The 72,089-nt window shown below is 35.0% G+C and overlaps 2 protein-coding genes and 2 long non-coding RNA genes across 10 annotated transcripts in view; 2 read left to right on the top strand and 2 right to left on the bottom strand.

Moving 5' to 3' along the window:
• Window positions 1-221, top strand: part of LOC127836656 (uncharacterized) — a 4,861-nt gene extending 4,640 nt beyond the window's left edge. The window contains exon 3 of the long non-coding RNA XR_008028860.1: window positions 1-221. This exon is cut by the window's left edge and continues 641 nt beyond it. This is a non-coding gene — a long non-coding RNA (uncharacterized LOC127836656).
• Window positions 222-18,572: 18,351 nt separating this feature from the next.
• Window positions 18,573-22,119, top strand: LOC127835476 (uncharacterized). Its single transcript, XM_052361921.1, has 3 exons — window positions 18,573-18,588; window positions 20,304-20,942; window positions 21,605-22,119. The coding sequence occupies exons 1-3, from the start codon at window positions 18,573-18,575 to the stop codon at window positions 21,820-21,822; spliced, it is 873 nt and encodes a 290-aa protein (XP_052217881.1). The 3' UTR covers window positions 21,823-22,119.
• A 5,595-nt stretch (window positions 22,120-27,714) lies between these two features.
• LOC127834706 (uncharacterized) lies at window positions 27,715-28,860 on the bottom strand. The gene is made up of 2 exons (XR_008028071.1): window positions 28,653-28,860; window positions 27,715-28,278 (listed from the first exon to the last, which is right to left on the bottom strand). It is a non-coding gene; the product is annotated as an uncharacterized LOC127834706 (long non-coding RNA).
• A 3,068-nt stretch (window positions 28,861-31,928) lies between these two features.
• On the bottom strand, window positions 31,929-67,449 carry LOC127834432 (uncharacterized). 7 transcript variants are annotated; one of them, XM_052360269.1, is made up of 4 exons: window positions 67,373-67,449; window positions 39,907-40,604; window positions 38,266-38,427; window positions 31,929-35,509 (listed from the first exon to the last, which is right to left on the bottom strand). In XM_052360269.1, exons 2-4 carry the CDS (start codon window positions 40,530-40,532, stop codon window positions 35,350-35,352), a joined length of 948 nt encoding a protein of 315 aa, XP_052216229.1. In that variant the 5' UTR covers window positions 40,533-40,604; window positions 67,373-67,449; the 3' UTR covers window positions 31,929-35,349. The 7 variants fall into 7 exon arrangements, with proteins under 7 accessions (XP_052216229.1, XP_052216231.1, XP_052216230.1 ...); XM_052360271.1 differs by lacking the exon at window positions 67,373-67,449 and adding an exon at window positions 55,861-56,004; XM_052360270.1 differs by lacking the exon at window positions 67,373-67,449 and adding an exon at window positions 55,762-55,867.
• Between the last annotated feature and the right edge of the window lie 4,640 nt (window positions 67,450-72,089).

Below are 72,089 nucleotides of genomic sequence, written 5' to 3'. Positions count from 1 at the left end.
TGAAAATTTTGTTAAGTTTTGTGTTTTGGTCCACTTTACTCCTAAAGTATCATAGATATTGCTTTCATACTGGGAACACTCGCAAATTATCATAAGGGGACAGTACAGGACAAGTTGAATAACTCTGGTTGTCATTTTGACAGAATTATGGTCCTTTTCTTACTTAGTAACTTTGAATATATGGTTAAATTTTGTGTTTTGATCTACTTTACTTCTCAAGTATCAAGGCTATTGCCTATTACTTCTCAAGTATCAAGGCTATTGCCTAATAAAAATTGATCTTACGGTAAATGTTGCTTAAGAGAATTTTAATCACTGGTGTGTCTTGTATAAAGGTATTTCAACAACGATAAATGTTTTCATTGTTTAACGAAAATTCGTTGATTATTATATAAGAAATGTGTACCAGAAGACAAATATAGCGGAAGGCATATATCATGTCCGTTGAGGTCTGACTGATGACCCTCAGCCCCTGTTTGTGTATCAATTCGAGCGTCGCCTCAAAAATTTCTTCAAGCGCAAATAAAACCGGCCCTAAGAAAGTAGTTCCTCGACGTTGTGCTGAAAAAGGTCGCTTCGTGCGATATTAATTGCGGCGTCTACATGTTTCGTTGCCGTATGTATTGCTTCGCTAACCAACGGCTCACGGGGGATTAACACGGCGGTTGCAAGAAATGTTTAAATCGAATGATTTGCAGTAAGCCTTCTGTATATCAAATATGACAGATACTTTGTTTATTTTGTTTGTTCTTTTCGTTACTTCCCATCAAAGCCTAACCATGTTTGTATACACCGTCTATTAAAAAAAGAGATGGACATTGTATAGTATTCCAACCCTTATACAAAAATAGTTATAATAAATAATTAAGGACATGAAATAAAGGTTGTTTGAAAACTAGATTGTTAAGGTATTGACATTAGAACATGCGTCCACTTGAGTAAACGTTGCGGCAATTTATTAGAATATTGCGTAAACCTCGGCTCTGGAGCCTTATGGGGTTTTATAGCGCATGTTTACAAGTACACGCAAGCAGACGGCGTTACGGGCAAAACCAACAATGTTCTCCGCATTTTTTACAGCCTCATCGCTGCTTTGAATGACACCCCGGAAGGTCAGCTGGATCCCCCTTCAGTGGTACTTCCGGTCGTTACGTAATGCGCCGCCATCTTGATATACAGGAAGCAGAACGCCGATGCAGAGGATGATCTTTTTTGTGAACTAAAGTTATGTTAAACCCGATAACATACATTACACAAAGGCATCACGCTACTCAACAATCATTTTATTGATTGACTAAGTGAGTGATTCAATGATTGAGTTAGTAGTTAGTTTGCTTTTTAAATAACATTGTAGTCTTCTTTACTTATTTACATTTAACGTATTTATTGATTTGTTTACTAGTCAATGTAATCGCTACTTTTGGTATCTGTCCACCGTGCCCACTTTCTTAGCGAAGAGACCTCAAGTTCAGCCGGCGCTTCCATTAGACCCGCCGCGGACGTATACGTCACGGTACGCCTCAATCAAGCGCGGTATCCGCAGAGTGCGACCGGTGTTCAGAATCGTGAAGCGGCCATGGATCGGGATCTAACCCTCTGCAAGGCATTGATGATAACGCTAGTTAAACGACAGAGTTAATATGTTAATGTACAATCTATTTTCGAGTTATATACTGACACATATCAGAGAGCAAGTCTCTGTAGCGTGCGCTTCGCATGACAGATTTTTTTTTCAACGTAAAGATGTTCAACTACACAAAGTAATGTTGTAATCAATGAAAAAAAAAACACAAATCCATGAATCTCAGTAAGTCACTTATTTTAGCGCTAGAATCTTCATTGAAACACGATTGAAATGCCAGTGACACCATTGTACTGATAAAGACACGGCTTGTCATATCAAATACATATATAAAGAATGACAGGTGGCTGCTGTACTACATCCTAGGCTAAGGATTACGGCGAGGTTTGCTAAGCCGTTCATATATTCATTCCGAGCCTGATATATTAAACAAATCTTCAGGCAGTAATCTGTTTTTCGAATCTTCGCCTGCGCTTCCATCCGACCCACTGCACTTAAATGTATCTTTCTGTGAAACGTTTTTGCATTAGATGGTATAATTTTACAGCTTAAGTGATAATATTCATTTTTAATCTTAGGTCTACAAAGGTTTAAGTGTTGCTGTTGATTTTAAAGATAAATATGAAAAACATATGCATCCCGTTTCATACAATCGCTTGTTAATTTAAACATATAAATCAAATGTATATGATATAAAATTCTTTATTACAGTAATTTCATATCCACGAATGAATGTATTATTTTTATGTGTTTTTGTGTAAAAACCACTACGCAAGATTTACAAATGCTAACAATGTATATGCAACAAGTCACTATACATTGTTGACCGTATGCCAGTTGGAAATGCAATGTACAATCATCGTCGGTGTGAGGTTATCTGCACGATAAGATGTAATTCAACATACTTTTGACTTACTGTTGGAATTAACGGACAAACGCACATTGAATCTGTGTCGCATTCAGCCAAACAATTTAGTTTCGAAACAGAGCAAACACGACGGCATGGTTGTTATAAGCCACATAATGCGTTCTTGAAAACCTTGTCATTCATACAATTGTCATTTTTATTTACATTTGCAGTCAGTTTAATTGCGGAAGGATATGTATTAATTATCAACAATCGTTCGAACTGAATGCCTTATCACAGGCTTTGAAACAGTTGTATGCTCTTGATTATGAAAATTTATTTTTCACATTCGAAATCTTATTTTGTATTGTAACAATTGCCCAAACACTTAACACCTTCACTAGATAAATATATTATACCCATTTAAGCGTAAAACAAAATCGGTTCGTTCAACTAGTGATTTTTATCGTGAAAAAGTGGTCCCTGTTACTTTTATCGCATTAAAAGCATTTTATTGTATTGGCAAAACAATTGAAACTGAAGCACTTTGCCGACTCTTTCGTCTGTTTTGTTTAATTTTTAACCGCGTCAAATAGAATTAAAAAAGAATCAATGTAATTGTGTCAAAAACAAAGTACTGCATTTAAAAAGACCTGTTTTTATCCAGTTGAGCGCATTTCATATTTCCATGAAGCTGATATATGAATCCTGTAGGTTGTTATCAACATAAAACTTAAACATTGAAAAAATGACATTGTTACGAACAATTTTCATTTTGACAGAAATCGTTTTTTTTCTATTACATAAAAGTGAGCTCGGATTATTGCATTCAAACATTTATCGTGCCAAGAACGACATTCGTCTAACAAGATCTTACCGTGAGGTAACACATGCGCAACTTCTGAAGTGTCTAAGTGAATGTGATAAGGACTTCCTATGTCTGTCTGTTAACTATCACCATGGACATAAGACATGTGCGTTGACGTCATTCAGACATGATGATGTGATATTGTGGTCGGTTGCAGAAAACGGATGGAAACTCTATTATCAAAAGAACCACGGTAAATATCCAATTCATTACTAAAAACAAATTTTAAATATATAGTTTTAAAGTTTTGAAGCAAATGTTACTTTCATTATAAATAAACTCATACACCCTATAGCGGATGATTGTAAACATACAGCGAAACACTGTATTACGTACATATTCCAGATGAAAGATTCGTCAGCGGAATACAAGCTTGGGAATCTTCGGTAGCTTTATCAAAGCCCGGCAACCTGACCATTGACAGGAAATTCTTGTCCCGCTTCAATGACAACTCATGCTTTCATTCCGAAGAAGCGTTTGAAAACTTTATCATTGTTGAGCTAGACAGGGCAATATCCGTTAATTACATCGACGTGTTGTTCCGGTCCGATTGCTGTGGTGAGTTTGCTGAAAATATGACATAAGATTCTATTTTATTACAAAATAATTAAGAACATATTACTTCCTAGCTTGTCGGTTCTGTATGACACTTTAAGATAATCGTTGTGAGTTTTTGCTTTTTTTTTTACAGTTAAACACATAAAAAAAGACGAAATCCCTTGTATTAGACAATATTTAACGAATACCATCCTATTGACCTTCAGGCGAATAATTTTCAATGAGCTGTATAAGCAAACAGCAGTGCGATATTTTATACTGGGTTATATGTTCATTTCTTTAAGCATTTTGCGGTCGGGACTTTATGTCATATTTGTCAAACTTTATAACTTTTACGGCAACGGTAAGAGTGGCCATAACAGATCCCTTCTATTATTTATTTTGCAATAGTTATTTTGGGTGATTGCTTTTTCTTTTTTTCAGCTCATAGAAACCGAAACATCGAAATCAGTGTATCTCAGACGAAGGCGGATGCTGATGTTAACAAGGGCTCTGTTTGCGCCTTCTATAATGGACCACCAATAGACCCAAGTATTCCAGAGAGAATACAATGCGCTACCAACAACACTGGAAAATTCGTCAAATTCCTTCAGCATAACATTAATCTTGGAGCTTTGAATATTTGTGAAATTGCTTTTTATACAAATATGTAAAACAATATTCTTTCATTCGTAGGTTCAAGGGCCTATGGTTATGTTTTAAGAAGTTAATATTTGATTTGTATTGCACTTTTCAGGGACTGTTCTATAGGCAATGTTATTTTAGCAACCTTATGCCATCAGACACACAATCTTTATAAATTCGTACTGGCTTTGTTATTATGCTATTCAAATCAGACTCATACAAACATAACGGTGTGTATTTCAAACGAATGACATACAATTGTCTAATTACAACACGATAAGATGGCTATATTTAAATGTTAGATATTTCTTTTAAATCTGATTGTTCAAATATGTTATATTTCCTATTCGATTTTCATCATATTTAATTAAAGACAATTGCCGATCCTGATGTCTAACTGTTTATCTTTGTCCAATCAAGCGATCATGTAGGATATATTTTTGTCATTTTTTGTGGATTTTGAATTTGGGCAAACAATAACCGCTAAAATGTGCTTACATTTAGATTTTCAGCTTGTATAGATGACACAGTTTAACTACTCTCGATATAGGTTACATGTTACATTACCATTTGGTATTTTATAAATTTTACATTTTATATTGTTATTGAATAGTGTAACTGTGTAATTTGTGCATATTTCGTATGTTAGTTAAAATATGTTTGCTTGTGAAGCTCTTGAAGCTATTACAACAGGTTTCCCTTTTAGCAATGGCCTTAATATTGTTCTGCAAATCAATTATAAACTTCATGTGCGACTCATGTTTCAAAATGTATTTTCTGCCTACAAAATAATATTATAGAAAACCGTCAAACGACTTTGAAGTGGGGCGGCCAATCTATTGTACGCAATAAAACTCTTGCGAACATAATGTACGATTTAAGTTTGATGTGAAAGTTTCATTCGTACTTTAATAAAAGGGTATAGAAATAAAAGTATTTGTTGACAGGATTTTGCGTGGTCTAGAAATAAAATACCATTTGTTTCAGCAAACAACGCCAAAAACTAACAAATGCAATAAAGGTCGGCTAAACTTTGCTTTTGCGTTATCCAAGGGCAACCATTACTTTACCATACTCTTGCGTTACAATTGTTTTGTCGGCAAAGTTATGTCAGTCTCTTGCGAGAAAGTCATGGTAACGCACGTTATAAATATGTTATCATTTCCTGTTTTATTGGCATAACACTTGTGACTATTGTGTTAATTTCCGCTTTGAATTGTTGCCAAGTTTTGGCAAGCTTTTAAAAGCTATCGCCATGACGTTATGGATATGGTGTCTGCCTAGCGACCGGTAGGTCTCTATGGTTTGATTCCCACTTTGGGATTGTTTTGAGAGCGTTTCAATAAGCCTGAGGCTTTCGATGCAATCGAGAAAAAATTAATAGGTTAAACTAAAATCTATCAATATCCACTCAAGCAAAAATATGTATAAACAAATGTCGACCGTCTAACGATGGGAATGACATTGCAATGAGGACTATGTAACGTTAAAATGCTGATATTTTGGAATCTTTTTGATATGTGCCAGCTCTTACGCCGAAGGATAAACTCATCTGAAGCCATTGACGAAATTTGTTTTTAACCACGCTATAACACTGATCAACACATATTTGAAAATTATCCGATACATATGAATATTAAGCGACACTTAATTGGATTGATAACACCTTAAGAATGGTTGTTGACATCAACTCGCGGTAACCAGATTACACTTGTCCGATTGTTGAACTATTTATGTTAACATATATTAGGTGATATTGAACAAGAAATATCTTTAAAAAAGATATACGGCGTAAATAGTCTAATGAATGAGATCAAGGATAGCGAATGTCTTTTTCTGTGCAGTTCTTAGCTGCATCACACGCAGTACGGGATGTTACGGGGAGTTTTCGCGGCTTATTTTACATTATAACATATTGCTGGTCATAAACCTATAGATACAAAACAGAAAACCAAAAGAAGAATGGAAGTGAAATTTAAACATATGAGTCAACCGGCCACACGAGAAGTATCCGTATTTATAGGCGCGTTCTTCGAACAAACCTGTTTTAGTGGTTTGTCGGGCATTGCTATTTGATTCGATTATTAACAGTATCAATTATCATCGTGCTAATGCTTAAAGTAATATTATGGGCATTTTGCACTGTTGAATTGAGCTGAAAAGAATTAACAGGTCAAAATAGTTAGTTAAAATGTGGTTACTGATTAATTATCTGCAACTCACCTTGCTACCAGTTGTTTATAAAAATATATTTTATATTCGATATTCTTACGTGACCCACCCAGTCCTGAAAGCTGAAATGATCCGTAAAACAATTTCGTGTCTTTGTGTCGTATGAACAAATCGGCACTAAAACTAAATTTAGGTTCAACTCGTAAACGCATGATCAGTTGTCAAACGAAAGTACGGTTGATATTCAAATGCATTATTTTTCTCTTTCTGGTATATTGTTTTAGTATGATGATGCTGCATTAATTAATATAAGTGTATATGAAGTAGAAACATAAAAAATAATCAACGGTTGCGATAGACACCTATAAACTGTTACATGCTCATAATGTCACTTTAGTACATTAGGCAATATGGACGAATAATTATTGTTAAATTTATCAACAATAATATTTATCATTATATTGTTGAAAACACATTAAGAATCTTTTATTTACATACCATAATTATATTGCTGAATATCTTCATTTAACATATTTCTGGTCTAAAGAAAATTCCAGGTCACCTAGTTCACGGATAGCGTCTGTATTATATAACGATTATTTTACTGGCCGCCAACTCCGGTGATGACCTGTATATAAACTCTGAATGTCCGCGAATTGACCCGATATACCTCGCGGGTTGAAATGCAATGCTTTAAAGTGAGGCCTCGCTTCCATTGCTCTTTATACTTTTACATGTTAACATGTTGACAGGAATAAGGAAGTAAGTACTAAATATGAGAACATAGCCTTTTAAGTATAAACGCTCTTGCGCTGGTAATACTCTGAAAATAAAAGGTGTACGCACAAACTGTATTGATGTCGAGAATTGAGTGTAAAACTGTTCTATCTGTTAAGCCTTTTCATTCGAGATAAAATTGTTTCATACAGTAAAACAGTGTTACAAAGACGCGGATATGTTTCCAATGTTCTGGTGGTATACTCAAATCAGCCAATGGAATAAATGAAGTGTATTCATTCGTACCTAGCCGCGGGAAATTTTATTGGAATTTTATTGGACACTTACAAAGGTCAGGCTAAGGTGAAAAGCTGGCTTATGCAGCTTACGCCGAAAAATTACAGATTGATCGTTGGGCGATTTGCTTACTAGCTTTAGAGTAGGTAGTAGCTGCTCTTTTTAACATAATACAATAGAACCTAAAATTATAAATAAAAAAAAACACAAAAAGCATAAGTATCTATAACCGGAACACATGCCCTGTTTTCTCAAATAAATGTTGCAGTCTACTCTCTTCTCACATTTATCAGTCAGATTTCTTAACCGTGTTCAGATTGTGAAATATGTCAATGGATTGAGGCAAATCGGAAGACTTCTGATAAAATGCAAATGTCTGAATATTGATAGTGCTTATTTATACAGAAAACACTGCAAGTTAAAAAAAATAGAGCGACCAAATTGTTATTAAAATACGATTAATTAAATGTTTACGCATTCAATTTGAACAATAAATTGAATTAAAAAACATTAGTTGATTTATATCTTAATCGTATAGCTTTGTTCATTCTCGTTATTGCATGACAACCTTATGCAAGTACACAATAAAGTTTTGGACATTCTAATTCAATAATTGTCTGAATTGATGCCTTTAAAATACATTTGTTCATAGTCTAAACAGTAAATCATCTGAAAAAAAGAAACTTTCAAACGTTAATTAACCAGAATACATTTTAGATGTAGGGAAATTATTTTGACTTCAATATCGTAAATGAACGAACCAGCACCAGATCGCTTTTGAATCAAAGACGCATTCATTACAACAAACATTTGTTTTAATTTAGACTAGATCAACATTGTTTGCGGTTCCAAAAGGGTATATGTGTCTGATCAAAAACTATAAGTGTTAAATGCATCCTGTGTTTGCGTTTTCTCATAGAACATTTTTATTATGGTAACACTAATCGTTGACACGTTATTTTCACATACTTTTCATTTAACAGATAACTTTATTTGTTGAATGTTGTTTCATTATAACAGTTTAGTTTGCGTTTTAGTTTGGTTTCCTGCGAAACTTTATCTGGCCCTAGATGCAACTTCTTAAATGAGCAGGACAAATGTTATCAAACGGCAATAGAAACAATTTACACCATTTCGAAACTTATGTGCTAAGCAGAGTGCAACAAAGAGACGATGCGTATGTTAGTGAATAACAGCTCAAAGCGAAAGACGTGTTCAATTACTTTGTTTCGTGCAGATGACGTCAGTCTCCGGACGAATACTTATGATTTCTTAACAATGTATTATGGAACTGCCTACGGTAAACTATTGAAACCATTATCCTCTATTCCTATAACTTCGTGCAGCCCTATAACATCGTGTACTTTTTTATGACGTAAACTTCTAAGCAACATTCAAACGAACGTGCCCGACCCCCCCCCCCCGAAAACTGTTCACTTTTGTAACGCGAGAATTTCCACAGCCGATAAGACAAAATCATGAGGCAAAAACAATAAATATGATATAAATTGTCCGTTTTTCTGACCTCGTTCCAAAGAAATAGCCAAAACAATGTTTAAAATCTGCACATTTCCTTCACCAGACGGCTATGTTTGTCAATGTTTTGATCGTAAAATGTTTTAAGAGTAGTTTCCCTTGGAGGCCCGTCTCGAATTTGTATTGTGCTCTCTGTACTTTGCATTACAATACGATTAAAGTATGCTGTGTATGCGGGAAATTTTACCCCCAAATGATGACACGAGACCATACGTTAAGATCGTGTCCGGCCTATTGCGATAAAGGTTCTCACTGCGTCAATTTGGGATTTTGTCACAAAACAACTGTCATTAGAAGGGTGACAGCCTTTTATGCCCCCATTGTGAATAGAATTTTATTTAGCTATTTTCCGTTAGTAAATACACTTTATCTAGACCTCTGAATACAGTTATCACAGTTCATATTTCGTTTTTATGAAGACCAGTTTTGTTTAAACCATTATTTTCAACACAGTTTATTCACGAAATTCATCTAAAACAACACATATTTAATACAAATAAACACATATTCACAAAAACATATATCGGCTATTATAAACACATCCCAGGGCCTCGCTGTGACGTCATCAAAATCGTTGCACGATCTTATAGGGTAATTCTGTGTGACGCAGACTACCATATACATGAATGTTTAAAGGTACGTAACTCCATTATTATTATCTGTCAACCAACATATTTCACTCGTTATTTGTTAAACAAAAGATAAATCATAAAGTATATATCAAGTTTAGTTATTGTCTAATGAATTTTCATGAAAGATATGCCATTGAAATTTAAGGTGCACGAACTTATAGGTTTAGAGGCTACTTACGACTTTCGTCTTGTTTGCATCGAGTGAATGCTAATTTTGAAATTTGTGAAACAGCGTTTTACGTCAAGCGTTGACATCGATTCAAGTAGCTTGTAATTAAAATATTTTTGTTCCACAATGTTTAACTGTATTGACTCCGTAACGCTTAAACGATGTGGAAATTGAAAACATTTTCTTATGCTGACTTGCTAAGTGTATTTTAGAACGGCAGATAAGTTGAGTCGTAAGTGAGTTCGTAAAAGCTAGTTATGGTAGATGATTTTTATTCATCCATCAAGCGAATGCGAAAGACTCTATTTCCTATGGAAAAAAAAGATGTAATGCCCTTAATACTTTTTAAGATCACTTTGCATAAAACCGTAATTTCATTAATGCTATACCAAATAGAAGAAATATATATTCAACACGACACCGGTGTAGCCAACATTATGTTCAGCTTTTTGTATCTGCATGAACTTAAATTGATATTGACAAATTAGAATGATATTGAATGAACGTGCGCTTCTATCATCCAAAACATTACTGCAAGACCGACATTATTATTAACTTTTTTAACAAGCGTGTCAACGCGCATTAATACGACTAAAACATATGAATATGAATACAATAAAGAATTATTCAGGATATTAAATTGTTTCAAATTAAGAAAAACAATCAATCCTTTCCTAGACAAAAGCCAAGAACGTTCAATTATGATATGCTAAAACTGGTATGTTTGGAGTAATACTTAAATAATGTGGGATCTGAATAGGTGGATAAAATTAAAAGTATTTGACTCATACATGTGTACTAGTTTTATGTCACTATTGTCTGAAAGTTTGCAAAAGGTGCCGACCATCTGACTCCTGAGACCAACGAGCGGCATTGTCATAGAAACTAAGCACTTCCTTCAACATAACGCTTTAAACACAGTGGGGTTACGTGCTAGCGATAAATTCAAACACACATATATCGCCCTAATGTGAATGTGCCTCATAATGCATCTGGCCCTCTTACAGAAAAGTGTTGTTCCAAACTCAAACTAGGTCACTAGTAGTAAATGTGACAAACTGTTTAATGCCGTTATAACAACAATGAGCTTGACTAGTACAGTTTACTAAAAAATTATATAAAGTCTTCAGCTATCCATATATTACTTAAATAGCAATAAAAGTAATAAACATTTAGCCTCTAAACCTATAAGTTCGTGCACCTTAAACTTCAAACGCATTTATTTTTATGACAAATCAGTAAACACTACCTTAATGTGATATATGCTTTTAGATTTATCCTTTGTTTAACCAATAACGAGTGAATCAGTTTGCTTTTCAGATAAAATAACGGAGTTACGTACCTTTAAACATGTGTGTACATCGTAGTCTGCGTCACAGGAAATTACCCTATAAGATCGTGCACTGAGTTTGATGACGTCATAGCAAGGCCCTGGCATGTGTTTATAATAAATGATGTCTGTTTTTGTGAATATGTGTTTATTTCTAATCAAAATTTGTTGTTTTAGCTGACTTTCGTGATTAAACTGTATTAAACAGAAGGGTTTAAAAAAACATCGGTAAACATAAAAAAGAAATATCAACTGTGTTAAATGTTATCAGAGGTCTAGATAAAGTGTATCGATTAACGGAAAATAGCGAAACAACGGCCAGTGGTCCGTGAATGCACTTAACTTTGAATATGTGCAACTGTTTCAGATTGAATATCCAAGTAAAACAGTCGCACATAATAAAAACTAAAGTTTCTTGACGGACCATTGGGCGTTTGTTTGTTAAACTAAATCGAGTATGCATCGCTAGAAAAACATACGATTTAAATGAAATCCATAGCATCAGATAAAATAATATCTAAGAAGAAAACGCTATCTAGTATTCTGATGTTTAACTAATAAACTCGAAATCAAGTAACAAGAACTATATAACTTAAATATAACTCAGTTTAATCACAGTGGGGGCATAAAAAGCTGTCACCCCTTCTAATGACAGTTTTTTTGTGACAAAATGCCAAATGTACGCAGTGAGAACATTTGTCGCAATAGGCCCAGGTCACGATCTTTACGTATTGCCTGGTGCCATCATTTGGGGGGTAAAACTTTCCACAGACACAGCACACTTCTTCGTCATCGTCAATGCTCTCATCATCTGATCCGGATACGTTTCCCATTCCACTGGTCGATGGTTTGGGATTGAGTGGATCCATTATGACGATAGATGTGGATTTCCTCTTTTTCTCGATCCTCTTTCCCTTTCCTTTGGTAAGCATATTTTCATTATCCTCTTCGTACTGGGATAATGCGTCAATAAACGAGGAATCTGTTATGTTTTTTTCCCCAGGTCTTGGTTTGGAAAGGCGTGGCTTTGCATTCTTCGGATTTTCAACTTTGGAGCACGTGTGCATGCACAACCGCATGTTTTGCTAGGAGGAATCTCCGCAGTTTCCATTTTCACTTTTAAATATGCTTCAACAGCATCTTTTCCCTTCTTCATTGCCTTGACCTTCTGAACGGGTGTGTTGTCTGTGAATGATTCACAGGGAAACAATTTTTCCCGCTCCACCGCGTTTCCATCTAGAGGATATATTCCTGCTTTTTTAAAGGCGCCAGTTATATTTGAGGGGCACATGGCGCGAAGGTATGCTTTACACGCCAATGCTGTCATGTCATATTTGGTTACCGACTTTCCCATGTTTTCTCTCATGAAAGAGGCACATTCCCTTTAATAATAGCCCTTAAATGGTCCGAATATCCCCACATCAAGCGGCTGAAGGAGATGAGACGTATGTGCCGGTAAAACAAACAGAATGCTGTTATTCGCTACCGCCCAATCAATCATCTGCTTGGATGTGTGGCTTGCGTGGCCATCGTATATGAGCAGTATCTTCTGCGTTGCGTTAGCGATTGACCGGACATTTGGGAGGAAGTGGTTTTGAATGTAATCGCTGAATATGGCTGAATTTGACCATCCCGATTCTGACATCACAATCTTGGTCCCTGGCGAGCTGCCTTTGTAAAGGTCATCGTTCATCCGCTTTCCTTTATAAATGAAGAACAGGGGCAGATGATTTCCGGCCGCGTTTGCGCAACCTATCACAGTTGTGGTTGTGGAGCGGGGGGAAGTCACAGACTGTGGTTTTTCATGTATGGGGGCAATTATGTTTGGAGGGCGGTGCTCTGGCTGAATGCCGGTTTCGTCAAGATTGTATACGAATTGGGGCTTATCAGACAACTCGTTTTCTTCAATAACCTTTTTCAGATTTTCGAAGTATCGTTCGACCACAACAGGGGATGCCGATTTCGCTCTGTTGGTTTCCAGCGCACTCGGTTTTACCGAGCTTACACGCTCTTTCCATCGCTTTAAGAACCCAGTCAACCAGCAGTTGCTTAGCGGTTTTGCGTTTGATTTTATTCCTAATGTCTGGGCTAATTCTCCGCCAAGCTCCTTAAGTTTATTGTTGGTTATGCCATAGCCTAGCTGTGCCATTACCTCTACATGCTCAACAAGAGATTGCTCCTCTTCCAACGATAGCAATGTTGTCTCGTTTTTTTAAGTTCGTGGGGTCAACACGCCCTTTCACTCTATCTCGCAGAGTCTGAATTGGGACTCCAAACATCAAGGCTGCCTTTCTCACGGATAGTTTTTCAGTTTTGACACTATATAATGCCTTATCTAGAAGCTCTGGGGTGTAAGTGCGGTACTTCGCGTAATGCTTGCTAGACTTTGGATAAGGCTGGAGTTTCAAAAGAGAGAACAGGATATGTGTGAATTATTTTAAAACGACGTTAATTGATTTTTAATTGTATTGTAATGCAAAGTATTCAAAACACTGAACACACTAGAAATTCGAGACGGGCCTCCAAGGGAAACAACCCTTACACCATGTTTCGATTACAACAAACAGCGGCGTCCGTGTGGTGAAAGAATTTTGCAGATTTTCAACATTTTTTAGGCGATTTCTATGGGAACAAGGATAAAAATCGGACAATATATGTAATTATTCCAAGTTCATATCATATTTATTGTGTTATTACCTGTTTTTTCTCATGATTTTCGTTTCTTCGTTTCTTAAAAGAAACTAGGATATACATTCATACAAGTGATAATTATCATGACTTTAAAAAAAATTGTCGCTTGATTAAGAGATGTTGCTTACACGAGAAACCATTAAGAAGCATCTGTTACGCTTATGTTTGCGTTAAAAATATATTAATAAGTTGTAAGGCCAGGGTATCATGTCCTTTTATGGAACTTTACTTGATACAATTACTATTTAAGCTCAGTACATATACAAAAGTTTGGTTTGTATATACATTTATTGAAGTGCAATCAATTACAAACATGTGATAGCTCTAATGTGAACCTTTAATGCCATGTCTTATTCTTTGCAATATGGTATTTCAATCTAAGTAACTTTAAATTTTATTATCAAAATACATAAGCAAAAACATTGAAAGAGGTCGAAAAATGAAAATTTAGCGAGTATTAATTGCGTAGTTTTCATAAAAGCGAGAGCGTGTGATGCCTGTGTGTTTAATCAAGAAGAAAGTACATTTACGCACATAAATACATATATTTCAAAAGCATAACGCGGTTTCGAATAATCCGAATTAAAGATATATTTCTTGCGACACAGTTTCAATGACCTTAAAGTTGTTGCTGTCCTGAAAGTGTGTATTCTGTTAACAACAAAAACAGAGATTAATTCTTTATCTAGGCAATTTAAAATATTCACTATTTCTACAATGAGTCATTGTTAATAAAAGCTTAAATTTCGTCTGTTATGTCCGCCTTTTTTTTATCTGTTTTGAAGTCGAGCTTCCGACTCCGCAAATATTACAATGCCATCAGCAAATCACAATAAAACACGTTTAACAAACAAATACTAACTATTTCAAACTTATTAAGCATATACTGTTCCTCAATATCAATATAATTTAAATTTAAATACATCCCAAACAAACATGTAGTGCATGTTATTTGTTTTCATGCTACCGAATACTTGCATGAGCAGAAAAAATTCTTTTACACAAGGTCATATGAAACCGTTAATACCATTTCGAATATTTAATGCTTTGCGAAGTACAACTGTCAGTAAATAAATTATTTAAAACAGATAACCTTTTCTTCTATATCTGATGTATTTCAACTACACATTTTTTTAAATACATATATAACTGATTATAACAGTTTTCAGAAATGTTTCAAAAGATGTTCTGAAGTTTTTTCCTTGATCATGAATTTCGTTGTCAGTTTTCGCAATCGTTCGGAAGTTTGCCAGAATTTCATTTTGTAGACAGAAAAAACACATTGTGTATATATGTATGTCAAGAAAGGATTTGAAGAACAATAAAAGGATATGAGCTCAAAATACATACATGTATATGACATACGAATGTCACTCAAGAAGTATCTACATATATTTACCAAAACAAGATATTAAAATATGATATTAAGTCTTGACAGGAGAAATATACAAATTGACAAGGTCGGGAGTTGTATTGTAATTAAATATCATGAACACCAATGAAGATACTATATTTGAACAAGCAGATCAAAGAGCGCAAACATTGTTTTCTCATACATATTTTGTTGTTATTTGACTCGTATATGTCAATTATTTGAAACACACATCGTTATGTTTGTATAAGTCTGATTTGAATAATACAATCTTAAAGCAACAATTGATACACAATGTGTTCGTTGTCGTTTGATTATCAAAATTACCTTTCTCAGTATAGCAGTACCTTAAACGTGCAAGACATACTCAAATATTAATTTCTTACTAAACTTATCTTAATAGATAAATAATCATCTTTATTGCAACCTAGGAATGAAATGATATTGAATTACTCATTTGTATCAATTGTTACGTTGAACAAATTTGACGAAATTGCCGGTGCTGTTGGCATCACATTTTATTCTTTCTGGAATGCTCGCGTCGACGGGCGGTCCGTTATAGAATGCGCAAACAGTGCCTATGTTGGCATAAGCATCGATCTTCGTTTGAGATACTCTGATTTGGATGTTTCGGTTTCTCCACTCTAAAACAAAATCAATCATTCAAACAAGTATTGCACACAGGAAACAGTATCTCATTTTGGTTATTCTTAAATCCATGTGTACTATTTCGAGTCCAAGAAAACCTTCAGTGCCAGTGAAGAAGTAAAATAAATCTAATGCTTCAGTCTGAAATACATAACGATGTAAGTATTTAAAATGTTTACAAATAGGAACGCGATTGTATTTATTTCACGTGTGTTTATGTTAAATAAATAGACAAAAATCAATTGAGTTAAAGTCTTATAGAGAAACATAAAACTACAAGGCTATGTCCTCAATGGTCGTTGAATACATCCGCAACATTTGTCAAATTTTAAACAAACTCACCGCAGCATTTTGACCGGAAAAACAATTTGAAACAAACACACCGCAGCAATTTGACTGGAATAACAATTTTTAACAAACTCACCGCAGCAATTTGACCGGAATAACAATTTTAAACAAACTCACCGCAGCAATTTGACCGGAACAACACGTCGATGTAGGAAACGGATATGGTCCTATCTAGCTCAACAATGAGGAAGTTTTCTAAAGCCTAATTTGAATGAAAACATGAGATGTCTTCGATGAGGGACAAAAAATTTCTGTCAATGGTCAGGTCGCCGGCCAATGAATACCATGGATGTACAGACGATTCCCAAACTTGGATTCCGCTTACAAATCTTGCATCTAGAATATATATATATATATATATATATATATATATATATATATATATATATATATATATATATATATATATATATATATATATATATATATATATATATATATGTGTCTGTGTCATACAATGTTGCTTTATATGATTTATAAGTTTGTTTATAATGAAGACAGTATTTGTTTAAAACAACATGTTTGATTTTCGTTATCAGTATTCAAACGGATAGTTACCGACAGTCTTTAAATAATATAATGTCCATCCGTTTTTCTGGAACCGACCAAACGGTCACGTCATCATGTCTGAAAGACGTCAAGGCACATTTCTTATTCTCATGGTGATAATTAACTGATAGGCATAGAAAGTCCAAATCACATGCACTAAGCCACTTAGAAGTTGCACATTTGTCAACTCACGGTACGGTCTTGTAAGGCGGATGTTGTTCTTTGCAAGATAAACGTTTGAATGAAGTAATGCCGAGTAAAATTTGATGTGACAACAAAATAACCATTATCGTCATAATTAACACTTTTCGTAACACTGACATTGTTGTCTCTTTTTGGGTTAAGTACCTTATAATGCCGCCTACAGGATTAAGATATCACCGCTATTAAAGTAAGACCGAAACTCAAATGGATAAAACAAAAACGAGGTTGATCTTTTATGATAGATGATTTAAGTGAATCGATCCAGAATCTAAATATACCTTTAACAATTTTTGACGTGTTTTAAAATCGTTCAAAACACATGTTTAATTAGTTAAGAGTATGGCTAGTTCTTCATTGTTATTTTTCATCGTTATATGTAAGGCAATAAAAGCTATGAAAACAAACTGCTTTTAAAAAGGTAATATAACAGGAAGCGCGTTTTTACGATGAAATATCACTATTTGAACGATTTGATTGTGTTTGACGATTTGATTGTGTTTGACGTTTTAACGCATATTTTAATAAGTGGTGATGTTTTAACAACGCTTTGATTATTTTAACACATTTTTATTCGACAGATATATTTAAACAGATGTAACGGTATTTTATGAACAAGATTCATCGTTCTCATTATGCTTTATATATTTATCAAAATGTCTAAACATTGATTTGCATCTTTTTCAGCTTATTATATTGATATCAAGTTCAGACCAATAGATTCAAATAAAAAAATAAAAAATGAACATTACTTGCGTGTTTGCGACGATATAAAAGTATGTGTATGCTTATGGAATTTTTTTGTAAGCTTAACTATTGTTTAACCAACATTAAACTGTTTTAAATAATGAAAAGAAGATGATAGAGACAGCGGTCCACCACCCCACGGAAGCATTGTTTTTTCAATGTTACAATAAGAATGATAGTATATTTTTAAAACTCAGTTTATTACCACATAATCGAATCACATGTATATTTTATAACGTTTTTTAAAATGACAACTCTAACCACGATACTCTTCGGTAGAAAACTGAAGTCAAACGGAGTTGTAATTTGCAAGCTTACTGTTGGTTGCTTATTGTTGCGTCTGACACGTATCCAGACAGATTGACATCGCACTTACTTTTATTTCCAGAAAGATGGAATGTATAACATTTAACACGACGTTTTCCAAGTCCATTAACTCTTTTTAACAAAAGGGTACATAAGGTAACAATCAAGTATATAAGATATTATAGTCGAAAGAATATCGATGGGACCTCCTTAGGAAAGGTCTCCTACCTTTAAGAAACAAGTCCAATCTATTACTCTGTCTGGGTGTACTTTTACTGCTTCCACAAAAAAGTCAGCCTGCTTTGTATGATAAACATGTCATTTGGTTGTCAGAGGACTGTGTAACAACAACCCATTTTTGTATCTACAGACGTCACAATGCTGCCTGATGAACGTGGGTGGGTTTAAAATAAAGTCAAAAACTAATACACAGAAACTGTGCACACAGGAATATACTGATTGATAAAATGTGTATGCTGAAGTACCGACACCAACAAGCAAGCAGGAACTTTATTTTAAACAAGATGACATGGATTATTAATGGTTTCACTAATGAAATATATGTTGATCTTTAAAATTAAAGCTTAACATGTACATGTACAAAATATAACTGTTTTGGTGATCTGAGAATTTTGTCAACAAATTTAAAGTATGTTAACCAGTCAAAGCCGAAACAGAACTAGGAACTAAATCCGCAGCATTTCAACTTGAAAATTTTGTCAACAAATCTGTAAGATTACTTTACAATTAAAATGAGTGTATGCCAATATAAAACTATAAAACCTGAATGTGTGTAAAAGTATTTTGGGTGGTATCAAAATATTATAGCAAGTGCATAAAATCCAAGCTGATAAAAAGTTAAAAGAAAGAACACAGCCTCTATGTGTATACGCTCTACGTAATATGAAGGAACAGCTATTGAATTTGAAAGTTGTTGATAAAGCTGATTAAAGGTCAATATCTGGGTAAGACATCTTACTGAATGCTTATTTAAGCATATATGTTGGTTACTTGGGGAAACCAACGATTGCTCATCGTTTCGATTAATTAACTAATAACTACCGTAATTTCGAGTTTTATCCGCTATATACGAATTCTTTATGGGTTTGTTGTTTCTTCAAGGAAGTTAAAACTTTAATGTCAAGCACTGAGACATCTAACTTTGCACTTATAAATGGAAATGCAGGGATTTAAACAACAGCTGAGTATTAACTTCATCGTGACATATTTGTGCAACTAATGTATTGATCTTTTTCTTTTGTTTCTTCAGCAATACTATCTCGGCCATGTCTTCGTTTCGTTTACTGTTAAATTTCTGACCGAAACAACATGGTCAGCATCGGTGGTTAATGGATATGAAAAGATACGCAAGATGTAAGCACTTCCTTAATTTAACAAACATGTAGTATATTGATGGACTTAAATGATTCAATGCTTGTATGTTTTACGCGCTCTTTGACAATGTTAAACGTTCGCGTATAAATCATATTGACAGAAGGTTTATTGATCACATTTGTTTGACGATCATGTCGCATAAAGCATATTAATGGTACACATCTGTCGCACGTGGAAGCATTAGTCAATAGACGATTAAAAGGAAAACTTCAATGGCGAAATAAATAATTTTGAATGTGATATACATCGCATGGAATTATCATTGCAATCGCATTTGAAAGCTGCAGATATAAAAACACGTTTATCAAATCGATATGACAGCTCCAGTATTTGAATCCGTCACAAAAATTATAGACAAACTGGCTGACGGGAACACCATTAATGCCAGGGTTTCCATGAGATACGAAACGCTAAGACTGTGCACGTTTCGGAATTATCCCGTTAACAAACCTTTCCGAATCAAGTTGGCAAAGGCTGGATTCTACTACGCCTCAAACGATGATGAAGTCATTTGTTATTGTTGTGCGAAACGTGTCAGTAACTGGCGGGAAAGTGACGACCCAATGAACGCACATAGATTTATGGCGCCAAGCTGCAGTTATCTCTTACGTAACTCAGAGGTCAATGTGCCGGTAACCAGCGAAAGTTACACTGGAGATGGTCGACTGGAACGCATTCTAGCATCTCTAGACGATGACAACACCAATACCTAAGAAGACCGCCAATCGGTCATCTCATCGGCACGGCGCTCTAACTTGCAAGACTCAACTCCTGGACGCAGATCACACCCCATTCATCCGTTGCTCTCAGACACTTCTTTTGGGATAAATCTTAATTTTGAAACAGAAGGAGATCCACTCGATACTTCGTTTAGTGTAGAAGAACCAGGACATTCCGCGAATTTGAACAACTCGTCTAATCAATTACGTGGAGCGAAGACCACCTCCAAACGCACTACGACGGAACACGGAGCAGCTTCAAACCATCGCGTCTTAGCAGCAGCGGCGGTTTCAAATGATCCTTCGTCAAGTGTTAAAGAACAAAGGCAGTCAACTGATGTGAAACCTAGGTATCATCAAACGCGTAAAGAGGAGACCGCGACCAAACACGCATCAAAGGATACTGATAACAAAATCAGGGTCTCTGGTCAAACACCGACTGAAATAATCTCTCATGCTGCCGATCCAAGTCTTTGCAACGGACTTCAGTCGCTAGGAGGGCATCATAATTATGCGCCCAGATCTGCCCAAAAACGAACGTCTATAAATAGTTCTTTAAAACTTGCTAACGGTAATGAGAGCCAGTCGTTCCTTTCATTGCCAAGCGACACAGGAACATGCCGGAAGAATCCAGGTATGTCATACAGACTTGACATATATGCATTGATATTTTGAATGTAATCCTTATGTGTATATAGGTAAGTGTTTATTATATTGTCTGCTTAACTACAATCAACAAGCAGTTATGTTACAGGCTATCCGATAAGCTAAATATGACAATATTAAATAAGGGATCTGAAATTTGGGGTCACTCCAATAGCGAAAATAAAGAACGTTTTCTTCTAACGTTTTTAAACTTGCTGGTTTGCATTTAACAGTGTACACAAAACGTTTTTATACATGGAGAATGGGGAAGAGTATCTTTTTATTGTTACGGAATGAAAAAGATGATAAAATATTTGATTTAAGTCGTTGTATTTTCAGAAAGAAAATACATTTAATGCTGAAATCGTTTGCAACAATGTCAAGTAAAGGACATGTGTTTTTGCTAGAATGTAATAGTATGCCTTGCTTTACGAACTGCCAGTTTGATATTTCTCTTTGTTGTAGAAATTGACTTTATCGACATATGACTATTAAACCACCATGAATGCTTATATTTGTATTGCTGTTTTGTAAATCTGTGATCTCATGAGATGATGCCCATTGATCCAAATAAAGTGTATCCTCATTATGGTGAAGCTTGACTCGGTTCGATAAATATATGAGCAAATATCTGTTATTAATGTATTCCAGTAAACAAGAGTTTGTTGAAAGAGAAAAGAAGACTCGAGGCTGAAAACCAATCTTTGAAGGAGGAAATAACGTGCAAGCAATGCCATGAACACGAAATTGAAATGGTGTTTCTACCGTGTGGGCATGTGCTAACTTGTGAATCATGTGGTACGAAAGCGCGCACATGTTTTTCCTGCAAAGGAGTTATCAAGGGTATTGCGAAATTTTATTCAGCGTAGACCCCGGTATAATATGTAAAGTGTATTAACATATAAAAAGAAAAGTCGTATTTTAAGACAAATAAGGTAAACTGAGAAACAATATAACAAATTAAATCAGTGGTCATGATGTATTTTTGTCATTACCCTTACAAAAGACGTCCTTCTTAGCATAACATTGCAACAACTGGACATAATAAATAGTTTGTACACATTATATCATTGTACAAAACTTTTTATATGAACATGGGAATGAAGATTATGCGGAAGTTATTTAATATAAATTGTGTCCGGTAGATAGTTTTAGAAGCTTTTCTTTCTTTCGTTTTTTTTTGCTATTTAGTTTTGTTTGCTGTTGATATATATACATATTTCCCTTTGGTTTTGTTTGCTGTATATATATATATATACACATGTATTTATATACTTATAAACTTATATTTTCTTCTTGGAAGTCAACCCTATCGTTGCATTTGCGTTTCTGTTTTTGTCAGACATTGATTTGTTTTTTAAATGTATGTCGAAATTAAATTAATTGTTTGCGTATTAACATGACCAATTCAGTGTCGAGATCTACCAATTGCAATTGGTTGTTGCATACGCTGACGACCGTTTCAGGGCGCACTTAAGCCTTCATCTCCTCTGTAGCCATATAAAATTCCTGACTGTGAGTGCCAGGGGTGTTCCTGTGGGTCTCTTCCACCTGAAAGTGGGTATCCGGTTCATGAGTACCCTGTTGAATGGAATGTATATGTATCTAACGGCATCTTTCTATTCTGATGAGTCAATGCTGTGTACGTCTCGTGTAGCACATATGTAACAAAATATTTAATAACGAATTGTTATAACCTACCAAGATGAAATAAGTTAAATATGCAACTATATTGATCGCTTTAATATACAAATAACTTTTTAAGAAAGTTGAATACAAATTGAAGTGAAAACAAGTAATCATAAAGCATCATAAATAGCTAAAAGACTTAAAACATGTTTAATGAAAAGATAAAATATTAGTCAAATAAATAATCATGATTCAAATAACATTGATGAAAATAGACTCATTACAGAATACCAAATTAAACACCATGAACATTATAAACGAGTACTTACATATCCACTTTTGTCAAGTACACTAACGACCGAGTTGGCCGCTTCCCGCATTGAGCGCCTCCAAGAACGAATTCCAAAGGGGTCTGATAGAAATAACGCAAGGGTATTCCTTTGTACGCTTTGTAAAAAATTTCCCAGACCGATTGTCATGTCAAAGTTCCCGTGATCATAGATGTGAGTCGATTCTTCGGCCTTATACGTCAAACATTTCCAAGCAACTTTTTCAGTCGCAACCAGAATCTAAATGGTTTCGCTCTTCCACGAAATACCGTTGAAGCATCATTTGGCATTGCTTTTTGTTCTCACCGCGTGTATTGTTTGCTCCAGGACATTAAAACTCTCGAGAAGTAAGCACAAGACAGGGCAAATATGTTGTGGCATTGGCAGTGTAGGTCGCAAACAAGGCAAAAGCCACTGATTCAACTTGAAAGGTTGACATGCCTGCAAAAATTATTAAAACATATAGTCTTTAGGGCAAAAGTTACTCTTTTGTTGTGTTATCAAATGATTGATAAATGCAGAGTACATATTAGGACTTGAAATTTGTTTCGTGCTTAATTCGTTATATATTTACATTTAACATATTTATCTTTGGTCGCTAGTAACCTAAAACATAATAAATAAGGCCCTTTACACCATAACTAAACTCTACCTGAATGTGCGTGTTACAAATTGGCATGCATGCGATTGGTTCAAACATGCCAATATGGGGTATTAATAGTGCTTAAACAACTTTCATTAGGGGTACAAAATAAGCATTCCTCTGAAACATTTAGTAAATCTAACTCTATGCGCAAGTATCAGTATTGGTAAATCAGCATGCACAAGAAAAATATTTTCAGAAAACAAAACTATGTATGGTATACAAAAACTGCGCTCCTTTACGATATTGGTGCAGAACTTAAAGTGGTTGCTTCCAGCTAAAAAAAATTGTATTCAAACATCGGAAATATAAATGCATTATTGCACTCAGCAAATGATATATTTCTTCAATATTAAACATTATTCTGTTCTGCACATGTTCCAAATCTTTCCCTTTTTAACATGTAACTGCATTATCTTGAAGTATAATATGTCATATAATAGTTATGTACAAAGAATCAACAGCCTTTAATGAAAAACTGAGAACATAATATGCGTTTTAACTGAAACACGTTTAGAAATTTTGCATGATGATTTAATCCTTTTATGACCACCTAAATTGCACAATAAACGAGCCTTGTAAATGTCATACATTCTTGATCTTAAGAACTACGAAAAAGCTAACCCGGTTCACGGCAAAGACAAAGGTCCATTCATTAAGTTTCAACAAACTTACAATAGGCTTCACATATTTCGGCTAGATAAGATTTAAGACCGCTGCAAAATGACGAATAAGACCGATAAAGTACATGCTTGCACATACACGTGTTTCTAAATTTGACAGTCAATAAGTTTACATGTTTGCAAGCTTTTATCTTTACGACATCCATATTTGTTGTAGGAACAAATATTTAACTTGAATATTTAAATATTTAAATCACAATCGCATACCCGCCTCTTAGTGGAGGAAACACATCTTAATAAAACAGCAATAAACTATAGCACTCTATCAATAAGCAAATATACTCAAAATAAACCTTCAGTGGGAGAGAGACACCTTATTACTTACCTAAGGTCCATTTTATGGCACGAAATCGATTGCAAACGAGTGAGTCACAAAACAAATGTAGCTAGACAATACACAAGCCAATCCCATAAAAAGAAATGCAATAAGGTACCACCGACTTAGAACAGTCAATGAAGAGCTTTTGAATTAAATCGGTTTTAATGGTTAAACAAACTCAAACTTTGCCCACAAAATAGCGTACATAACAATAAACAATATAGCATCTCGATTCAAATCAATGAGCAATACAATAAAATCTATTTCAATGAAATTTCCATTTAACTAATATATTGTTGGTTAAAAAAAAGAGCAACAGAATTTCAACTTTCTGAGGTACGATGACATGAAAGAAAAACGAGTTTCGGCTTTGATAAAAAAGCTTTGGAGATGTGGCATCATGTAGTTTAATATCCATATCATCGTCGTGCAAGTCAGGTAGAGACAGCAAAAGCGATTTAAAAAGCCAAATTGCATAACTCAGATCAGTATGTATAGCTTTATGTCAATACAATAAACCTGTTGATTTATGTCAATAAATTATGTCCCATAAATTTAAAACAGAAATATGACCGACGTGCGTCAGTAAGAGTCAAACAATAATGACAATACAGAGCAACAATCACAGCAAGTAACTTCCTGTGCAACAAAGCAACTGAGGCAATATATACGCTACCAAACACAATGGAGTTTCGCGCTGATTACACCACCTTATTAGCAGCATCCATGCATAAGCCTCACCAAACGATGTTTTGTAACGTCGTTCTTTATTTCCTTTGCAAACATACATTGGTGTGAAATCATATCAATGTGTTTATAATATGTAAATAACGAGAAACAAGAAATATCTTTAAAAAAGATATACGGCGTAAATAGTTTAATGAATGAGATCAAGGAAAGCGAATGTCTTTTTCTGTGCAGTTCTTAGCTGCATCACACGCAGTACGGGATGTTACGGGGAGTTTTCGCGGCTTATTTTACATTATAACATATTGCTGGTCATAAACCTATAGATACAAAACAGAAAACCAAAAGAAGAATGGAAGTGAAATTTAAACATATGAGTCAACCGGCCACACGAGAAGTATCCGTATTTATAGGCGCGTTCTTCGAACAAACCTGTTTTAGTGGTTTGTCGGGCATTGCTATTTGATTCGATTATTAACAGTATCAATAATCATCGTGCTAATGCTTAAAGTGATATTATGGGCATTGTGCACTGTTGAATTGAGCTGAAAAGAATTAACAGGTCAAAATAGTTAGTTAAAATGTGGTTACTGATTAATTATCTGCAACTCACCTTGCTACCAGTTGTTTATAAAAATATATTTTATATTCGATATTCTTACGTGACCCACCCAGTCCTGTAAGCTGAAATGATCCGTAAAACAATTTCGTGTCTTTGTGTCGTATGAACAAATCTGCACTAAAACTAAATTTAGGTTCAACTCGTAAACGCATGATCAGTTGTCAAACGAAAGTACGGTTGATATTCAAATGCATTATTTTTCTCTTTCTGGTATATTGTTTTAGTATGATGATGCTGCATTAATTAATATAAGTGTATATGAAGTAGAAACATCAATAATAATCAACGGTTGCGATAGACACCTATAAACTGTTACATGCTCATAATATCACTTTAGTACATTAAGCAATATGGACGAATAATTATTGTTAAATTTATCAACAATAATATTTATCATTGTATTGTTGAAAACACATTAAGAATCTATTATTTACATACCATAATTATATTGCTGAATATCTTCATTTAACATATTTCTGGTCTAAAGAAAATTCCAGGTCACCTAGTTCACGGATAGCGTCTTTATTATATAACGATTATTTTACTGGCCGCCAACTCCGGTGATGACCTGTATATAAACTCTGAATGTCCGCGAATTGACCCGATATACCTCGCGGGTTGAAATGCAATGCTTTAAAGTGAGGCCTCGCTTCCATTGCTCTTTATACTTTTACATGTTAACATGTTGACAGGAATAATGAAGTAAGTACTAAATATGAGAACATAGCCTTTTAAGTATAAACGCTCTTGCGCTGGTAATACTCTGAAAATAAAAGGTGTACGCACAAACTGTATTGATGTCGAGAATTGAGTGTAAAACTGTTCTATCTATTAAGCCTTTTCATTCGAGATAAAATTGTTTCATACAGTAAAACAGTGTTACAAAGACGCGGATATGTTTCCAATGTTCTGGTGGTATACTCAAATCAGCCAATGGAATAAATGAAGTGTATTCATTCGTACCTAGCCGCGGGAAATTTTATTGGAATTTTATTGGACACTTACAAAGGTCAGGCTAAGGTGAAAAGCTGGCTTATGCAGCTTACGCCGAAAAACACGATGTCAAAACCAGAGCATGCATCGGAATATTGAGAACTTGATAGAGGTCATTGCCTGTCTTATGAAATTAACCTAAGATACCGCACACACAAGAGAGACCTGGCTCCGTTTCAATTTCTCAAGGAACATTTGGTACTTTAGGTTACGTAGTGATTAATTGACCAGGTGGACTTCAACCTAGTCGGGAAAATACGCTGTAATATATATGTTCGTGTGAGTACTACCATCAGTTATATGCCGGTCAATAAGAGCGAATATCAACACTTATTTCAAGCCACGAGACAGAGAAATTCTAATACTTATTGTTTTAATGTTTTGAATTATCTTGTGTTACTTGCAACGATCATCAACTTGTCGTTTTCTATTGAATTTAATCTTGCGGGAAATTTTTTTGTTTAAATTATTTTTCTATACTTGTGTTATTAAAAACGAACGCTTTTCTTGATACGAAAACCTGTATTAACCGTTTCTTAATAAATACGTGCGAAACAAACGCGTGACAAACCGAGGAAAACGCTCGTTTACTCTATGTAGTACGCAAAACGCGCGAATTGAACGAACGATGATTATTCGTTTGTCGCACTCTCTCAAGATCGTGCATTTTTGGAATTTTGTCTTCATCAGTCGCAGTGTGTAATAACTGAATCTGAGTATAAAAATTGACTCTTCGATTTTCCAAATACATAAATAATTAAATATAATAAAATGTTCAAAGTCGATGCAAACGGGCCAAAATATTGTGTCGATGCAGTTATAACCTAATAGATACTGTAATAAGATGTTTTTATAAAAAAATGCCTAACAATTGCACATGCAATCATGCACCAACAGTACATAAATGCAGGATTAATAACAAGCAGATCTATGAGACATCAATGATGTGAGGTATGGATGATGTGAAGACTGGCAATGGACGCCTTTATAACCATCATTAATACTTCAATTTACATGGACTGACGATGTGTTGCATTAAAAGTGTTAAAGACATGTGTTATACAGTCATGTTAGTAATTTCAACTGTCTGTCAATGCACCAGTCTGTATGTAGATGCAAAGCTAATTCATTATTGCAATTATATGAACAAAACTGATTATATCAAAGCAGTTCTACGTTTGCATGAAGAAAACAAAAACGTCCATCTAAGATTGATGACTTTCAACAAGTATACACGTATGATTATGAGTATTTAACATTCAACAATTAAACATGTATGATTATGAGTACTTACAAGTTGAAAGACCACGTCACCGATGTGAATTCCGTGAGTATGTCCATCATCTTTCAGCGACTAATCTAATTTCTTCTAAAGGTATCGGTTCAGTTTCTTGTTCGTCATTATTTGTAGTTTCATCACCTGAAACAATCTATATGATTATCATTTAGATTTAAAAAAAACTTGATGAAAATACAGTGTTTAAACATCTGTAGGACATAACCTTTCTTAATAAATAAGGCTTATTATAAGAAAAAATGTAATATTTTACGTGTGTAATATTTTGTTTCATTTGTTCAAAATTGTTTTGTTTTTTCGATGTTTAAAATCGTACTTCAAAACCTATACACAAAACTCATACTCAAAACAGATACACACTTTTAATCTTTTGTGGAACAAAAACGGCCATCGAAATTGTCTTCAAATCCGGTTATAATTGCATAATAAAAATCCGGACACGAAGGAGTATCTTTGCAACGTATAACAATTTAAGCAGAAAGAGCCAAAACGTTTACCAGTTTCTTGAATTGCAATCGTTAGTCGCTCATTTACTGGTCGCATTCGCTTTCTGTAGATGATGACGGATGCAGCGATTAGTCCGCCCACGCCGATTACTACTGCAATTGGGACCAATGTACCCACCAGGACTGGGTTTGCTTTACGCGACCCGCTCTCGGCCTTGACTTGTGGACGGACATATGCTGAAAATATTCTAAGATCAGATTGCAAGTTGAGGATAACGCGTATTATTTTGTGTTTAAAATGGAAACAATAAGGTTGGTTATTCGTTTCGCTCGGCCTGTGAAAATTGTATATACATATAAAAGGTTAAGAATAATGTTATTCCAAAGGTACCTCCAGTAAAAACATGTTCATACATATAATTTTCTCTATTAATTTTTAACGAAAGTGGCCGTCTGCAAAAACAATGAAGCATGGTGAAATATAAAAACAAACTTGATCAAAAATAACATATTTTAACTGAGATCACCGCATCTACTCTATCAAGGACAACCACTTTAAGCTTAACACAATATAAATGTATGTATAACCTCACATCTAGTGTTTGTTCAACAAAAAACTTTTCAAAATAGTACTGACATTTAGCTATATATTTTTAATGCCTGTGTGATAGGTTTTGTGTTTTGTAAGTAAATATAGATTTGATAGCATCAAAGCTCTTGATAATTATTCGGGCGTAAAATCCTCTTCGATTGTCGGCGGACATTCACGACCTCAAAAGAGTCATATATTGTGTCGGCGGTTTCGGTTTTCAATCGCCATCTTGTATTTGTTTGTAACACATTTAAAGTTATCTAGAAATCTAGTTGTTAATGTTGGAATAAAATGGTAAATAATACTATTATTTATTTATTTAGCGTACCAAGTCGTGTTTTATTACATATGTGATCATGTATTTTAAATTGTACATTGATGTGCTGGATTATTTACTCATTAACGTCTCAAAGTACCGTTTGTATATAGTGACACATATAGTACACTAATCGTTTTGTGTATCAAAGTTATTCTTGTTAAACTATAACAATAAACAACAAAATTTTAACCAGATGTATTGTAAATGTTAGATGTATGGCACTCTGTCAGACTGTTATAATTCGATTTCTGATTTAACCTCATTCGTGGTCGGATACAACACACGTATTGGGCGCGTGGCAAAGTCATTTTGACCAAAAAAATAAAATCTGATATAATATATATAGAGTTTCGAGTTGATACCTCTTTTAGTTTTCAACATAATTATGGTCCTTAAATTCAAGCACCCGATATGAAAATTCACAAAATGCAATAACTTTTAAAATATGGGAGCAAGAGTTTTGGATCTTGTATACTCCACATCCCCTAAACATCCACTCGATGATTAATTGTTATAAATGAAATAATGAAAAAGTTTAGTTTTGGAGATATGCTCCATACAAAATACAATAACAAAGGGCAATAACTCTAAAAATATGGAAGTTTAAGTGATTCTCTTCCTCTGAAGTTGAAATCTGTATTAGTTTTCAAGGGATGTTCTGCACAAAAAAACTCACAGACAACCTGACACCAAACCAATATTCACTTTGTAATGCTAGGATTCAAAAACACTGTAGAACCTTATGGACATAAATTGCTTAATTGGCCAATAAAAAATATTCAAAGGTCATTACAAAGACTATATTTCCAATTTGTTTTTGCTGATGATCGACCAACAGTCATTAGCACACCAATAAACTCTGCAATTGTACAATTTGTGGATAAAACTTGTGTTAACGGTAATGAGAATCATGATGACTCATTGTAACAGGGATGATCATGGACCTTGTAAAACACTCAGCACTGTTTCCAGTGGGAATTTTATGACTAATACAATCCATGGCTATTTCTCTTGTTGTCAAGAAACAAATGAAAGTGATAGAAAGCTTCTAATTTTGCGCATATGAAAATGGGTAAAATCGATTTCTTACTTATGTAACATCCAGAATTAATAGCTTGCAATTACCACCACAGAAGATTTACAATGACAACAAATGTTTCAGGTTAAATGGAATTTCCAAAGTCACATCGATTTTAATCATCCCTTTAGAAAAAAGGACCTGATATTGGAATAAAATGCACATGGTGAGTTATCAGAATGGCTGTCATGATTGTTTGTCATGAATTATTAAAGTTTTATTCAAACAACATTTTCTCTTAAAGCGACTATGTACATTTCCACAAAAGTAAACACTTGATTGACTCACATTCAAACTCTCATTTAAGCTTGATAAAAAAATAAAAAATCAGCTGCATATTTAAAAATGCACAGCTTATACATGCTTATATTCATATGTTCATTTTGATCTAAGATTTAAGAAGAATGTTCATTCTTATACTTTTCTCATTGCTTTGACAAATAAAATACATAATAAAGAAAAACTTCAGCTGCACTGGCAGGAGACAAAACACTTATTTTACAATGTGGTCCTTTATTAATGTCAAGGAACCAGCTAAACAACGATACACGCAACATATGCATTTTTCCTAATATGGCTATAGTTGAAACCTTTTCAGATGATCTTTTTTAATGATAGCTCGGCTGAGTTAAAATATGGATATAGTTCATAAAAAATATGGCTGCCAGTGGGTGGGACATTTCCTTTACATGGCTATAGTAAAACATTTTAGCACTCTGTAAGTCACATGTTTAGTCCATTCTTCATGAAAGTTTGTCAGAACATTGGTTCTAATGATATCTTGCACGAGTTGGAAAATGGTTCCTGTTCGTTAAAAAACATGGCCAGCAGGGGACTGGGCATTTTCCTTACATGGCAATAGTAAAACCTTGTTAGTTATCTGCCTTATATATTGGCCACGTTTGAAAATGGTTTCAGAAACATCTCAAACATGGCTGAGAGCACTATGGTTGTGTAGTCTCAGGTGAGTGACCATGGGCCGCTGACCGTGTAAGCAGTATTTCAGTCATATTACAAAAGAAAGTCAATTTACTTGTGCTTTTCATGGGTTACAAGCAGATACAAGTTGCAAGGGGAGTTATACTGGTTTAAGATTGTCCATCTGGCCATCAGGATGCTGGATTACTTCCCTTGAGCCTAAGAATCTTGAAAACAAAGAGAGGCCTCATTTGCATACATAACAGGTCTATAGATTTCATTGCAGGTATATGCTTGTATATTTTGTAAACTTTTGTTTTTTGGTATCTAGGACAAACCTTCTAACTCCATACAGAAGACTTCATTTATCATAATTACATCAAACTTGACATATAAAAAGCAAACATAAGAACTCGAGAATGATTTTTAACTGGATTTATTTGGCAAATTATAAAGTAGCCATTACTAAAACTGAGATTACACAATTTCATAAAAATGTACAACAGTGTAGCTAAATTCAAGTAAAATGATAAATACAAAAACAAAACACGTGACAATGAATATGCAAGCAAGCTTCTGAAAAAAAAATTACTAAAATTATATAAATATGTTATTTGAACATAATGAACACATATAATTGAGTCATTCGAAGTTGACAAATATTATAAATCAAAAGACTTGAATTGTTAAGAACCTTAAGTAAGAAAATTAACAACTACAGTATTGTAAATGGCCCATACACAAACCATTTTCTCTTAATTAGACAATTTAGCCTTTTATGATCTTCTAACTCTGTAACATTATACCAATGTCCCATAATTTCCATATACGTGTACTACATAAGCAACACATAATCTGAATGTACAACATACATTTGAGCCAGTTCAAGTCGGCTTACTGAAATATAGCACCAAAAAGAAGCAATATCATAGTGTTTCTTTTGATCTATTACATATATTTGTCTCTATTTAATACTATAAATCTATGATTACAGTAATTCCAACTATGTGTGTTGTCTATGCAATTAAATGATACAACTGATCATCAATGTTCTACTGTTAACAAATTAAGTAAATGTAGCAATGTGCACTAAACAAGCACTGAAGCTATGGTAATGACAGATGAACGTTAATACAAATTTACAACTTTGAACATCGACTTTATAATTAAAACAAGAAAAGCTCAGGCAAAAATATGACATATCAGCACAATCAAACAATTTTCTATTTTTTATAAGAATTAAACAACATTTGTAGCATTGAAAATGAATAAATAAATGTACACCAATTTTACAGTCTTTTTATTTAGCAAAAAGCAAGTAAATATTTATAAGCTCCATGAAATTTAATGTTTAACTTAAACCCATTCAGACTTGTTCAAAGGAGTCAATACAAATATCACTTTTTGTTCAAATTTTCACTTTTTGTTCAAATTAAGGTTTATGAACAAATGTAGAAAAGAACAACTTAAAAATTGCAAGTAAAACAGTTTGAAACAAAAACAATAGATGTAAAAATCTATAATTTAATTATGAAATCACACAAAAAATGATATGTTTACTTACAAAAACATGTGCAAAGTGTAATTAAAAATACGGTGGGAATTTACAATTATTTGCTTATTTTAAATTCACAAACAGCTTACATATGTGAAAAGCATTTTTTTAACACTTTTCCAGTGGTGCTGAAATATTAAGATTTTTTTTCATTTTTTTTTTTACAAGCACACTATAGACAATGCATTACAAAAGCACACAATAGACATCATTTGCATCAGTAATTCAAACAGACAGCAAGGAAAAATGGCTTATTTATAGAAGACAAAAAACTTTAATAATTTATAAAACAAGTATAAAAATATAAAACTAGAATACAAGTTCAGAAGAGCAGTAACAGAATATTCAATGCAAATAATATTGCAGTTTGTTGGGAATTTCCAATTAACCTGTGCATATTTGTTCATACAACACACATACACAATATTGGTTCTGTAACAAAAACAAGTACATGTGTCAGTATCAATGTAAATTTGTTCGTTATAAATTTTATTGAAATAAACAATATTTGACTAATGGTGCGATATAAAGATTATTGAATAATTTTATATCGCATTGCTCGTTTGAATCAAATCTTGGTTTAAGATTGACATACTAAAATCTTAAGATTGAAATTGTATATACTCGCTCTAAAAGCGGACTCTAGTTGACACAACGCATACACTAAGCAAAATGAGACATCAAGTTGGAATGAACACAAAATCTGAGACGCATTCGGCATGGGCATCGTAATTAAAATTAAGAAAATACACAAGCTGTTGTTAATTTAGGCATAATTTATACCCATTTAAATATTATCTACATCACGACACAATGTTTTATATAAAAGAGAACTGTGTGAGATCTTAATAAAAAGTTGTATTATTATGAAAACTGAGACCTTTACTTTCCTCATATTTGGAAATTTATTATGATTCTCAAATAATTTTTTTGAGATCCTAACCAGTAACTCGTTCATATAAATTATGTTTCCACAAACGAAATAATACAGTAAATGTGGCATACATCTGATAATAACTAAATATATATCATGTAAACAATACAAGTCCAGCAAAGTTCATTTGATAAACAATACCAAAAATATGTCTTCTTAAAAAATTTAAATCTTCACCAAAACAATTTTTTTATAATAAGAACTGGGTCATACTTATTGTCATCGCCAACCTAATCTGAGTGGATAAGAGGCATTACAAATAATAGATAAGTATGAAGTTAAATATGAACAAATGTAATACATGGGTTTTTAAAATTTTCTATTTTATGAAACTGACAAATTTTTTAAAAGCTATATAAAAAAACACACAACCGTAATTATACAATTCTTAAAAAATCACAACAATTTATATTTCACAATGGACACAGACACCCCAAAGAAGGTGTAAAAATACCTAAAAATGAACATTGAGGAAAACAGCCACTAAAGTTTATCGCGATAAGAACAGTCCAATTTAAAGTGCATAACAAAGCCCATTAATGAAAGTAAAAGTCACTACTAAAGAAACATTAAAATGCATTACACAAGTTTAAAAACAAAACACAACAAGGTTTTCAACTTAAAAAAGAGAGAAATATTTGGCACCTTGAAAATTGAAACACCAGTAACACTTAAATGTTTGTTGTAAAGAAGAGTTTAGTATGTAAAAACTGAAGTGAGTTAAACACAACAATAAAGAGATACAAAACAAAATTGTGTTTTTCCAAAAGAATTATACACTTTCAATAGAGCTCCAACCATTGGCCTTCAATGAAAAGTTTATGATTTTTGAGATTTTTTATGTGTTTTGTTCATATCTACATAAGGGTAGGGAGAACTAATGCTTCATGATTTTTTTTAAAGGCTAACTCTGCAATCTTTCCAAAATACTGATCGATAGAATGGGAAATTTCAGTACCTGAATAATAATACTTTAAAACATTGAACATTTCCATGCTTAAACCTTACCATGAGCTGATATATTAATATATGAACACTGAACTTCCAAGTTACTTTTCTTGTCATAAACTTTTTAACAAAAGCAAAATTAATTGTGATTTCAACAAAATATGGTCAGTTTTCCTTAAAATGTTAAGCTATATCAACCCTTCCTTTTATCATGAACATCCATTCTATTCCTCACACAAGTATATACCGCAAAGAAGGCAAGAGAAAACTATATATACAAAAATTGAACGACATTGCGACATGTACCAAAAACAACAGATAAAAAAAAGAAATTGTGAAAATGTTGGAACATTTGATTTTTCCTATTTCCTATTCATTTCCAAGACTACTGATGCAGTCACAAACTACCAGTCTTCAGATTTCTGCATCATACGGTTCTGACGTCGTGCAGGCGTGCCATTGGAAGACTGCCCGTGCATGATGGCGTTCATCTCTGACGACTGGTTCTTCTGAAAGTTGTTCATTGCCTCAGGTCGCGTTCTAAGAGGACTGGTTTGAGGACGTCTAAGGACAAATGAAAAAAAACACAAGTAAAATTTTAGTTTTACTCCACCTACAGTTTTAAGGACAATTTTCAACAAAATAGCAGGGGTGAAATTTTAAATTGCTTGCTTCCATTTGCGACGAAAATTTTGCTCCTGGCAACTATGATATCAACACTCAGATGACGTGTGAGAGCACCAACTGCTATTCCAACAAACAATGGTTTCATCAATTCACTGCTAAAACATTTTTAGGTGCACAATTCCAAGGCTCTTACAAAAATATGCTGAAAATATTTTATCACTTCATTTTCTCCAGTCTATATTTCATTTTTTAGTCTAAGGCAGCGAAAAAGGATCATATCGAAGAGAAAAAAGACAGTAATCATCAGCCAATAGGTTAAAAACAAAACACAGTGACTTAGAAAACAAAACACAGTGACTTATAAATCAAAACACAGTGACATAGAAAACAAAACACAGTGACTTACAAAACAAAACACTGTGACTAAGAAAACAAAACACAGAATGACTTACAAAACATAACACAGAATGACTGACAAAACAAGAGGGCCATGATGGCCCTGAATCGCTCACCTGACTCATTAAGATCAGATGAAAACTATGACCTCTATTGTCTACACAATGTTTTTCTATGATTTGACCTAGTGACCTAGTTCCTGACTCTAGATGACCCAAATACAATCCCAATCCAGATTTCATCAAGATAAACATTCTGACCACAGTTCATAAATATTGGATGAAAGCTGTGACCTCTATTGTCAACACAAGGTTTTTCTATTTATTTGACCTAGATTTTTACCCCAGATGACCCAAATACAATCCCACCCAGATTTCATCAAGAATTCTGACCAAATTTCATAAAGGTTGGATGAAAACTGTGATCTCTAATGTCTACACAAGGTTTTTCTATCATTTGACCTAGTGACCTATTTTTTGACCCCAGATGACCCAAATAAAATCCCAACCCAGATTTCATCAAGATAAACATTCTGACCAAATTTCATAAAGATTGGATGAAAACTGTGACCTCTATTGTCTACAGAAGGTTGTTCTATTATTTGACCTAGTGACCTTGTTTTTGACCCCAGATGACCCAAATACAATCCCAAACCGGATTTCATCAAGATAAACATTTTGACCAAATTTCATCAAGATTGGATGCAAACTGTGACCTATACTGTCTACACAAACAAATTGTTGACGGACGGACGCATGGACACACGCAGGCATGCACAACGGACATCACACGATCACATAAGCTCACCGTGTCACTTCATGACAGGTGACCTTAAAATATGTGTCGGAGATAAACATGAACAGTTGTGGTTAAAATCCCATAGAAACAAGGGCTTTTGCAAAACATACATGCCCCACTATATGGCTATAAGTTGTAGTAGCAGCCATTGTGTGAATACGATTTTTGTCACTGTGAAATGGTGGGTGGTGGGTGGTGGTGGTGGTGGTGGTGGTGCAGTAGGTAGTAGTAAGAATGTAGTAGTAGTAGTCGTAGTAGTATATAGTAGTATAAGTAGTAGTAGTAGTAGTAGTTAGTTAAGAGTAGTTGTAGTAGAAGTATTAGTAGTAGTAGTGGTAGTACGTAGTAGTAGGAGAAGTAGTAAGTAGTATTGGTACAAAGTAGTAGTAGTAGTGGCACGTCAGTAGTAGAAGTATTGGTGGTGGTGGTGGTGGTGGTAGTAGTACTAGTAGTAGTAGTACTAGTATTCAGTAGTGAGTAGACAGTAGTAGTAGTAGTAGTCAGTAGTACGTAGTACGTAGTAGTCGTCGTCGTCGTCGTCCGTCTGGTCGTCGTCGTCGCGTCGTCGTCGTCCGTCGTCGTCGTCGTCGTCGTAGTAGTAGTAGTAGTAGTAGTAGTAGAAGTAGTAGCAGTAGCAGTAGCAGAAGCAGTAGCAGCATTACAAGACCAATACTTAAGAATGATCAAATGGGAAAAGGTAACCTAGCACTGGCAGTAAATATGGGGCTCATTTACAGGTCAGATTTGGAATCTCTGCTGTAAAATGAGATTTTAAATGATTTAAAGGGAGGCAAATCTGTAATAAAAAGAACATGCATAAACCGTAGTTGTTTCCCTTGTTTGAACCATGCTAAATCCTTACAAGTTTGGAAAGAATTGGATGAAAAATTTGGACTTTATTGCATAAACACCATTTTCTCAATTCAAGGGGAGGTAATTCTGTACTTCATGGACCAATAATGCTCATTTTTTGTAGGGTTTGTGTCCTCATTGATATAAAGACACTGTGCAAATTTGGAAAGGATCGGACAAAAAATGTGGAAGATTTTTGAAAGTTTTCACAAAATAGGCAAAAACGAATAAACATGCAAAGTTCAACGAGCTCCTGCGGCCATGTTTTTTGACGAATCAAATTTCTTTGAACAACTTTTTCAGGGGAGCCTTCAAAGGTCATCCCTGTGAAATTTTTTGAAAATCTGATGAGCGGTTACTGACAAGAAGATTTTTTTAGGTTTTTACCATATATGGTCATGGCGGCCATCTTGGTTATGTGATCAAATTTTTTTTAACAATTCTTTTGTCCCATGACCTAGGGATGCTCCACATGAAATTTAGTTGAAATTGGCTCAATGGTTTAGTAGAAGAAGATGTTTACAAATTGTTTACAGACAGACAGACAGACGGCCGGACGGTGAGTGATCACAATAGCTCACCCCGAGCTATCGCTCAGGTGAGCTAATAAAACACAGTCACTTACAAAACCAACCACAGTGACTTACGGTGTGACAGACTCCTGCATGTGCAAGGGCAGTTTTGGGTCTCGGACAGTGGGTGGGGCAACCTCCCCCCTCATCAAGTGTCCAACCATCTCTGCCGACTGCTTGTCGGAAATGTCCTCTGCCTCTGGCCTTGTCCTCACTGCCGGCGGGTTCTCATCCCAGCTACAAGTACAGAAGAAGAAATAATCGAGCCTCGTTCTGGGAAATCTGGGCTAAATGCATGCACGTTAAGTGTCGTCCATGTGCAGTCATGGGCTTAATGCATGCATGTTAAGTGTCGTCCATGTGCAGTCATGGGCTTAATGCATGCATGTTAAGTGTCGTCCATGTGCAGTCAATGGCTTAATGCATGCATGTTAAGTGTCGTCCATGTGCAGTCATGGGCTTAATGCATGCATGTTAAGTGTCGTCCATGTGCAGTCATGGGCTTAATGCATGCATGTTAAGTGTCGTCCATGTGCAGTCATGGGCTTAATGCATGCACGTTAAGTGTCGTCCATGTGCAGTCATGGGCTTAATGCATGCACGTTAAGTGTCGTCCATGTGCAGTCATGGGCTTAATGCATGCATGTTAAGTGTCGTCCATGTGCAGTCATGGGCTTAATGCATGCACGTTTAGTGTCGTCCATGTGCAGTCATGGGCTTAATGCATGCATGTAGTGCTGTCCATGTGCAGTCATGGGCTTAATGCATGCACGTTAAGTGTCGTCCATGTGCAGTCATGGGCTTAATGCATGCAGGTTAAGTGTTGTCCATGTGCAGTCATGGGCTTAATGCATGCATGTTAAGTGTCGTCCATGTGCAGTCATGGGCTTAATGCATGCATGTTAAGTGTCGTCCATGTGCAGTCATGGGCTTAATGCATGCATGTTAAGTGTCGTCCATGTGCAGTCTGCAGAGGCTAATTTTGACAAAAAATTCATAAAAGTGGAAAGTGTTGTCCCTTATAAGCCTCTGCGCAATGCCCGCAGGTTCTCAACTCTGCTACAAGTGCAACAGGAGAAATACTCAAAAGTGATTAGCATGAAAGGGTCACAGTGCGTATATTATATGGAGGGATGAGCATGAAACAAGAACCTTTTATCCAGCTTTAGCAACAGGCCAATACAAGTTCAACCTTTAATATAATGTAATTCCCTTGGAAAATTCTTTCCGCCATCTTAGACAAGTTTGATGATAAATGAATCCCTAAAGCCACAGATAACTGACTCGACTCTTGTCCCATATTAAGAAAAATAGCATTGGTTTAACTGATGTATCTCAGGTCACCCGTTGCATATTGCAATTATCACCAACTGCCAAAGAAAAGCGACTATAAGATCTTTTAATTTGCAAATAAAGTGGCAAACATTTTTTTCCAATATTGTTATGGTTAATGAATGGGATAAGACCACATTTTATTACTGGATACTATTTACTAAAAAAGGTAGCGCTATTGAGAATCAAGTTTATGGCAGTCACTTTCTTGAGCCAATTAACTTATAACTTATTAAGCCGGTGCAAAATTACCTCAGACGCATTGTTTGTGAGATTGCTAAAGAGACTAGCAGACAAGAGGTGGCAAAATCAAAGCAATTACTCCGATGTAAAAACTACATAAAAGTTATGAAATCATCAATCTCAAAACAAAACGCTACTAACCCAGGTCCCTCAGACTTCTGATGCAGTCTGCTGATCTTGGGCTCATGCGGCGTCCGCTGACCCTCCATCCTCATGAGTGGCCCCATACCAGCCCCCATGTGCCTCTCAGCAACCTCCTCCCCTCCCAGCCCCAGCTTCTTGGGTGGGGGCCCATCTGGGGTCACGACCCCGTAGTTATTGATCAGGTGGTCCACAGATCCATGATTCCTCTCTGCGTACTCTTCCGCTTCGGCCCCGTGCACCTTGTGCGCAGGCTTCTCATCCAGCGCGAGCTTACCGTAATTGTCCATAAGGTCTTTCATCGCGCTGCCTTTGTTCTGCTGTGCGATGTCTGCCCCCTCCCCCTTCACAGCTCGTGGGTGGATATGCCTTGCAGGTACTGGGTCAGCATACCCTCCCATTATCTCATTCATGCTCCCTTTATTCGTGTCTGCATTCTTCTTCCCCTCCTCTGTTATGTTGCGGGCCGCAGGTCTGGGTGACTCGTAACCGTCGTTTCCAGAGTAGTCAAACCAGCGCTCCATGGTTCCACGGTTACGTTCTGCATAGCTCGAAGCCTCTGGCTTTACCCTGGGGTGCTGCTTTGGGGTGGGGCTGGGATAGAATTCACCGTCTATGGTCGTCATGGTGTTGTTGTTTTTCTTCAAGAATGGGGAAAGGTTGGTTTAAGAAGCTGTCTCTGATCTCAATGGCATAATCTGGAAATCAAACACAGGTCAATTTAACATCTGAATTACTATGGATTTGGTACACATGCAAAATGTAGGCAAAGATCTGGAATGAAAAAAGGTAAAGGGTGCTCTTTAAAAAGGGGAGCTGGGTGGAAAGCCTGATCATTTGTGTGACTTTGATGTAATAATTTGATCAATCTGGATAATTAATTTTAGCCCAGCATGGTTTAAGAGAATGGCCTATTCATTGGCCATTGAATATTTGCACAAATGCATTAATTTTCAACCATTTGTAACTTTTGTTGTTGTTGACATGCCTAGAGTGGCAAGAGGGGGGAACCTTAAAGGAGCAGGTCACAGCAGGCTTTACTTTTTTCTAGATATTTCCCCACACAATTTCAACATTTTTACAATAACATAAAAATCAAACTTTGTCAATGTTTACACCGGAACCTGCAGTCACAACAAAAATTGAACGGTACCAAATATATTTATTTTATTTATTTAAGTGTTGCTATACATATTGACGGTGAGCATGAAAATAAGTAATTCTTCCATTTTTGTAAACCATCTTCATGTAAAAAAAAATACCTTGGTTAAATTGGGAAATTCACACAGTAAAATTGTCAAAGTTGAGGAAAATACATATAGGCAAATCTAAGGATAAGCTTGCAATTTAAAAGTTTAATCTTATTTATGCTAATTCAACAGAAAAATTTACTTGCATTTCACTACAAGTTGTGATTTATTCATAGGGGTTTTGCTGCTGATTGCAATTGCTGCCAAATGCAACAAAAATTTGCAAAAATAACGATAATTTTTCACTGTGACAAAGTTTTAAATTGCTGACAATATAATTGTGTGCTAACCAGTCTGTACTACAAGAACCTCAATTGGTGCATCACTGGAGCATAATAGAGTAAGGACAGTGCATACAGACATGCTCCAAGGTCATTGTGATCAGATCAATAAGTAGCCTTTGGAAGCAGACAAAGGTGGCATGATGTGGAAGATTATCTCTGACTCACAGCATCTGTTTATGATTGGTAAGGCATTTGTCCATATAAACAGACTCCCAGAGCCTTTGATAATTTTTGCTATGGCGGCTCTGGCAGTCCATATGCACCCCTTCATAAGCATGGGTGCAGTTCAGGGCAGCGAATCCGTGCACTTCACTAAACAGACGTTGTTCGAGACAAATTGAGGAAATAATGAATAAACCTTCATAAACATGTTAAATTCACCTGAATGGCAACCTACGGATGTCATCCTTTGCATGCACCCTATAAAAACACAACGATATTTCAACACACTTTTCTCGCTGACATGTTTATGTTTAAATTTGAAACAGTGTATCAGCGCTTCCGTTAGCTTTTAAAAGTTGGAAGTCCTGACTTCCAAGCCTAAAATTTTGGACGTCACAAACATAAATTTTGAAGTCCCACTTTTATTTCAGAATTTTAATATACGTACATGTTCCAACTCTATCCATTACCCGATAATCCAGTATTATTACGATTTATATTTTGAAAACCAAAATACGACCAATGTTGACGTCTGCAACGTCCGCCATTTTGGCATATACAAATTGAATTGTGGGATGGGGGAATTCCCATTGAACATGCGTTAATCATGTGACGTGATTTGAGAGCATAGAGCACGTTCATATTTAGTGATTACAACAAATCAACGACTTAACTAAAATGTTTCATGTACCTCCTTTCAGAAAAGTTTGCGTAAGTGAAAGCGAATTTTGGAGTGTAAAAAAGCGTCTTTCTTTTAATTATACCGAGTACACTTAATTCCGAATCGCAATATAACTTGTCAGGTCATTCATGCATGTAGACCAATATGCTTAGTTTGGCAATTTCAAAACACGTTATTTAACTACTTGTTGCATTATGCATTATGACAATCGGTATACAATTAACGTAATTCAATTTAAGTATATTCAAATGCTTATAAATCAAACGTGTAATCCGAAATCATTTCCAGATTTTATTATTCACGGAAAGTTAAGAACATTCTAGCAACAAATAAACATTTCCCGTGTTTTTCGTGCACACATGAAAATCATGCAAAAATTAGACTTCATGTACAATGTCACGCCATCCTTCCTCGAGGAAAGCGTTGACTTAATTAAATTTGATTGCTAAATAAAAACTTCGTAGCGCAGAGGTCGCTAATATTATTGTATACAGCTTCACGTGAGGTCAGCATGTATTCTGCTGCCTAAGCGCTGATTGGCTGATACGCTTATCAAGAAGCATGTGATTGACAGCTGGAAAAATCAATATTGACCACTCGCTGAGAAATTCATTGAAAACTGTAGCTCTTAGGCGGAGCAAAGACCTATAGGTCTTTGGGCGGAGTTAACCGTCTAAATAACCCGATTTACTGTTGACATTGTGCGTGTTGTGTATTCGCAAACAGCATACATGTGGATTATCGGACGTCCAAGGGACTTCCACCATTTGCATAATGGACGTACGACTGCCGTTTTCGGGCGTAATTTACGCCCGGACGTCCACTAACGGAAGCGCTGGTGTATTCTGTATCGAATACCACATCGTTATCGACTTTATAGGCTGCAGCACATAACCCGACATGCAAAATATTGGTGTACTGCGACCTTACCAATATTGGGTCAATTTTTCAATATGGCGGATACAGCATACAAAACAAAACCTAAGTCAATAAGGGTCAATTTTTCAATATGGCGGATACAGCATACAAAACAAAACCTAAGTCAATAAAATCAATTATTTCTTGCTTTAATGGTACCATTTGGATGAGTTTGTTGTTTAGATAGGTAAACTTGTATAAGTTCTTGCAGTTTCAGTGTTCCTTAACCCTTGCATTGTTGATAACATTTTGCACCCATGGCCAAGAGAGAGCGCATTGCAACTATCAGCAACCCATTGGGTTATAAAGCTGATAGTTGAATTATTGCAACTAGGTAAGGCATAGGCACAAGTATCATAAGCTGTGCTATATCACAATGTTCAGCACAAGACCCTTTCAATGTGATGATAAATACACTTCCGGAGTCAACTAAAAAATCTAATGTAAAATTCTTAAATACTCCAGTATTACAGACCAATACTGACTCATATTTATCAAGTAACCTTCAAAGTGGGCGCTTTAAACCAAACATCCAGATAAAACTGCTTATTGCACTTTGTGGTAAACACATATTAAATGATGTTTACAGTATCAAGGTAACCATTGATTACCAGTCATGAAAAATAAATGAAACTCTGAAACGCCTTTAAATATCCTAGGATTATAGCAATAAGTTAGTTCTTTTATTTTTTATTGTTAACTTCATTCAACAGAATTTATCCCTTTGCCACTCAGAAGAAAAGTGAAAATGGGTATGTGCAAACAGAATAAAACCTGTGCAACCTGCGATCAAGTCACTCGCAATTGATTCAGGTCTAATGCCGTTTGCTGCTCATCAGTATCTAATTGGAAACGAAGCCTTCAAAACTTAAATCTAGTAACAAAGCAGGGCCCTCATTCTATCAAATCTGCAGCCGAATTTCGGCCACAGTCCCCCACCTGAAAAGAATACTTTTTTAAATTCCCCTGATTTTTTTTTTTTTTTTTTAAAGATGTGTCTAATGATTATTATAGCTCAATTCTATTTGAATTTGATCTTGTTAAACATACTTCATTATGAACAAAGAAATGAATATAGTGCAAACATGTACAAATATAATCATGCGAGAGTAAGTAAAAAAAATCCCCCAAAAAGGGAAACGCAGCGAAAATTCCTCCTCATGAGGGTAGCGACCCGATTCCCCTAAAATGGATTGAGGGCCCTGGAAAGGTCTTAAGTTATATTTAACATTCTAAGGGACTACAAATGCATAAGCATACATATCTAAGTGGTAAAGAGTTAAGTCACATCATGGCGGTCAGTTAACATACTATATTTTTTTAGGAGTAAGCTGGTTGATCAGTTCTTAGTGCACATAGTAACTGTTAACTGCCCCACTAGATTCACAGGTAGGAAGAAAATTGCTCATAAAATAATTTCAGGGTCACCACTCAAGTTACCTACATGTAGCTGGGTTGGGATTCAAACCTGCGATCCTTAGATTTGTATTCAGATTGGGGTTTGTCAGAGAATTTAATAAAAAAAGAAGTATGTTTTGTGAAATAAAACGTTTTCAGGTGTAACAAGTGAACATAATATAAACAGACTCCAGAGCTTCTCAATAAGCCTGAGGCTTCAGTGCAATCAAGCTAAAATAAATAGGTTTAAACTAACTAAACAAAATAAAGAAAGAGACATTATGCACATTTTTACTATTTTGAAGGTGTATATCATGACCACGCCATACAAGCTGGAGTTTATCATGATGTGAAACATATTATTTTACATGCACATCAATTTCTATCTTGAGAAAGAAAACACTTGATCTCATAATGTTTTGTTATATCAATGCGATTTTTGTACCCTTATTTATTCATGCCCATACATTTTTGTAACGTGATAGTAGAAAATCTGAGTCTATGAACGTGTGCTAGCAATTAAGTAAGATAACATTACATGAATTCTGATGTAGCATTAAATGAAGTACTTCTTGGTCATTGAACATGATTGTATTAACACATATGCATTTATTTTGCCCATTACATAGTAAAGGACACTTTCAAAAGCATAGAAAACATCAGGTTCTAGACACAATATAGAATACCCCATTAATTAAAAAGCCTTTTTGTGAAGTGTAGTAGAGCAATATATGGGCAACGTATGTTTGCTTGTTTGTATTTTTCGAAGTTTTCTACAGTACATCAGTCACATCAACATAACAGTCAGTTAGCTTACACAGTTCCTGTGTATGACATACATATGCCAATTTATACTTATCACATAATGGCATACATCTAAATATGTCATTATATGGTATGGTATCAGTAATGACATACTTATGTCACTACACTAATGACATAATTGCATAAGTATGTCAATATATGGTATCATTAGTATCAGTAATGACATACTTATGCCACTACACTAATGACATAATGGCATAAGTATGTCATTGATATGGTATGGCATCAGTAATGACATGTAACATATGCCTCAGTCATTAGTGAAGTGGCATAAGTATGTCATTACTGATGCCATACCATATAATGACATACTTATATGGTATCATTAGTATCAGTAATGGCATACTTATGCAACTATACTAATACGACATAATGGCATAAGTATGTTATTGGATAAATATGGTATTATCACTATCCGGTAAAGACATACATTATGCCATTATACCTATGACATAATGGCATAAGTATGTCGTTATATAAGTATGGTATTACAGGCTTGGCGAAACTGCCGGTCCGCCGGTCCTGACCGGCAGATTTCCATTTGGTCAGGCAGGTTTAACAAGAATGTCGGTCCTGACAACCGGCAAAATGTGAAATGAATGAAAACAAATAATTTTGTTTCAAAGTTGAGAATTCGAAAAGCAAATCCCTTACTTCATCATGAAAATGAAATTGCTCATTGTTTTGATGTTCGCAAAATCGGCAACTGCGTTCTAACAAAAAAAGATTTTTCAAGTAGATAAGGACATTAAAATATGAATTTCTTTATGAGCATGGCTTTAAAACGGTTGTTTATTAAATATAAACAATGTTCTAGTGATATCTTTATAACATGCACTCGTCTTAGGTCTCCAAAAATGTTATAATTTTACCTTGTACAGGATAGTGTCCGTTTACCGCAATTTTATTTTCGATACTTCTTCTTACTTTAGTTTACGTTGTTATAATCCCTAACTTCAAAAAGGAGATTGCTTAACTGTGTGACACTGAAGAAGATATGGAAATTGAAGAAGATTGTCCAGGCTATCATGATGAATTGATTAACACCGAAAAACTGTTATCTTATTAGGATAAAGCACTGTGCCAGCAGTGGCTTGTTGAGCTAAATAAAGGGTTTATGTTAATGTACATAGTTTTGTTGTTGTTTTCGGCCCGGCTAATTTTTTTCAGGACTGGCATATTTTCTGAAATGCCTGTTTGGATGACCGGCAGATTTTTTTCATTTTCGACAAGCCTGGTATTATCAGTATGACTCACTTATGGCATTAACTGACAACTATCCTACTTGAATCAGAGGTGGGGGTAATTGCCATAGAAATACATTTATGACCTATCCCCACACAAGTAATGTGGCCTGTGATCTTCCAATTAGTCCAGGGCCATTTCCCTTTAGCTTTCCTGAGTACTTTTACAGCAAACTTTACAGTGCCAGCAAGCTTTACTGCTACATGGTAGTCTGTAATGCATTTGCCAAGGAACAGAATGGTACAGATTGTTTTCAAAATTGAGGCGGGGTGTGTGATTTAAGAACCACTTTAGGGGAGTAAAAAGCCCGACCCACCCAAATGAGGTTCAACTAAACTTCTCAATTGCATACAGATCAAACAAAGTTAAAAACAAGAGCACCGCCTTGCGGGTGCAGACCGCTCATCTATTTTCTTTTTAAAGGTGAAGGGACTCTCATTTTCAATCACAAAGGAGGGAGGGAGGGGTGGAGTGAAGAGGGGTGCATTGTGTGGGGGTGTGGACATTTATTACATTATCTTCCAAAAATGCGAAAAAAAGGAAAAAAAAAATCTGGGGGGGCCGGGTGGGGGGTGGGGTGGGGGTGGGAGTGGGGATTCTTGGGTGCGATGGTTGGACGGTATTTCAAACATAAAATAATAAAAATAAATATTTGTGTTTTTTAACCGATTAAAAAAAAAAAAATGGGGGGTGAGGTGGGGGGTATAGTTTGAGGGTGTGGTTGTAATTTGTGAGATGATCTTAAAAAAAAAAAATTAGGGGGGGGGGATTCGGGTGGGGGGAGGGGGGGGTGGGGGGGGGGGGGATTCTTGGGTGCGATGGGGTCAAGGTCATTCAAAGGTCAAGGTAAAATTCAACTTGCCAGGTACAGTAACCTCATGATAGCATGAAAGTATTTGAAGTTTGAAAGCAATAGCCTTGATACTTAAGAAGTAAAGTGGATCAAAACACAAAATTTAACCATATATTCAAAGTTACTAAGTCAAAAAAGGGCCATAATTCCGTAAAAATGACATCCAGAGTTATGCAACTTGTCCTTTTACTGTACCCTTATGATAGTTTGCGAGTGTTCCAAGTATGAAAGCAATATCTATGATATTTTAGGGGTAAAGTGGACCAAAACACAAAACTTAACCAAACTTTCAATTTTCTTAGTAAAAAGGGCCCATAATTCCGTCCAAATGCCATTCAGAGTTACATAACTTTGCCTGCACAGTCCCCTTACGATAGTTAATAAGTGTTGCAAGTATGAAAGCAATAGCTTTGATACTGTAGGAATAAAGTGGACCTAAACACAAAACATAACCAAATTTTAAATTTTCTAAGTATAAAAAGGGCACATAATTCTGTCAAAATGCCAGTCAGAGTTACATTACTTTGCCTGCACAGTCCCCTTATGATAGTTAGTAAGGGTTGCAAGTATGAAAGCAATAGCTTTGATACTTAAGGAATAAAATGGACCTAAACACAAAACTTAACCAAAATTTTCAATTTTCTAAGTATAAAAAGGGCACATAATTCTGTCAAAATGCACGCCAGAGTTATCTAACTTTGCCTGCCCAGTCCCCTCATGATAGTAAGTAAGTGTACCAAGTTTGAATGCAATAGCATTGATACTTTCTGAAAAAAGTGGACCTAAACGCAAAACTTAACCAAAATTTTCAATTTTCTAAGTATAAAAAGGGCACATAATTCAGTCAAAATGCATGCCAGAGTTATCTAACTTTGCCTGCCCAGTCCCCTTATGATAGTAAGTAAGTGTACCAAGTTTGAATGCAATAGCATTGATACTTTCTGAAAAAAGTGGACCTAAACGCAAAACTTAACCGGACGGCGACGCCGACGTCAAGGTGATGACAATAGCTCATAATTTTTTTTCCACAAATAGATGAGCTTAAAATGATTTTCAAATAAGTTTGACATTGAAAGGGAGGAGATCAGCAAAATGGAGGAAAAATCACACCTCTATCTTGTGGACATGAATTAGTTTTCTGCTAAACAGCAGAACAGTATTTGCATTAAAACTTTTATTTTCTAGATTATCTGATGATATTGCTTCTTCTGAATTTAAATTCTAGTCTTTGATTTATCTTCAATTTTTTTGTTTCAACTAAAGTAATAACATTGTATATACTTGCTTTGAATATCCACATTTATTGTAAATGAGTTATATCTGTACTTGTTTACCCCAGGCTGCCAAAAAAATACCTGCACATATATAAGGTGTACATGTAAACACAATTTAAAAACAAGAGCACCACATAGCGGGTGCCAACGCTCAGCTGCGGGTGCAGTTTTCAATAAATTAAAGCTTGTCAGAAGAATATTAGAGGTCACAGTGACCTTGACCTAGTGACCCAAAAATGGGTGTGACATGCAGAACTCATCAAGGCGCAGCTACATATGAAGTTTCAATGTTGTAGGTGGAAGCACTTTGATTTTAGAGCCAATGTTAAGGTTTTAGCACGACACGGACAGCAGACTCGCTGGCTATGACAATACCTCTCCAAAAACAGTCAAGCTAAAAATAACATTTTATGGCAGTGTTTCTTTTAACACAAACACGGACAAAATCTTAGTACTCGGCGGGTGAGTCGTGTAATCACGCGGCGTATCGCCGAGGCACTCGGCATCGATCTGCGCAACAACGCCATGTCTATATTAACCTTGCGTGCTTTCGCGGAATAAATCCGCCGCATACGTATGCGGCGGATCGAGTGAAAAGATATCCACCTACATGTACATATGTGTAGCGTAGAAACCTAGATTTACGCTAATTTCATAATTATTATTTTCATGTATTAATAAAGGATATGACATGCAATGCACTTTAACAAATTATCGTTGAATTAATTACGCACAACTGTAAATGTTTCGTTTGAATCTCAAATTATCATTATTAAATTTGTAATCCGAAACACACTTCCAAATTTTAATGCTAACGCGATCTTTGGCAAATTCTAGCGTTAAATACACAGTGCTAAAATATCCTTTGTCTCATAAAAAGCGCGCGAAAATTATGCAGACATGTAGAACGTCGTTTGGAAAGTGTGGGTGTATTTTGTGTAGTATAAATACATGAACATCACGTCAGGCGTAAATCGCGTGTTCAGTGGAAAAAAAACCGCCCCATTAGACGTTATTTCATCATCTCTTTAAATAGTAACAAATGCCAAAATGTATTTGATACTTAAGAAATATGGAGAATGTTTGTGTATCGTAAATATTTACCAGCATTTGCTTTAAAACTGGAATATAAGGGATTATCGGGTAATTAGCAGCGATATTAACTGTATAATATGAACAAAATGAAACAAGTTTATATACGCATATTCAAACAATAGTTATAATAAGCTGCTAATTAACAAAACAACAAATACGTCTTCACCGTCTCGATTATTGATGTGGCTTCAAACCGCTAATTTTCTCAGCTAAAATATAATAGCAAAAACAACATGCAATTAATTTATAAATCCACCATATGCTAGAGCCTTGACCACTTGTATGTGCGAAAACATAATTACGTGACCTTGTTTATGTGTGAAATACATACACTACGGGCGGGAAACAAACTTAATTGGCCAGACACATTAACTATGCTTTCATGTATATGCTCAAACAATCCGCGCACAATAAATTTATAATGATTTTAAGTATTATTATAATTGTTCTTTTAAAATTTGTTAACTACATGTAACTAATCATTTTACAAAGATTTTTTATTTTATTATGCACATCGACTCTGCATCATGTCGCGGATCGCAACATGTTGCTTGCCTCGGCGGACAGATGCGATGCTTTGCGGCGAAAATGCGACTTGCTGCCGCATACTGACGCGGCTTCAACAGCAGACGCGGCATCGACTGGTTTCGCTTTGCCACTGCGGATAGCGACATACGTTTGTTCTGCGTTGGCTGTACATGTATGTCCAAACATAAAAATGTTGCTATAACATAATTCTCCCGGTCCAAGTACAAAATATTGTTAAAGGGGAGCAAAAAATTAGGCTAAATATTCTTGAAACATTCATATAATCTTGCAACTTATTCATGCTGAATATAAAACATTAAATGTTTACCCAGCTTTTGACCTATTTCCAATATGTAATATTATAAATATCACCGAAACACAAACTTGTAATACAACAACAAAAATGTCAATTGTCAATCAAAGGACATTCAAACTGCTTAAGTTTAAACCAAAGCTCTGCTTAACAGAAAGACAGTATCAGCAGTTAAAAGCAAGGCTGATCTATGTTAATCCCTTAACATAATGGTAAAGAGAGAGGTGGGCATTAAACAAGATTGTTAAATCTTCACAGAAAGCCTTACACAAGTTTATAATTTCCAGTCAATGGGTGGGAACTGATAAAAGTTGTATTAAGGTATAATGGGTGTATAATGAATATTAAATACATGTAGGAACCAATAAAAGTTGTAAATTATGGTATAATGGGTGTATAATGACTTTTAAAGAGGAACCGATAAAAGTTGTATTATGGTATAATAGGTATATTAATAATGAAAATTACATTTACCGAACGGTTTTATATTTCATGTCTATTTTCTTCTGCAATCTAATTTTCCATTTAATGCCCCCTTACAGTCAAATTTTAAACCAAATCATTGCACTTGAAATAAGTTGTACTGCTCCAATGATATAAAATTGGTATTCTGCACAAGCACGATTATGTTGTAAATGAAACTAGAAAATGTATCCCCATGCCGCAACTTTTGACCCACTGGGGTCAGATCAAAATTTCAAGTACTGCACTGTCGAACATGTGTTCATTATAAGCTACCATGTGTGTAAGTTTCAAGGTTCTTGTGCTAATAGTGTAGGAGGTGATAGTGGCCAGGACGGACGGACGGCGGAGATAACCACATAATACCCCCGCTCCAATTCGGAGCGTGGGGATAATAAAAGTTGCAATGCTGAACAAGGTTCATTGTTTTATCAGGTAAGTTGGTTATTAGGGCAGTTGAACCATATATAGTCAACAACATTACTCTGTCACCAAGCATGTTCAACACAGCAGCCCCTTTATCTATGCTTAAATACAGATAAACAGGCGTGTAAGGAAGTGAATAAGACGTTTTCACATATTTTATGTCTGTTTGACCCTAAGCTTGTCTCTGTATTATTTTCTTTAAGGCATTATTGCAGTCAGAAATTTCAGAAAAAATCAGTACAACAGTAATCATCAAGCCATGATCTGAACCCCAACCATAAAATAAGCAATAAAAATACTTTGTGTTCATGTGTATTGACCATTATCTTTAACCCTTTACCACTTAGATACATATTTTTAAGCATATTTAGTCCCTTAGAAAGTTAAATTTCATTAAATACCTTTCTTACTATATTTAATGTTTTAAAGGCTCCAATTCAAATCCTTAGGCACTGATGAGCAGCAAACAGCATAAAACCTGAACAGACTGCGAGTAACTCGCAGGCTGTTCTGGTTTTATGCTGTTTGCACTTAACCATGTACACTTTGCTTCCGAGTGGGTAAGGGTAAAAAATATTCTTAAGCCTGTGCAGCTTTTTTACAAGAAGAGCGCTGTCACAAAATATGCGGTCTTTTAACTTGAATAAAACATGCAATTTGCTACAATTCTTAGACAAATACCAGCCTCAATATGCCATTACATGCAAATATCTCTCATCATAAGACACTGATGTCTGGCATAAGTGCACATTCTCATACATCATTCAGTATGAGTCACCGACCAATACTGACAGAACACCATCGTATGAGCTTTCAACATGCACATATTAATTATTATATCACTCCATTAATCCAATCATAAATACATTTTTGGCAAAAGAACTCTAGTCGATATGCATAGCCATTTTATGTCTAACAGTGACCCTTAACTTCTGACCAAAGTAAAACATCCCCTCTCAATAGAGATATTTGCCACCACATTCAATAAATTTGACACACATAAATTGAAATATTGAAATATAAAGAAACTTTAATCCACTAGAACTATTAAGAAACACAAATCCACTAACCTGCATTATGTAGAAACCACTGCATGTATTATGAAGTACTTTCTAACATGCATGTGATTTAGGCCTACTGTGCAAGGCCTGAAGACATGCTATTTAAACTGAAGACAGTTCAACACTTATTCATTTTAAATTGTATCTATTGACAGGACCACTGACAAGTTGTAATTCTTGACAACAAAGTAACATGTTCTGAATCAAGGACACACCCTCAACCAGCAGATTCATATTGCTTTAAGACAGTTAACATTAAAACTGATTTTACAATTTGCAAATTACATTTACAAATGTGTAGAAAGTACATAATTTGGAAAAAATATTTTCCAGCACTCCTGCGAAAAATCTGTCTTAAGAAAATTATATAATATTAACAGGATTTACACCAAGTACACTATGACTTGTTTGAATAGGTAATGCATAGGTTGAAAATCTATGGGGCCATCCTTAAAAATTCTTTTGTTTGGCATAACCCGACCGACCCATTAAAATCGGCCCGACTGAATTTTTTTTTTGTTACTTTCCAAAAAAAATTTTTGTTTGCTCGCCGAAACTTCTTTCCGCTAAATTTTTCCTTTCCGCTTTTTATCCTTTCCGGTTATTTGCGTCATTTAATTGAATGCTCTTTCAAGGAGATAGCAATGAACAAAACGCGTACCGGTATTTATTTGAGTCGCCTATTTATTTGACAAATGCATATGCGATTAATTAGACTTTAAATACAATTAAACCGCTCCTGTTTTTCTCGTATCCCTTTAATTAAAATACGCTGCTGTCGTTCAGGATAGTTTGGGAGTAAAAAAACAAGTTAATTATCACCGTTCAATTCAATTCGGCAATCGGCAGAGATGCGTAATATTATCGCCATATAACTAATTATTTAGTTATCACTCTTTCATTCAGATCGGTAAATATTCGGTAGAAAGATAAAAAGTGGTCAGCTTAGAAATATTTATTGACGGGTATTGTCACTTTTTAGTTTCATTTGCTAATTATCTCTTTATACGACTTTTTGACCGGTCGCTATTTTGGAGGCAGACGGCGATATTAAATGTGTATTCAAATTATACAACATCTGCGCATGAATGACCCAATATTATCCGATAGCTCAACCCGTTCTCACGTTTCATTCGACAACGTCATGTCATGTGTAAGCGAGCTCAATGCTAATTGGCCAGCTACCATGTGCACTTCATTAACAACAAGGTCAAGCAATGTCTAATCGGGTACAGACCGGGTTTCGTTCACTGTTTGAATTGCGAACACTTGCATTGAAACAAAGAGACATATATAGAAAACCAGTCCCGATTAAAATGACGGATGTTTTCAACGAAATAATTCTAGATTTTCGCATTTTCGCAATAAAGATTTTTCTTGAGCCGAATTCTCAATAGTTTCCCAAATGACTCAAATGGCGAACGACAGCGCGAGCATTGTGAATGTGTTATTATTGGAATAAATGCTCACTATTACAGGGCTCGCGCTGTCATTCGCCATTTGCGAAAGTATAGCGAATTTGGCTCAAGAAAAATATAATTTGCGAATATGCTTAAATCTTGTTAAATTTCATTGAAAACATCTGCCATTTTAATCCGGAGTGTTTTTTTAAACTGTTTTTATCTTTGTTCACATGAACAATTTGAAGCGCATATGGTAGCTGGCCAATCAACATTGAGTTCGCTATCGGGTAATATTGGGTCATTCATGCGCAGATAATAAAATACACAGTTGATATTGTCGTATGCCTACAATATAACGGCCGATGGCAAAAGTTGTATAAAAAATAAGCAAATGAAAAGAAGCGTAACACTCAATAAATTATTTGTAAGCTGATCACTTTACAAATTTCTACTGACTACACTGTATCGATCTGAATTAAAGGATGATAATTAAATAATTAGTTACATGTCGAAGATGTTGCACCTTTCAGTTCTTGATTGAAATTAAAATGTTATAATTACTTTGTTGTTTTTTACTCACAAACTATGCTATTGTAAAGTAATATGTCAACCACATAGTATATTAATTACGTATTTGCCCTGTTACTTGTTTTCATTTTCTGTAGTCAAACGATATGCACATTTTATTTAATGTGCAAAATGCGTACAATTTTTCGGACTGTCGTTTTCGGATAAAGTATTTTTCGTCGATTATATTATATTTTCGAAGTTCTTTATAGAAAAAATAGACTTACGAATACACGTGCGGTGATACGGACGGTGCAGAAAAATATTTACCAATTTCCTTTCATGAGGCAGAAGACTTGGAGCTTTATTTGATAATTACCTTTCAGTTTGGTATATGTCGGAGTTCAATGTCAGAAAAAAAATTTTACAAAAAAATAATAAAATCCCTACCTACCGACCCACGCACATTTACCTGGGTCGGGTTATGCCAAACAAACAATTTTTTAAGGATGGCCTGGTAACTCAATAAAATCTCCCAAATGAGAAATATGGACCTTTAACTAAAGTGTCCATGACTCTATAACTCCAGTATACAGTCATGTGCTGCAATAGTGAAAATTACCCTCTTTAACTCCAGGAAAATCTATTGAATTAAATTTTTTTTTTTTTAAGATTGGGAATGAGTTAGAAATTTTGCCCCCCCCCCCCACCCCCACTGCCATTTTTTCCCGTAAAAATCATTTACAAAAATACCCACATCTGCAAAACCTAGACCTTTTAATATGAAAATATAGTTGTATTTGTAGGTTTACAGAAATGCAAAAGAAAATGCCTAAATTTTGACGAAAGCTTGATAACCTTGCTAATAAATCTATTTGAGACATGATACATGTACATGTAGAAAGCTTAAAAAATATTCATGAAATACAAAACTATTCACAACACTAACACTACATTAATACATGAATCAAGTTTCAGAATGAATGAAGAATGAGCTATTATACCTGCATTCACAAAACTGTATAAATCACCAAGCCATCGACAAGTGTTCCTAATAAATGAAATATCTATAATGTCAAATAAGAAATCAAGCCTACATTTTGTTCCTCAAACCATATCCATGTCAAATTCAAACTTTAACCTTATTTTGCTTTTGAAAACAAATTTACCTGTATCTATTTATCACAAGTTTATGGCTATATACAAAATTGCATTTCCCTCTAAACTTTGTAATACTTATCAATTTCAAACAGAAACGTAAAACTTACTTTGTCCTTCAAAACAAAACACCCACACGCATGCAAATTATAATTATCACTTTAATTGTATCACCATTCAGATAAAATGATCAAAGGATAAACACAATTTTAATCACAAGGACCAGGGTTGTGGTTGATTTAAATGATAGTACAATGTAGTAGGAAGAAGATAACTGCCCATTGATGCGTACAAACCACAGGTAAATATACAGAAGGTGTATAGACAGAATAATGTGTCACCCACACCATTCAATAACACAAGAGATTCACATATTAAATGACCATTGAATACTTTCTTGGGATTTTAGAATACAAAATTACAAGGTGCATCGCGAAACATTTTAAAATGCAAGTAATTTGGTTGATCAAAAGGTGTTCTCCTTTCAATTTGAAAAAATCTTATTTAAATATGTAAACAATGTCTCATTAAATTATTGGATTGCAATTAAATGTCGCCACAAAAACATTGAACTTCAAAAGAAATGTGACGCTTTCTCAATTGCAAATTTGGCTGACACAAACAGGAAACCAAATGGGGGTGAGGAGATTGTTAAATCTATTTAGTTATCTCCATTTGAGATAATAAGATATATCAAATATCATGTTGTTAAAATAAAGATTGGATCCATTTGCCTTCATACAGGCCTGATTCTTGTGGTTCAGAGATTGACTGTATGTTGTCAGATCAGTGTGTATTTATAGGGTGTTGTGTTTAGTTAAAATCCATTGATTGCAGATTGATTATTTGGCTTATCTGAGAAAATGTCATGTCTGCTTTCTGAGTAGAGAAATTACACCCATTGGGAAAGATCTCTATTAACACTGTCAAGGAATGTAAATAAATAATAATACAAAATTGTACCTATGCTTATTGTCTTGATTTGGGGAAAGGGCCTAGCCTAACATTTTCAGAGAAAAAATTCTCGACAAACCTAAGGAAGGAAAAAAACGGGTAAACTTGAATATTGCCAACACATTTGAAAGATATTCTCTTTGGAGAAGTGGCCTTCAGGGGTCTCAATACAATTTAAAAACAGGGGTCCAGGGATTCCTTACTTGCAAAAAGTAGGAGTCCCAAAGGAAAAAGTAGGAGTCCTGAAAGAAACAAGAGCTGTGTTTGTGAAACACAATGCACCCTTCTGCGCCGCTTTGAAGCCATATATTTGACCTTTGACCTTGAAGGATGACCTTGACCTTTCACCACACAAAATGTGCAGCTCCATGAGATACACATGCATGCCAAATATCAAGTTGCTATCATGAATATTACAAAAGTTATGGCCAATGTAAAAGTTTTCGGACGGACAGTTCAAATGCTATATGCCACCCTACCGGGGGCATAAAAAGCATGATCTGCAACTGAACAAATACAATGAGCACTGAAACTTTACTTTTCAGCATAAAGGCATTTAAAACAAGAGATGTGTTTGTCAGAAACACAATGCCCCCTATTGCGCCGCTTTGAAATAATAATTTTTTTTACCTTTGACCTTGAAGAATGACCTTGAACTTGAACTTCCACCACTCAAAATGTGCAGCTTCATGAGAACGCCGCTTTGAATTTAGTTATTTTTGAGCTTTGACCTTGAAGGATGACCTTGACATTGAACTTCCATCACTCAAAATGTGCAGCTTTATGAGAACGCCGCTTTGAATTAATTTTTTTTGACCTTTGATCTTGAAGGATGACCTTGACCTTCCACCACTCAAAATGTCCAGCTTCATGAGATACACATGCATGCCAAATATCAAGTTTCTATCTTCAATAATGCAAAAGTTATGGACAATGTTAAAGTTTTTTTTCGGACGGACGGACATAACTGACATACACACATACTGACTGACGGACAGTTCAACTGCTATATGCCACCCTACTGGGAGCATTAAAATATTTAGATGGGTTTGTGCAATAAGAAAACAAAAAGTATCAAGCAATTTCAAAGACACATAGTTCCCAATTTGAAGATTTAACAACACAACTTTTCTGAATGTTTCACGAGTTTTGGCGCTAATTGTTCCCAATTTGGGCAGTAAAAGTACTTTTTAAATTTCAATTGGGTAAAAAAAAATAATCGCTGCATATTTAATATATTTCTTTGACATCATGGTCTGCTTTGATGGAATAAACAATTCTTATGCATCATCAATTTGCATAATATACATGTACAATATATTTGAGTGTCTGATAAATTTGTAAGAACAGTGGGAAGATTAGGTCATTATTCTTTAAATAAATAGTGTTTTCATAGTGGTTTTTTTCAATAATACATTGTATTAAAGTTGGCAACAACAAAATAAAAATACTAAACAGACAGTCATTTTGTTTGTTTGAACTGAGACCTTTTGAAGGCATATATAATAGAAGAAACAAAAGCTCTCATACAACATAATTTTTCATACATTTTCTCAGTTAATACCAGTTTCAATTTAAGCAAGATATCCTACAGGAAAACAGTCTGCGCAAAAAACATGGAAGTCTGAGCCCTTGGCAATAAAAAAATCCAATCTGACTTAAGAGTTTGCCATGATGGTCATTCAATTTGCCTTAAAAATAACAATATTGCATATACAGTTAAGTAGATAATTCATCAAGAGGAGAGGAAATACAGATTAACATACTTTTTGGTATTGGAAGACAACTAAGTTGCAATAATTCAACTCTGAGCTTTATTACCTAAAGGGTTGCTGAGAGTTGCAATGTGCAGTCTATTTTCCAAAGGTGCAATATTGTATCAGTCACTAATGCAAGGGATAAGGATTAAAGAACAATGAAACTGCAAAACTTCCACCTGTTCAGGGGTTCTGAAATATTTAAAGAGTCTACTTGTCCACAGACAAGTTGGACCCACAAATTCACTTGTCCGTACCAAAGAAGTACTTGTCCATACTTTAAAGATAGATAAAGGAAAAGATTATAACTTATTAAGCAAATAATACAAACATGCACTTTTGTTAACTTCTATTTTAACTTATAAACATAGTTAACTAGAAAATTCACATGAACAAAATGTGCATATATTATAATAACAGTTTTAAGTCACACATGATACCATCTCAGATATTTAATAATCTCAACATGACTAGAAAATTCACTTGAAATGAAATAATCTCCGCTCATTATAATTATATAATTATCCGCTAATAAAGGAAACTCCTTACAAAGTTTACATTTACATACACCGGCAACGTTTTCAAGCCAAGGGAAATTGATTAGTCAAGGCTCAACAAATTCTCGTTTCCGCTTGGCGTCGTAGGCTAAATCATATTCATACTCAGTGATTTATTTTGCCAAAAATTACCGCCGATATTCGGCTGCTTTCCAATTGCAAAAATCGACGTTTTTTCCCAAAAATCTGACCGAAATTTCCCAAAAAATGACCAAATTTTCCTAATAAAGCCAATAAGATTACAATGTCATTTAGGGATAATTTCGTAGAGTGAGTGCCGATCGAGCTTGTCAAGTCATCGCCAAACGACAACTGACTTACGTATTGTTCGCGAATGTAGCCGAATACGATTTTACGTTGCTATCCACACATCTCTCTGTATATTGCGGAGGATACCGACGATAGTCAATGAATCCCAATTGAGTATGCCTGTTTTTACACAGGTCCAAGATGGCGGCAAGCAGATGAGAAATTTGCGATGAGCAGCGAAAATGATAAATAACATTCAAATTAACAACGGATATCATATGGTTATTAGGGAATAATTTAATGTGTGTGTAAATTAACGCAAAATACTACGTTTGAACAATAAATAAATATATTTATTAGAAATCTGCACAGTGAATGAGCGTCGTGGAAATCAGTGTTGGAAAATTGGAGTTCAGTCTACTCACAAAGTTAAAGCATTTAAGATGTCAGAGTATCGTTCGAAAATGGAAAGAGACAAACATGATTTGATTTATAGGTTAGTGGATCTGTGTATAATCAGATTCATATGCATATTCTGCTTTATTATGTTTGTCACGCTGTACAGTTTCCTGAAATATTATTGAACTGAGGATGTCAAAATCAAGATATTGAAAGGTAAACAAATTAAATAAATTATTTTAACTACATTTAATACATCATAAACACAGCAAGAACCATAAAGCGTGTTTGTTAATATTTGTTGATCTTTTCAACATATGGTATTTAATTTAAAAAATGCTGAATTAAATTAATACTCTTAAAGAGGTTATGATTAAATGGTGTATTTAAGAATCTATAGATTATTGCAAGTTTAATATGCATGTGGAAGGATATTAACTAAACGTTGTCTTCATTGTAAGAAGACATTAAAGCAGCACTTTATAATATAAAAATGCTGTCAAACATGCACTTTACAATTGTAATTCTGTTCTTATAATTATATTTATAATGCTTAATGTTTCCCAATTTCATGGTTTATCAAGCTATTTTTCCCAATTTCATGGTTTTTGGCGCTAATTTTCCCAATCCAAATGACACAGGCTGTAAACAAAAAAGCAAAAAAAATCACTGATACTTTGTTTTTCTCTTCTTCTCCGACACCGAACTGATTTTATCAATGGTCTGATTCACGTCATGATGGCTTGACGTTGAAGTGGTTTTATTTAAAAAATCCATCTAATGTTTGCTGCATGTCGGTAAAACATGTATGCGGCCATTTGCAATGTACGAAAAATGTTATCTTATGCGTGATTGGCTGTTGCTATACACATGTGCCCTGGTTTCTCTACTAAAATTTTTATCCTATGCGTGATTGGCTGTTGCTATATACGCGTGGACTGGTTTACTACATTAAATAATGAGTATCGGAAAATTACCTACCTTGCAGTTGAAAACGTGTGCCAGTCCGCAGACTGATATTAGCTTTTTATATAAACTTTAGTTTATGATTTTCGGAAAATGGAGTAGTTTCGTTCTCAAAAAATGTTTACCACGGAAATTGAACTTGTCCTCGGACAAGCCAGCTTTGAAAAACTGCTTGTCTGGAAGGGGAAATTGACGACTCGGACAACTTGGACAGCTCATTTCAGAACCCCTGCTGTCTAAATCACAAAACCATGCAAATGGTACCATTTATGCACAAAATAGTTGCTTTTTATTTACCATATTGTACAACTGTCGCGATATTGCCAACTTAAAGTGACGCTAACGGTTAGGTCACAGTACACCAACAGCTTTTCTTATATTAAATTATATTACAGACCTTCTGCTGGTCTGCTTGTAATATCAATCAAAATGTGAAATAAGAACATACTATTCAGGCCTTGAAGAATCCACTTGACTGCTAGCATATGCGAGTGAAGTTGACGGTCGGGCGAGTGAAGTTTGTTAAATACTCGACCGATCGGGCGAGTGCTGTTTTTCAAGTTGAGAAATATAAATTCAGTTCCAGAACTCCTGCCACATCGATACAAATTGCGAACAATTTTTCGATTGAACAAAACATAGGTTTAGTACACAAAGAAACTGCACTTTCGTTTTGACAATGAAAAATGACGTCACGGGCACAGTAAAAATAATTCTCAAAATCGGCTGCGCTCTTTTAGTAGGTGTCAGTGCTCTTAGCTAATCGATTAAAAATGAAAAAAAAAACAGTTAAAAATATTGGTCATTCCGTGAAGAATAAAATTTCATTTAAATGTAAATATCAATAAAAAAATAATATATAACTGGTTAATTATAATACTTCTTATATTTAAATAAAAACAAACAGAAACAATAATTATTAATAAACAGAGTAATTCGTGATCAGAAGCCTTAGCCAAAATTTACCATATTGTAACCATTTGTCAATCAAGCGTGTCTTTCAGTAAAAGTTCGTCTGAAATATTAAAACTCAGCATGGAAAAGGGTTCTATTTTAAAATATCTGCAAGGTGGTGGAGACAGGGAACAGAAAGAAAGGTCATCAAAACGAGAAGCGGAAAGTATTGAGAAAAGGAAACAGGTGCAAAAAACGCAAGGAAAGCAAATAAAATCCATCAGATAATGTAGTTAATTTGTTTGCAGTTTAGTGTCACTTTGTTACGTAGGTTAAAAAGGTTCTGGTTGATCATAACTATAAATATAGATACAGGGCCCTCACACTACTTTGGGGGAAGGGGTCCGCAGCCCTCAGGAGGGGGAATTTTCGTGGCGTTTCCCTTTTTGGGGGATTTTTTTACTTACTCTCTCATTATTTCATGTGTACATGTTTGCACTATATTCATTGCATTTTTCATTATTTAGTATGTTTGAAAAGATTAAATTGAAATAGAATTGAGATATAATAATCATGAGACACATCTTTCTATTAAAAAAAAAAAAAAAAGTGGGAATTTCTCCACCCAAAAGGGGAAAAAAGTATACTTTTCAGGTGGGGGAGTGCAGCCGAGATTTGATAGATTGAGGGCCCTGAGATATATATATTGTATGCAGGGGTCATATTTTCCAGCAACATCAATCTGTCTGGATTTAAATGGGGAAAAAGTGTCCGAAAATTTTTATCCGGAATTATGACAAATTACGTTAAAATATATACCTTTGATTTTGCCATTCATGAAGAGGGTATAATAATGTACAAGTTCAATTGCCTTAAGCATTTTTTTAAACGGAACATACGACTTTTCTCAATTGGTTTTATCATTAGCTATTTCATTGTTGTTTCGATAACTGTTATATCTGACTTTTCATCGTTGTCAATATTATTAATCTGTTTAAGTCTATACCGATGTTTTAAATCATTGTCGACTCGATAATAGCTTACACACATGCATTGAATGTAACAAATGTCTGTGCGTAGGTTGGCTACTGGCAATAATAAAACCAAATAGTTGAAAAACAATTTGTGTACGTTATACACTGTAACTCCAATATAAAGCGCTCCGTTATAACGCTGAATCCAATATAACGCGGAGGGTGCTTGGATCCCATTTTTTCTCCAACCTTCCATTTGATTTCTGATTCAAATCCGTATTATGCAACTTCATGTATTGTCAGACAATTCAAAGATGGCGGCAATCACAGTCATGTTGATTGCTTTATTCAACCGTCCGTTGAACCGATTATAATCGCCTCGAGGTTAAACAACACCGACAGCTAATTGGGGTTAATCTGTTGTGCTATGTCAATAAAGGTGTGAAAAACTCGCGTGTCAGTGTTTATTACATGTATTCCTCATCAGAGCGGTTCAGTGCGATAATTTCCATAAGTTAAGTGCAAGCGGGATAGTTATACAATTCAAGTAATTCAAAACGATTGAAACATTCTTATTTTGATATGGTTGCAGTTTGACTATATTAAATGAGCGGCTGTGAAATATACTGCCTACTGTAAAAAACAACTTTTTCTGTCATTTCATTATCATTCTAGTATTATGTCATTTAATCTTTCAGTTCGTGTATAAGAAATTAAATAATGCAGACAATATATTTACATGCGAACGCAGTGTACCGGCAATTGTTAACAGAGTTTCACTTTCATTTTCGCGCGGTATCAGAAAGTCCCCGGGAAACACGTTTTTTGCATGCGTATGACGCAATAAAACAATTTTTGTACATGAGTCGTTTTGCATTCAATCTAAATTTAAAGTCGCTCGTCCTATGAAATCTCTGCCCCATAATGCACTGTACTCTTAACACTTCTGAAAATGGCATATATGCGTACGGTTGTGTTTACGAATTTCTTAAACATATATTGTCATTAATGTTCAAGATTATTATTTTTAAGTGATGTTGCAATTTTATTGGATTATCGGATAAATGTGCACATAAGAAAAGCGGTATGTATACTGTTATTGATACGATTCGGTTTATATGCATGTATTTGCGTCAACACAGCATGGCAATATACATGACCTATATTATACAGTACACTCCACGCGTTTTCCCCAATTTCCCTCCATACTCCGCGGGTTTCGACCTGGAGGGAGATTAAGAAAATCCCGCTATACGCGGCGTTTGCATGATTTTGGACGCGGCGGTTAACGATCGGCAAAACTGATAAACCGACGCGGCGGCCCTCGGCGTTGGCAACGCGGGGGAAACTCCGCGTTTTACGAGATAACGATCAATTTAATTTTGTTTGACTTCCTGATTTTCAAATAAAATTACATTTATTACAAGTACATACATGTACATGTAGTATAATATTTACAATTAAAAAAAAACAACCAAGATAGATCGATCCCGACGTGGTTGTAGAAGTAGTTGTGGTTGTATAGAAAACTCGTTGATTTACGACACACAAAACGTCGTCTTTTAACTAATACTTACCAATTAATATAAACAAAGTTTGCAACATTGTTTTTATTTTGATAATTTAATCCAAAGTTTTCATGTTAGCAGGTGATTTTCTATAATGAACATGTATACAAATGACCAAGGACCCTAAAAATCTCGCAAATCTGTGTGAATTGACAGTTTGACGTAATCAAAGAAAAGCCGCTTCCTGTCTAAAGGCATAACTTACTCAAGTAAACACGTTCAACGAATGCATAAGGAATGGTTTTAATTGTCGGAACAAAGTCTATTCTCTGCTCGCTAATGCATTGATTTTCTCTTTGTTTGTAGGTTATTCCATTGATTGCTAAAAGGTGGTAACTATTGAGTTGATAATTGCATTTAATATTCACAGTTATATTCTTGTTGCGTCGACATTCTAAACAATGTTTACCAGTAATTATGGACCAAATCGGCAGAGTGACATTCACACATGTTAATCCCTTTTGTCAAAACACCGAATACAGCAGTCTACACAATAGGTCAGTAGACAAGCTTTGCGTGTTTTCATAACGTCAAACACTTAAAATCCAGTTCCGCCCAGATGTCTTCTGTAATCAGTTTACAGTACAATTAGTGTTAAAATAATTACTCTACTAAAATACCGTAACGATAAAGATTCGGCGTGTTCGATTTGAAATTATTTTAGAGGAAATATCAACTTATTCGCGATATAATTTCGTTAATAAATACCAAAGAAACTTTTAACCGAAATCAACAATGTTCTCTGCGCTACAAAGTTTGTATCAAAAAAATCAATACACGCACGCTTTGCAGGAGTATACATTGTACCTTGACCTTGTACATTGCAGCATAATTTTCGCGCGCTTTTGTCGGGAAATATACATGACTGTATATTGGAAGCATTTGTAAAAGTCGTGTTAACAATTAAAAATCGTAGTGTGTTTCGGATTACTAATTATTATTCTCATTTGGAAATTTTACGGAACATTTATTCTTGTGTCGTATGTGTTATGATTTAAATATTAATTTGTCAAATGTATTATATTAGACTAATTCATATTGTAGACGTACCTGTGAATTAAAAAACATAATTTTTATACGTATTAATTTTCTATACAATTATCTTTTTATACATGTACTACAGTATTTAAACAATTTATTATAACAATGTTTTTATTTTTTGGAATGCCCAGTAGCACACTGCTAACGCGGCGTTGCGCGGCGATCACTGATAAGAACGGAAGGTGTCTGCATTTACCGACTAGCCTAAAGTAATACACGCCGCGGGAATTAGCGAACGCGGCGTAACGCCGAGCGTTTTATCGAGTTCTCCTCGCTCTTCCAACGCCGCGTGAACACTCGCTAGCAGAAAAATCCCGCGGAGGGAGCGCGTTTTTTGGGGAAAACGCGTGGAGTGTACTGTAGGCTATTCTATACCTGTTTTTTTTTTATAGCGCCCTGCAGTTAATGAGCTCAAAACCTATAACGCGGATCCGTTATAACGCTGTTTCGCGGCTTGGACCCCATTGACCGCGCTATATTGGAGTTACAGTGTAGTTTTTTTGTTGAATAAACCACGGCCGATAGTTAAAATGCGTAGGGATTAAATCACGAGTGCAAAGCACGAGTGATTAAAAACCACGCATCTTAACTTCCAGTAGTGGGTTATTCAACAACAAACAATAAAGTACACGAATTATTTCGATTCTAGCCTGATTTTTACTAAACATTTATACAATGTATATTATTTTTCTTTTGTACTATTTTATGTGAAGTTCCGCCCATAAAAATAACTTTCGGCTGTTCTGTCAATCAAAACCGCAACTTTCATTCATTTATTGCCAGATTATTACGCTGGTGGAAAATGAATCGGCATGTATTGTTTAGTTACAGGGCGTGCTTTCAGTGTATAAGGTCCGTCCACAATTATTGCACAACATCCGATTTTCTTCTTTGTTTTTATGAAAGTAAAGTGTATCATGCATGAAATGCACAATTCCCACGAGAATAACATCAAGGTTTTAATCTCCGAAGTAACTGTCAACGATTTTATCGTGGACAAGCACACATAACGGACTGATTAGTGTGCTAGGTATAAGCCAGTGAAATTATCGATTGATATTGATACTGGGTTATTCACGCTTGACTAATTCACAACCGCGCGAATCTTCGTTGTTTGGGGTCAGACGCTGATACTAGTCGGCTGACGTGCAATAGACTGGTCCTGACCGGTTTAGAGACTGCAGTGAATGGTTTATCACACCAAATCGAGATAAGAATGTAATTAGGGTATGCTAGCATGTGCACTGCGTAATCGATTTCATGACATGGGAATTTTAGCAAACAGAATCGGATCGACTCTTTGGGATTTTCAATCGGTGTTTCATGACCCTAATCGGTCTAGGACTGACAAAACCGAAAAAAATATGATCCCTGATTGTATATTTTTTTCCAATGCAGGGCTAGAAGATTAAAGTGAAGGGCGGGTGGATTGTCAGGCCTACTCGCCCTGCAGGGCGAGTGGCTCCGGAAATATTCTTCAAGGCCTGCTATTGTTAAATATTTTATAACTTAAGCATCATTACGGGTTGCAGAACTCGCCAAGAAAATCTACATCTAGAGAGCTTTGTTGGCCATGGCATTAACTAATTGTGATGTAGCTTTATAAGTAGATAATAATGTAGAACATTACACTGTTCCAAATTTCAACATAAAATATAAAATGTCCACAAGAATAGTTTGTTGAAACATCATTGTGTTTTTAGGGTGTATACAAATGATACATAAATTAAATGTGTTTTTTAAGTTTATTCATAGCTTTTCTTAATTTGTCTCGAAAGACATCTGTTTAGGGATGGGCACAGATCAGCTGAGGAGAACTGAGGTTGTGTTGAACTTTATGAAGGGGAGCATATGAATTCCCACTCCAGAGCTGTCAAAGCAAAATTTATCAAAGGCTCTGTGAGTCCGTTTATATGGACTAGCAGACAACTCAAAATACCAATTCTATGTCACTTCATTTAATTTGTTTGTACCATTTTATCTTAAATTATGCTTAGAGAAAATAAATCATATGCAGTGGTTTGACATAGCACTTCCAGTATCGTCGAAATCCATTATAATTATTATCAAGGGAGGTTACTCATAAATATTTTAATTTAAATGACAGCGCTAAATGACAAATATGTCACGACATGCAATCCAGCTTTCATTAAAACAAATCTATGTTCGTTTTAATGTAAAAAGAATTACAGCACATTGTTATTGTTTTACCTGCACATGTTTTTTATTGTAGATAAATACGACCGAACTTCAAAACACTTACCTAATTATCCGACTTGTCAAAAATTCAGCGATGAACCGGAAGCGGAATTCGGCATTAGGGTGTGAGGTCACAACGGCGCTGCAGTTCAAAACAGTACGACTAAAACCATAAACACATGGGCGCAATATTAGTTAATTTAAATTAAAGACCTATAGATTACAATGTAATCTATAGGTGTTTGTTTAAATGTACCTTTCATGCAACATTATATCACTTGAACATTTATATCAAAAGAAGAGAATATTTAATGTAATCGGATTTTTGTAACATTTTTGCTACAGATAAGCGATACGTTTTGATTTAAGTTGTATGAATTATGTATATCATTCTTAATCACATTACCCCTTGGGTTAGTCAATTACAAAATTAATGCCCTCGTGTGTAGAGAAATTCAGGCACCCATAAATCACCACATGCGTATAAGCACAACATCGACTATGATTTAAGGAGATGCATGTCAAACGATATTTAAGAGCTATCACATACACAGTACAGTAAAATCTGCTTTCAACATCATTGAAATTATCAACATAGTTATTATAAACTAACAGACAAAGTTTGACGGGAGGACACACGTGTCACCATGTTGGTTGGCTGATTGATCGGTTGGTGAAAAAAGTTGTCACACGAACTACTTCTTCCCACGTTTAACATTCATAAGAATTAGTAATGCGTTAAATATCACTCCCCTATTCTAATTCAAAATGGCAAACTGATGGCTGTCTTTACTAAACATTGGTATTTGAAAGTATTTCTTTAATTTTTACTCGAAGTACACGAACCGTCTAATGATAAATATTCAAAAATGGACTAATCCAAAGATCAACTTTCCTATGATAAGATAAAGATGGCAAACGTACAGTCATCTTGGATTTGTTAAATTTTGTGGAATGACCATCTAACCAAAACTGTTAATAAACTTATGATGTGTAGCGATTAACTTTCAGTTTACTAAGTTCAAGATATACAGAACACAGACCCACAATTAATCCTGGATGTAGTAATGTAAAACTTTATGATGATTTTATTGATTTGCTTGCAGATTTTAACATTACTCAAATGGTGACTGAAAACACAAGAGGAAACAACATCTTGGACCTTTTCCTGACCTCTAATCATACTCTTGTTAACTCTGTAAAGACTCTCCCAGGCATTTCAGACCATGATATTGTATCTTTTATTTCAGATCTAAAACCAAAATTAACAAAACAGAAACTCAGGGTTGTACCGCTGTATAGAAAGGAGGACTGGGTTTCCTTCAAAACCCACATGAAAGGAGTGAGTGACAGGGTGCTTGAAAAAGGTGAAAGTACCTCGGTAGAAGAACTTTGGTCAATTTTTTCAGATGAGATATCAACTGGTATTAAACAATTTATTCCCTCAAAAACTACAGGTACAAGAAGATCATTACCATGGATTACCCAACCAATAAAACGACTAATGAGAAAAAGAGATACAATTTATTTCAGACTCAAAAACAATGGAGCTCATAAGACCAGAAATATGTTCCTAAATTTTTAAAACCTTATCAAACGAAATACCAAAATTGCTTATAATAAATATATAGAGTCTATTTTAGGCATTGAAGACCCTGACGTCCAAGAAAACAGATCCAACTTTAATCCGAAGAAACTGTATAGTCTCTTAAAAAACTCCAGACAAGACGCTCAAGGTATTTCTACTCTTTTTGACAATGTATCAGGAAAATCAACTTCAGTGAATCAAGAAAGGGCCAATGTGTTGAACCAACAGTTCCAATCCGTTTTCACACCTTTGTCCCCCCCTTACCCTTTCTCAATCATGCCTCTCCTTATTCAGAAATCTTAATGAAATTTCATCTTCATCTTTCAGAAAATTTCCAACAATGCCAAAGATCACAGTCAGTGTCAATGGGGTGCAGAAGTTGCTATCCAATCTTAAACCAGACAAGGCAGCAGGTCACGACAACATCAAACCTCTTGTTCTAAAAGAATTAAGTTCAGAAATTTCTCCAATAATAACACTCCTTTTTCAGAAATCCTTGGACACCGGAATTCTCCTGAAAGTATGGACATCTGCAAATGTAATACCGCTGTTCAATAAAGGGAACAAAGAAGACCCAGCAAATTACAGACCTATCTCTCACCTGTATTTTATGTAAATCCTTAGAACATATAGTTGCTTCTTATCTTTCAGCTCATTTCAATAAATATAACATACTTAATGACTTACAGCATGGTTTCAGAGAAAAGCGTTCCTGCGAAACACAACTTCTACAACTCATTGATGACCTGGCACGAAATATGACATCTGGAAAACAAACTGATCTAATATTGCTTGATTTCAGCAAAGCGTTCGACAAAGTGAACCATCTTAAACTGCTTTTCAAATTACAGGAACATGGTGTGGATAAATATACTTTCTCATGGATCAAATCATTCCTTATAGGTCGCACCCAACGGGTTGCTCTAGATGGAGAACTATCATCCGAGATACCAGTGACATCCGGGGTACCACAAAGGTCTGTGCTTGGTCCGTTACTTTTTCTTCTGTATATAAACGACTTACCTAAGTCTATTACCTCTCAAGTTCGCTTATTTGCAAATGACACGGCCGTATACCTTACAATCAACAATATGCATGACTGCCACACTCTACAAGAAGATCTAGATAAACTAATGAAATGGGAACATCTTTGGGACATGGAGTTCAACCCAAGTAAATGTCAAGTTTTTAACATAACCAGAAATAAATCAAAATTCTCTTTTAATTACAGGCTCCATGGACAAATATAAGAAACTGTTGACAATGCAAAATACTTAGGTGTGGACATTTCAAAAGACCTTTCCTGGAACACCCATATAAATAGAATTACAAATAACGCTAAAAAATCTCTTGGTTTTCTCCGCAGGAACATACAGAGGAGAAATTCCAACATTCGCAATCTCGCATACAAGACCATGGTTAGACCACAGGTTGAATATGATTCTTCCGTATGGAGCCCTCACACATTACAAAATATACGAAAAATTGAAAATGTACAGCACCGAGCAGTCCGCTGGGTCAAACATAACTATTCCCCATATGACAGTGTCACCTCCATGCAACAGGAACTTGGTTGGCAGACCTACAAGAAAGACGAAATAACACTACATTAATAATGTTTTTTCAAAATTGTTCAAGGTTTAGTGGCTGTGCCCCTACCATCATATATCGAGCGACCCACCAGATTCACTCGTCACATGCATCCCCTCTCCTACAGACAGATCCATACTACTGCAAATTATTATAAGTTTTCATTTTTGCCAAGTGCTATTGTGATGTGGAACTACCTCCCCGCCACTACAGTTTTACATCCTGATATTGGAGGGTTTAAGCAGTCCCTGCCTTCCCCCTCTGCCCCTTGAACTCTGGGAGACATATTTTTATCAGTTTTTAACCTTAAATCACTTCACCTTTTAATGAATCTAACATACTTTTAACATTCTCACTTTTTCACTTTTAACACTTTTACTTGCACTGACTACGCACCTGTCGATAATACCCGAAAGGGGAGTTAGACAGTATATATAGATAGATAGCTCATTCTTGAAGTTCAAATGTTCTATTTTTAGTGAGCATTTATGGATAGTTTGTGTCTTAAAAACAAATTTTGTAAAAAATTACAATGTACACATTGAGTTCTTCTTACATAACACACTGTGTCATGAGTAAATTCAAGGTCAATGTCGCACTTGAATTATTTATATTTAATATTTGGAATATATGTGCATAGTTATTGCCATAAAAACATCTTTATGCACGAGGATGGTACTCACGGAGCGTATATTGACAAGAGTTGAATCGAGTATTTGACCCTTACTGTAGTAAATTCACTTTTATGCAAAAACTAATCATCCGATTTTATTGGTTTATACGTTATCATGTTGCTTATTAATTCCTCTTTCAAAAAAAAAAGTAACTTTTAGTATATTTCCGTTGTTATTAATGGATATATGGCGCGTTAAACACAAAAAACAAGAAACCGTCGGAGACGGGTGACGCTCCCCAAAGTTTTTTTTTCACAATATTGTACTATATATTCAGATAAAAGGAAACGTCTTGAGGGGCATAACTTTGGACAAAATAATACGATGGATGGTTTAGCAACTTAAAAATTTCAAAGGGCCATAACTCTCTAAATAAATCATCTAACCAGAACCCACTAATAACATGCGCATCTCCTCAAGGTAGTTAAGCTTCCCATAAAGCTTCATTGTATTCCAGTCAGTTGTTGGGGAGTAATAGCCCGGACAAGAATTGCACTATATGTACAGTTTATAGAAAATTTCAAAGGGTCATAACTCTGTGAAAAATCATCCGACCATAACCGGCTGATAATATGCACATCTCCTGTTGGTAGTGAAACTTCCCATAAAGTGTCATTGAATTCCCGTAATAAGTTGCTGAGAAATAGAATAAAAATGTTTTGGGGGAGCATAATAAACATTTTATGTTTTACCCCGCGCGTTTAACCGTGTCGTAGTCAAATAGTCAAACTAAACTCCAAATATAAACGCTACAAATCGGTATAAAGTACGAACATGTCAACTGTAAATCTACATTCTAAAACGGTGTGATATTTGCAAAAGTTAAAGTTATAACTCGCCGGGCTGCCCAAACCAGAAGAAAAACTTCATATATATTTATATACTGTATCTGAAAACTACGAAACGTAGGCTTTCTAATGATATATAAT

The sequence above is a fragment of the Dreissena polymorpha genome, chromosome 6 (assembly GCF_020536995.1).
Source record: "Dreissena polymorpha isolate Duluth1 chromosome 6, UMN_Dpol_1.0, whole genome shotgun sequence".
NCBI classification, from domain to species: domain Eukaryota; kingdom Metazoa; phylum Mollusca; class Bivalvia; order Myida; family Dreissenidae; genus Dreissena; species Dreissena polymorpha.
This window is presented reverse-complemented; position numbering and strand designations above follow the sequence as displayed.

Excerpts from the sequence above, each read along its gene's own strand:
- LOC127835476 (XM_052361921.1), top strand. Across the intron at positions 20,943-21,604 it reads AACATGCCGGAAGAATCCAG|TAAACAAGAGTTTGTTGAAA; the intron begins GTATGTCATACA and ends AATGTATTCCAG.
- LOC127834432 (XM_052360269.1), bottom strand. The coding sequence starts at position 40,532 with ATGACGACCATAGACGGTGAATTCTATCCCAGCCCCACCCCAAAGCAG. Across the intron at positions 38,428-39,906 it reads CAGAAGTCTGAGGGACCTGG|CTGGGATGAGAACCCGCCGG; the intron begins GTTAGTAGCGTT and ends CTGTACTTGTAG. Across the intron at positions 35,510-38,265 it reads ATGCAGGAGTCTGTCACACC|ACGTCCTCAAACCAGTCCTC; the intron begins GTAAGTCACTGT and ends ATTTGTCCTTAG.